Source organism: Prunus dulcis, chromosome 2, assembly GCF_902201215.1.
Source record: "Prunus dulcis chromosome 2, ALMONDv2, whole genome shotgun sequence".
Classification (NCBI taxonomy): domain Eukaryota; kingdom Viridiplantae; phylum Streptophyta; class Magnoliopsida; order Rosales; family Rosaceae; genus Prunus; species Prunus dulcis.
Genome location: NC_047651.1, coordinates 23,093,958 through 23,160,750, shown reverse-complemented (window position 1 = coordinate 23,160,750; position 66,793 = coordinate 23,093,958). Strand labels below are relative to the sequence as shown.

The 66,793-nt window shown below is 36.3% G+C and overlaps 10 protein-coding genes and 4 pseudogenes across 18 annotated transcripts in view; 12 read left to right on the top strand and 2 right to left on the bottom strand.

Moving 5' to 3' along the window:
- The first annotated feature begins 7,961 nt into the window (after positions 1-7,961).
- LOC117620110 (uncharacterized protein At1g28695-like) lies at positions 7,962-9,425 on the top strand. The gene is made up of 3 exons (XM_034350221.1): positions 7,962-8,096; positions 8,200-8,577; positions 8,901-9,425. Exons 1-3 carry the CDS (start codon positions 7,962-7,964, stop codon positions 9,423-9,425), a joined length of 1,038 nt encoding a protein of 345 aa, XP_034206112.1.
- Positions 9,426-9,786: 361 nt separating this feature from the next.
- LOC117618410 (uncharacterized protein At1g28695-like) lies at positions 9,787-11,386 on the top strand. The gene is made up of 3 exons (XM_034347982.1): positions 9,787-9,888; positions 9,969-10,352; positions 10,871-11,386. The coding sequence occupies exons 1-3, from the start codon at positions 9,787-9,789 to the stop codon at positions 11,384-11,386; spliced, it is 1,002 nt and encodes a 333-aa protein (XP_034203873.1).
- A 605-nt stretch (positions 11,387-11,991) lies between these two features.
- On the top strand, positions 11,992-23,985 carry LOC117619484 (putative pectinesterase 63). Of its 2 annotated transcripts, XM_034349454.1 has the most exons (5): positions 12,002-12,568; positions 12,693-12,899; positions 13,102-13,343; positions 13,456-13,621; positions 23,903-23,985. In XM_034349454.1, exons 1-4 carry the CDS (start codon positions 12,089-12,091, stop codon positions 13,619-13,621), a joined length of 1,095 nt encoding a protein of 364 aa, XP_034205345.1. In that variant the 5' UTR covers positions 12,002-12,088; the 3' UTR covers positions 23,903-23,985. The 2 variants fall into 2 exon arrangements, with proteins under 2 accessions (XP_034205346.1, XP_034205345.1); XM_034349455.1 differs by lacking the exon at positions 23,903-23,985 and having other exon boundaries at positions 11,992-12,568; positions 13,456-13,839.
- Positions 14,568-21,764, top strand: LOC117618409 (annotated as a pseudogene).
- On the top strand, positions 22,354-23,902 carry LOC117619483 (annotated as a pseudogene).
- Positions 23,986-24,599: 614 nt separating the features above from the next.
- On the top strand, positions 24,600-25,989 carry LOC117618408 (annotated as a pseudogene).
- A 1,628-nt stretch (positions 25,990-27,617) lies between these two features.
- LOC117619661 lies at positions 27,618-29,186 on the top strand (annotated as a pseudogene).
- Positions 29,187-30,234: 1,048 nt separating this feature from the next.
- On the top strand, positions 30,235-32,229 carry LOC117619541 (putative pectinesterase 63). Its single transcript, XM_034349521.1, has 4 exons — positions 30,235-30,971; positions 31,100-31,311; positions 31,491-31,735; positions 31,839-32,229. Exons 1-4 carry the CDS (start codon positions 30,482-30,484, stop codon positions 32,020-32,022), a joined length of 1,131 nt encoding a protein of 376 aa, XP_034205412.1. The 5' UTR covers positions 30,235-30,481; the 3' UTR covers positions 32,023-32,229.
- A 5,980-nt stretch (positions 32,230-38,209) lies between these two features.
- Positions 38,210-39,484, top strand: LOC117618555 (probable pterin-4-alpha-carbinolamine dehydratase, chloroplastic). Its single transcript, XM_034348182.1, has 3 exons — positions 38,210-38,639; positions 38,919-39,111; positions 39,219-39,484. The coding sequence occupies exons 1-3, from the start codon at positions 38,301-38,303 to the stop codon at positions 39,308-39,310; spliced, it is 624 nt and encodes a 207-aa protein (XP_034204073.1). The 5' UTR covers positions 38,210-38,300; the 3' UTR covers positions 39,311-39,484.
- Positions 39,485-39,569: 85 nt separating this feature from the next.
- Positions 39,570-45,754, top strand: LOC117618554 (SET and MYND domain-containing protein 4). Of its 6 annotated transcripts, none has more exons than XM_034348178.1 (16): positions 39,570-39,664; positions 39,898-40,102; positions 40,207-40,341; positions 40,443-40,526; positions 40,638-40,709; positions 40,844-41,045; positions 41,603-41,721; positions 42,318-42,710; positions 42,831-42,965; positions 43,526-43,660; positions 43,918-44,073; positions 44,173-44,412; positions 44,498-44,664; positions 44,767-44,881; positions 45,069-45,149; positions 45,344-45,754. In XM_034348178.1, the coding sequence occupies exons 2-16, from the start codon at positions 39,974-39,976 to the stop codon at positions 45,572-45,574; spliced, it is 2,394 nt and encodes a 797-aa protein (XP_034204069.1). In that variant the 5' UTR covers positions 39,570-39,664; positions 39,898-39,973; the 3' UTR covers positions 45,575-45,754. The 6 variants fall into 6 exon arrangements, 5 of the variants coding, with proteins under 5 accessions (XP_034204069.1, XP_034204072.1, XP_034204070.1 ...); XM_034348179.1 differs by lacking the exon at positions 39,570-39,664 and having other exon boundaries at positions 39,835-40,102; positions 44,173-44,256; positions 44,329-44,412; XR_004584473.1 differs by lacking the exon at positions 39,570-39,664 and having other exon boundaries at positions 39,833-40,102; positions 44,767-44,944; positions 45,344-45,378.
- Positions 45,755-48,258: 2,504 nt separating this feature from the next.
- Positions 48,259-54,005, bottom strand: LOC117618842 (COP1-interacting protein 7-like). Its single transcript, XM_034348587.1, has 9 exons — positions 53,784-54,005; positions 52,938-53,040; positions 52,495-52,680; positions 52,219-52,330; positions 52,086-52,120; positions 51,856-52,008; positions 49,248-51,688; positions 48,890-48,970; positions 48,259-48,734 (listed from the first exon to the last, which is right to left on the bottom strand). Exons 2-9 carry the CDS (start codon positions 53,006-53,008, stop codon positions 48,667-48,669), a joined length of 3,147 nt encoding a protein of 1,048 aa, XP_034204478.1. The 5' UTR covers positions 53,009-53,040; positions 53,784-54,005; the 3' UTR covers positions 48,259-48,666.
- A 1,353-nt stretch (positions 54,006-55,358) lies between these two features.
- Positions 55,359-59,240, bottom strand: LOC117619203. Of its 2 annotated transcripts, none has more exons than XM_034349095.1 (8): positions 58,534-59,240; positions 57,515-57,662; positions 57,254-57,404; positions 56,942-57,067; positions 56,769-56,849; positions 56,428-56,620; positions 56,077-56,347; positions 55,359-55,937 (listed from the first exon to the last, which is right to left on the bottom strand). In XM_034349095.1, the coding sequence occupies exons 1-8, from the start codon at positions 58,735-58,737 to the stop codon at positions 55,696-55,698; spliced, it is 1,416 nt and encodes a 471-aa protein (XP_034204986.1). In that variant the 5' UTR covers positions 58,738-59,240; the 3' UTR covers positions 55,359-55,695. The 2 variants fall into 2 exon arrangements, with proteins under 2 accessions (XP_034204986.1, XP_034204987.1); XM_034349096.1 differs by having other exon boundaries at positions 55,366-55,934; positions 58,534-59,129.
- A 3,195-nt stretch (positions 59,241-62,435) lies between these two features.
- Positions 62,436-65,644, top strand: LOC117620200 (cytochrome P450 714A1-like). The gene is made up of 5 exons (XM_034350340.1): positions 62,436-62,803; positions 63,838-64,064; positions 64,152-64,396; positions 64,478-64,838; positions 65,067-65,644. The coding sequence occupies exons 1-5, from the start codon at positions 62,515-62,517 to the stop codon at positions 65,502-65,504; spliced, it is 1,560 nt and encodes a 519-aa protein (XP_034206231.1). The 5' UTR covers positions 62,436-62,514; the 3' UTR covers positions 65,505-65,644.
- Positions 65,645-65,779: 135 nt separating this feature from the next.
- The window catches only part of LOC117617425 (bromodomain-containing protein 3-like), a 7,895-nt gene continuing 6,881 nt past the window's right edge, over positions 65,780-66,793 (top strand). The window contains exons 1-2 of one of the 2 annotated variants that reach the window (XM_034346788.1): positions 65,780-66,194; positions 66,303-66,422. The gene's annotated coding sequence lies outside the window, so the exon portion shown is untranslated. Of the gene's footprint in view, positions 66,423-66,793 lie in introns of both variants that reach the window. The other variant, XM_034346787.1, reaches the window with a different exon arrangement.

Here is a 66,793-nt window from a genome sequence, read left to right as displayed (position 1 = left end):
TATTGTACATGTTTGTACGTATTTGGAATGCTTTTTAAAAAATAAAAAAATTTAATTTAATCCTTTTTAATAAACATATAATTACTTTCTTTGCTTTTATTTTTTGGCCCACTTCTTTAATTCAATACATGTAAATTGAGTTACATCTTAGCCTTTTTGAATTACTTTAATTAGTATCAAAAAAATTATAGAAAAAGTCCACAAAATAATTAAATTCTATTTACATAGTATAGCCGTGCGGCTGTACTATTTTTCTTTTTGAAAAATAGTCTAGCCAGCCGGCTATACCTTTTGGAATTTTGAAAAATAGTACAGCCGCACGGCTATACTGTTGTGGGACACGTGGCGCCTTGTCACTGGAGGCTCTTTTTTTAAAAACAAAAAAAAGTATAGCCGCACGGCTATACTCTGTGTTTTTTTAAAAGAATGTGGACACGTGGCCGCTAATCGTTGGGGGTCCTCCTTTTTATATTAAAAATAGTATAGCCGCACGGCTATACCCAGTTTTTAATTTTTTTATTACAAAAGTAGACACGTGGCGCCTAAAAGTTGGGGGTCCTCCTTTTTATATTAAAAATAGTATAGCCGCACGGCTATACTCAGTTTTTAATTTTTTTTTTTAATTTTTTTAATTTTTTTTTTAATTTTAATTTTTTTGAAAAGTTTGGCTACACCCTTTAAGTAGCATAGTATGTATTTCACTTTTTCAATTACTTTGATTAGCAATTAACTTAGTGAATATTAAAGGAGAAAAAGAAAAAGAGAAATTGAATTACTATTCATTAAGTAATAAAATTCATGAAGTTAATTAAATATTTAATCATAATCAGTCATTAAATAAATAAGAAATAAAATATAATTGCTAATTCAATTAATTAAATCTCCAAATATAATACGTAGTTAAAAAAAATAAATTTTAAAAAATTAATTAACCTAAACATCCTAAGTTTATATTTATTTTTTAAAAATAAGACCTCTCCCGACGAAATTTCGTCGGCAAAGATATTTTCGTCGGGGAAAACCTTATCCGGCAAATTTTGTTGGCATAGATCTTTGCCGATGAAATTTCGTCGGGAGAAGTGTTCATTTTTTTTTTTAAAAGTATAAAATTTTAAAATATAAAATTAGTTTCTTTACTTTTTCTTTTGGCCACCTTCCTTCATTTAATATATATAATTAAGTAATATATTATTATTTTTTAATTACTTTAATTAGTCGTAATATATATATATATATATGTATATGTATATGTATATGTGTGTGTGTGTACGTACGTAGTTTCCAATAATACATTCGTGTTCTATATGCATCTCCTTTTTTTAAAAAGCAAACGTACAATAGTCGTATTGTACATGTTTGTACGTATTTGTAATGCTTTTTAAAAAATAAAAAAATTAAATTTAATCCTTTTTAATAAACATATAATTACTTTCTTTGCTTTTGTTTTTTGGCCCACTTCTTTAATTCAATACATGTAATTGAGTAACATCTTAGCCTTTTTGAATTACTTTAATTAGTAATTATTAATTAGTATTAAAAAAATTATAGAAAAAGTCCACAAAATAATTAAATTCTATTTACATAATATAGCCGTGCGGCTGTACTATTTTTCTTTTTGAAAAACAGTCCAGCCGACCGGCTATACCTTTCGGGATTTTGAAAAATAGTACAGCCGCACGGCTTTACCTTTTTGGGACACGTGGCGCCTAGTCGATGGAGGCTCTTTTTTTTTTAAACAAAAACAGTACAGCCGCACGGCTATACTCTGTGTTTTTAAAAAAAAAATGTGGACACGTGGCGCCTAAACGTTGGGGTCCTCCTTTTTATATTAAAAATAGTATAGCCGCACGGCTATACCCAATAAAAAGTAGACACGTGGCGCCTACACGTTGGGGGTCCTCTTTTTTATATTAAAAATAGTATCGCCGCACGGCTATACTCAGTTTTTTTATTTTTTTTATTTTTTTTTAGAATTTAAATTTTTATGAAAAGTTTGGCTACACCCTTTAAGTAGCATAGTATGTATTTCACTTTTTTAATTACTTTGATTAGTAATTAACTTAGTGAATATTAAAGGAGAAAAAGAAAAAGAGAAATTGAATTACTATTCATTAAGTAATATAATTCATGAAGTTAATTAAATATTTAATCATAATCAGTCATTAAATAAATAATTAAAATATATTTGCTAATTCAACTAACTAAATCTCCAAATATATTATGTAGTTAATAAAAATAAAAGTTTAAAAAATTAATTAACCTAAACATCCTAAGTTTATATTTATTTTTTAAAAATAAGACCTCTCCCGACGAAATTTCGTCGGCAAAGATATTTTCGTCGGGGGAAACCTAATCCGGCAAATTTTGTCGGCATAGATCTTTGCCGAAGAAATTTCGTCGGGAGAAGTGTTCATGTTTATTTTTTTTTTTTGAAAAGTATAAAATTTTAAAATATAAAATTAGTTTCTTTACTTTTTCTTTTGGCCAACTTCCTTCATTTAATATATGTAATTAAATAATATCTTATACTTTTTTAATTACTTTAATTAGTCGTAATATATATATATATATGTATGTATACATATACGTATATGTGTGTGTGTGTACGTACGTAGTTTCCAATAATACATTCGTGTTCTATATGCATCTCCTTTTTTTAAAAAGCAAGCGTACAATAGTCGTATTGTACATGTTTGTACGTATTTGTAATACTTTTTAAAAAATAAAAAAATAAATTTAATCCTTTTTAATAAACATATAATTACTTTCTTTGCTTTTGTTTTTTGGCCCACTTCTTTAATTCAATACATGTAATCGAGTAACATCTTAGCCTTTTTGAATTACTTTAATTAGTAATTATTGATTAGTATTAAAAAAATTATAGAAAAAGTCCACAAAATAATTAAATTCTATTTACATAATATAGCCGTGCGGCTGTACTATTTTTCTTTTTGAAAAATAGTCTAGCCAGCCGGCTTTACCGTTTGGGATTTTGAAAAATAGTACAGCCGCACGGCTGTACTTTTTTGTGACACGTGGCGCCTAGTCACTGGAGGCTCTTTTTTTTAAAAACAAAAAACAGTACAGCCGCACGGCTATACTCTGTGTTAATTTTAAAAAATTGTGGACACGTGGCGCCTAAACGTTGGGGGTCCTCCTTTTTATATTAAAAATAGTATTGCCGCACGGCTATACCCAGTTTATTATTTTTTTATTTAAAAAGTAGACACGTGGCGCCTAAAAGTTGGGGGTCCTCCTTTTTATTTTAAAAAGAGTATAGCCGCACGACTGTACTCAGTTTTTAAATTTTTAAAATTTTTTTTTTTAGAATTTAAATTTTTATGAAAAGTTTGGCTACACCCTTTAAGTAGCATAGTATGTATTTCACTTTTTCAATTACTTTGATTAGTAATTAACTTTGTGAATATTAAAGGAGAAAAAGAAAAAGAGAAATTGAATTACTATTCATTAAGTAATATAATTCATGAAGTTAATTAAATATTTAATCATAATCAGTCATTAAATAAATAATAATTAAAATATAATTGCTAATTCAATTAATTAAATCTCCAAATATATTGTGTAGTTAATAAAAATAAAAGTTTAAAAAATTAATTAACCTAAACATCCTAAGTTTATATTTATTTTTTAAAAATAAGAGCTCTCCCGACAAAGTTTCGTCGGCAAACATATTTTCGTCGGGGGAAACCTAATCTGGCAAATTTTGTCGGCATAGATCTTTGCCGACGAAATTTCGTCGGGAGAAGTGTTCATGTTTTTTTTTTTTTTGAAAATTATAAAATTATAAAATATAAAATTAGTTTTTTTACTTTTTCTTTTGGCCAACTTCCTTCATTTAATATATGTAATTAAGTAATATCTTATTCTTTTTTGATTACTTTAATTAGTTCGTAATATATATATATATATATAAGTATATGTATATGTGTGTGTGTACGTACGTAGTTTCCAATAATACATTCGTGTTCTATATGCATCTCCTTTTTTTAAAAAGCAAACATACAATAGTCGTATTGTACATGTTTGTACGTATTCGTAATGCTTTTTAAAAAATAAAAAATTTAATTTAATCCTTTTTAATAAACATATAATTACTTTCTTTGCTTTTGTTTTTTGGCCCACTTCTTTAATTCAATACATGTAATTGAGTAACATATTAGCATTTTTGAATTACTTTAATTAGTAATTATTAATTAGCATTAAAAAAATTATAGAAAAAGTCCACAAAATAAATAAATTCTATTTACATAGTATAGCCGTGCGGCTGTACTATTTTTCTTTTTGAAAAACAGTCGAGCCGGTCGGCTATACCTTTTGGGATTTTTAAAAATAGTACAGCCGCACGGCTGCACTTTTTTGGGACACTTGGCGCCTACGCTGAAGGCTCTTTTTTTAAAACCCAAAAAAAGTACAGCCGCACGGCTATACTCTGTGTTTTTTTTAAAAAATATGGACACGTGGCGCCTAATCGTTGGGGTCCTCCTTTTTATATTAAAAATAGTATAGCCGCACGGCTATACTCATTTTTTTATTTTTTTAATTAAAAAAGCAGACACGTGGCGCCTAAACGTTGGGGTCCTCCTTTTTATATTAAAAATAGTATAGCCGCACGGCTATACTCTGTGTTTTTTTTATTAAAAAATAGACACGTGGCGCCTAAACGTTGTGGTCCTTCTTTTTATATTAAAAATAGTATAGCCGCTCGGCTATACTCAGTTTTTATTTTTAATTAAAAAGTAGACACGTGGCGCCTAAACGTTGGGGTCCTCCTTTTTATATTAAAAATAGTATAGCCGCACGGCTATACTCAGTTTTTTTAATTTTTTTTTTTTTTAGGATTTAAATTTTTATTCAAAAGTTTGGCTACACCCTTTAAGTAGCATAGTATGTATTTCACTTTTTTTATTACTTTGATTAGTAATTACCTTAGTGAATATTAAAGGAGAAAAAGGAAAAGAGAAATTGAATTACTATTCATTAAGTAATATAATTCATGAAGTTAATTAAAATATTTAATCATAATCAGTCATTAAGTAAATAATAATTAAAATATAATTGCTAATTCAACTAATTAAATCTCCAAATATATTATGTTGTTAATAAAAATAAAATTTTAAAAAATTAATTAACCTAAACATCCTAAGTTTATATTTATTTTTTAAAAATAAGACCTCTCCCGACAAAATTTCGTCGGCAAAGATATTTTCGTCGGGGGAAACCTAATCTGGCAAATTTTGTCGGCATAGATCTTTGCCCACGAAATTTGGTCGGGAGAAGTGTTCTTTTTTGTTTGTTTTTGAAAAGTATAAGTTTTTAAAATATAAATTAGTTTCTTTACTTTTTCTTTTGGCCAACTTCCTTTATTTAATATATGTAATTAAGTAATATCTTATTCTTTTTTAATTACTTTAATTAGTCATAATATATATATATATATATATATAAATATGTGTGTGTGTGTGTATGTACGTAGTTTCCAATGTAGGTGCATAGAATAGTGATAGTTTGTATGTCTCACCGTTTTCTTTTTGCCTTTATGTCATTTTCTTTGTACCACTGGGAAAGTAGGATTGCAAATCCAAATAACTAAAATTTATTCAAATAGGATTGTGACTTCTTAACACGCATTCACCACACTAGTTTATTGTTTTATTTTGTCCCAGCAAGGAAAGTTCAGACATACCGTCTTTTGATCATTGATGAATCATAAGCAGTTAGGATTTTGGCCTCAAAATGATTTAGTTGTCTTTATCTGTTGCACTTTCCTTTATAACTTGTGATTCTTATTTCTTCAAAATTATGATTATTATCTGCACCATGCAGGTTCTTATGAAGGCTTGAGTATTTAACTGGCTAGGGGAAGAAAAAATTCATACGCAAGTTCAAGTAGCATTTAGTGCATATCTCACCACTCCCTTCGATGTGATCAAAACAAGATGTCAAGTTCCCTGATCAGCCTTGAGGTATCAGTTATGTTTTGTGGTTAATATAATTATAGTTAGTTTCAAGTAACTTTCAGTTGTGAGTGTGGAACACAAGCTTTTGCAAGCATCACATGCTGTATTTTGTGTTGTTAGTGTACTTATTGTTACCTGAATAAGGCTCGACGAGTCAGCTGTTGTGTATGAACACTGATCACATAGGTGCACAGGCACAAACACCATTTATCTTTTGTATCATGGAGGGGTTTTTACAATCCTATTGCTGTTTCATCTATGCACCCTTGACTACCATTTTGTTTAAATGTTGTCACATAACAGAGTAATTTTGTCTTGTGGACAAAATTGAGGGGCTATTATCAGAAAATATACGTTGATTGTTATTTTGAACTGACCTTTCAAACGTCTTTGCCAATTTCAATTTGTTATATTTGATATGGGCATCACATTCATGTGTTGCATATGGTTGTATTACTCAGTGGCCGACAGTTGGATGTGATATAGCAAAAGAATTTTCTGATTTCAATCTATAATGTTTGTTGTGAACTTTAGGTCAATGAATGCTTGGATGCAATTCGTAGCCTGTGGATGGATGAAGATGCCCAGGGGATGTTCAAAGAGAGCAGTCTTTTGGATTACACAGTTTACGCTCTTACTTTTGCAGCATTTGTGAAAGACCATTCCAAAGGACTGAGAAGAAACAGGAAGTTACTAGCATGTTAGTAAGGATCGCCTTCAGATGGGCATGATAAACTTGCACTGATCTATTTTTCCTATCTCTAGTTTGTTTAACTGATTAGGGCATTTCCATGTGTCATAGTAATCATTTGGACGAGAATTTGTGATATGTTTTCATGTAATATGTGTATATATATATAAAGATGTTGAAAAGGAAGTTTTTATGATGTCTTTTTCTATTTTTTTCCCTCGCAATATACGGGAGAGAGAAGATTAATATTTTCTTCCGATATTCAGCGACGGTTTTCATGTACGATGCTAATAGTAGTTTTAGCAGCAGTTAGCGACGGTTTTTTTCGTGGGTAAAGACACTTTCCCGTATTGGGACATTAAAATAGTCACTAAAGGTACAAAAACCGTAGCAAAAGATGAAAAATCGTCGTAACAAATCAGTAGTGTCACATATTCGCTGATTGAGCTAGCTGTGGTGAAAAATATGCATGTTCCCGATGAAAAGATGGTAGCGTTGATCAAGTTTTTTAGAGAGATTTCCCTTAAATCTTCTACAGCTTGACCATGAATTTTTATTTAATTAGTTATGCAAATTATATATAAGTGAGAGGAAAACCACTTTGATTGGCTTTATCATACATCTTTTCATCTCATATGTAGCTTCACTCACTACGATCATCTAAGGAAGCACAGGATTTACCACCCTTCATTTAAAAATAAATCATGTGTCAGTGTACACATGTCCCACATACGGATTTAAGTTCTTGATGTGTACGCTAATTGGATTAGCCAAAAAAATTAACGTAAACGAAATTCATAGAGATGACTATTGATATCGTTTAGAAATAAAACTAAAACTCATCAGCACATTATACAAGAAAATAAAGCTGCGGATAGGCATGTCAGGGGAATTGTTGTAAAGTCCTTACGATATCTGAAAATTCAGTGTTAATTGACAATTAAGATAAGATTAACTAAACGTAATTTCAAAGACTCTTTGCATTTAAAACTCAATCCTAAGCATAGTCTGATTAGGATTCTCTTTGATGTTTTTTGGGTTGATTTTTTTGGTATTTATTTATTTTATGTTATTAACAACAGGTAGCGTTTTGCATTTAGAATTTAATAACAATCCTTAATACGCACCAACACCACTCCTAATTACTACAGAATACAAATTGCATGACTTGGTAGTTTCTTGAGTTCTTGAGTTTTTACGGATATGGGGAGAGAGAGGCAGCCCTCATGAAAATAACACAACATATTTCTTCTTCACAAGAAAACCGAATTAGCTAAGGCTTCAAAGATCACATGGACAATCGAAATATTACATTATTTTGCCTTCTGTTTGCTGGTTTAGTTTTATTTTTAATGTTCAACCAGACCACGGATGGATCCAAACCACTCTTCGTCTTCCAAACTCACCAATGCCAATCCTCTACCAAGGTAATAAATAATAATCTTTTAGTTTTTGTTCTTGTTGGGTTTTTTCTGTTTTTGTTTAATATGTAATTGTTGTGATTTGCTCAAATTAATTTGTTTGAGACAGAGGAACACAATTGGCCCTGGAGATGGGCTTGAATCAGCTTTATCTGAGGCTTCCATGGCAAACAAGACTGTGATAATTGCTATTGTAAATAAGGCCTATGTGGAAGGAGACAAGCCAATGCTTGATATGTTTTTAGATGGTTTCTGGCTCGGAGAAGACACGAGGGGCTTGATTTCTCACCTGCTTCTTGTTGCCGTCGATCAAACTTCCTTCGAACGTTGCAAGTTTCTTCACCTTCACTGCTACAAGCTCAAAGCAGATGGGGCCGATTTTGAGACGGAGGAACTCTACATGTCGCAAGATTTTCTCAAGATGATGTGGAGGAGAACCCTGTTTCTCAAGGAGGTGCTAAGGAGAGGCTATAGTTTTGTATTCACAGTAAGTTTTCTCAACATCATTTCAGCTTCATTACTCGATAAATAATCCGACAACATAGCATGTCATACTCTCGTAAAAAGGTCCAGTTGATAAACTAAAATGTGAAATATATAATGCCATACTCTGTTATGTTTGATTCGTAGTAATGTTTTTTGGCTGATAAATTAACAAGTAAAAATCACAAGTGGGAGTAAATTAAAAAACAAAATGTGAGTGGATTATATGTTTGATTCAAAATATTTCTATTTTAGTAAGGTGGATCCTAAAAGTAATGATATTCGACATATAATTAGCTTACATATATCCAAAATTTCCATTTACAGGACATAGATGTGTTGTGGCTAAGGAACCCATTCCCAAGGCTAACAAGCTTCAATGAAAACATAGATCTTCAAATCAGCGTTGATAAATTCAATGGGGATGAATGGTCTCAAGCCAACCCCATCAACACAGGCTTCTACATGGTCAGGTCCAACAACAGAACAATCTCGCTATTCGAGGAGTGGTACGCTAGAAGAAACAACTCCACAGGATTGAAAGAGCAGGATGTTTTGAACAACATGATGCAGGAAGGTTTTTTCAGAGAGTTAGGCCTCAGTGTGAGGTTTTTGGACACCCTTTATTTCAGTGGCTTCTGTGAAGTTAGCAAAGACTTCAACGTTGTCAGGACGGTTCATGCCAACTGCTGCCGGACTATAAGTGCTAAGGTGGCTGATCTGACCGCTGCGATTCACGATTGGAAGAGGTTCAAGAGCTTATCCGATTCCAATCAACCGTCGACTTTGACATGGACTAGCCATGTAAATTGTGAGGGCTCCTGGAAGAATTTCAACGTGACCCTTGGCTAGATTTCCTAGTCCTAGACATAGTTTTCTTTTTTCGCTTTTTAAAAGTCAGTCAATCCTAACATAGTTTAATTAGGATTGTATGTTATATGACAATATAGAATTCTGTGTTTGATCTTTTTAGGTGATGTCTCATGAGTTTGTACTTATGTTCACAACAATATCGTTTTTGTTTTTTTTAAAAAGATTAATAGCAGTTAATATAATCCCAATGTCACGCCTAATTAGCTATTGATCACAAAAATTGCATGACATGGTCAGTCGTCAGTTTCTTCAACTCTCCAGTTTTTATGGATAGAGAGCTCTCTTTAAGATTGTTATATACGATCAAATTAACGCTTATAATAGTGTATTAGCCAAGACCATGGAAAATTTTCAAATTGCCATATTATGCCTTCTATTTTCTAGTTTAGTAGTTTTGTGTATATTCAACCAGACCACAGACCAATGCCAACCCTTTACCAAGGTAATTAAGTTTTAATTTGTTTAATCTATTATTAAATTGTTTTAATTTGTTCTAATTAATTTTTTTGAAATAATTAATAGATCAACACAAACAGCAAAGAAGATGAGCTTGAATCAGCTTTATATAAGGCTTCCATGGGAACTTACAAGACTGTGATAGTTGCGATTGTAAATAAAGCGTACGTAGAAGGAGATAATCCAATGCTTGATTTATTTTTAGATGGGTTCTGGCATGGAGAAGACACACGAGGCTTGATTTCTCAACTTCTTCTCGTGGCGGTCGATCAAACATCTTTAGAACGTTGTAAGTTTCTCCACCTTCACTGCCACAAGCTTGAAGCAGATGATCCTGCCGATTTTGAGGCTGAGAAACTGTACATGTCTCAAGATTTTATCAACATGATGTGGAGGAGAACTCTCTTTCTCAAAGAAATGCTTAAGCGAGGCTACAGTTTCATATTCACAGTAAGTTTTCTAGCTTATAGATATACAATGTGATTCAACGTATTACATATTGCAGGGGTAATTTCAAAGGTAAGAAGTTTAGGAAATAAAAAGTTAGAATCTAAAAGGCTTCACATCTCCAAAAATATGTTATTTATTTAGTCCATTTTCCCCTTCACATTTAGAGTGTATAAGCACAAAGCTAAATCCACCAATACATATATATGAGGTCGTCAGTCACGATTACTTGACCAATTGCTAACAACATAATATGTGTCATAATACTCTTGTAAAACGAATTAACCAAGCAAAATGTGATATAATATATTCCATAATAAACATGATACATTTTCTCGTATTCTGATTTTGTTAAATCATGTAGTCACATTACTCGGTAAAAGAAGTGAACATTACCGATTTTGTTAAATCGTATTCCGATTTATATATTTGTATAAATGCGGTACATTTTTGTGTGTTTAGATTTATATGAACTCATTTCATACTTTTATATATTTATTTATTTAACCTTTCATTCCCAGGACATAGATGTGATGTGGCTAAGGAACCCCTTTCCAAGGCTAATTAGCTTCAACGAAAGCATAGATCTTCAAATCAGCACCGATAGCTTCAATGGTGATCAATTGTCTGAAGCAAACCCCATCAACACAGGTTTCTACATGGTGAGATCTAACAACAGAACAATCTCCTTATTCGAGAAGTGGTATGCCCAGAAAAACTACTCAACCAAATTGAAAGAGCAGGATGTTTTAAATGGCATGATGAAGGAAGGTGTTTTCAGAGAGTTAGGCCTCAGCGTGAGGTTTTTGGACACCCGTTACTTCAGTGGCTTCTGTGAAGTTAGCAGGGACTTCAAAGCTGTCACAACCGTTCATGCCAATTGCTGCCGGACTATAGGTGCTAAGGTGGTTGATCTGACGGCTGTGGTTCACGATTGGAAGAGGTTCAAGAGCTTATCTAATTCCAATTCGACATTGACTTTGAAATGGACTAACCATGTAGCCTGTAATCGGTCCTGGAAGCGCAAAGTGAACTAGGGCTAGGTTTTTAATTGCTTCACTTCTAAATGATCATGAAAATAATTAAAGACAGATTTTTGTTTTTTGTTTTTTTTAAATGTATTGTCACCCTATCAAGACGATTAATTGTCTCATTGACAAGTGCAACTCTTTCTATAAAAAAATTTCGTAAAAAGAGTTATTGAGTTTGAGTGGACTACATTTTTTTTTAAATGAGGCGAATTTCACTAAATAAATTGGACTTCCTAAAATTAACACTAAATTCTTTTTTCTAGATAATTGTACTGGAGTGGAGCCCATCCTAGTCTAACTATGGCTCCACCCTCGCTAATTTGTGACTATATGGTGCTATATCCTTAATTTTCAAGGGTATAATTAAGATTTTACATGAGATGGTTAAGCAAAACTCTCTTAATTATGTCCTCTTCCTTCCGAAATTAAGCTGCTTGTGGGTTTCTGTTATTCAGCTAATGTAAAGTGTGGATATGAAATCCCAACGAATATTAGCCCCTAATTGGAAACCAAAATGTGCGAGAAGCTCTCCACGTCTCACAAATTTTTAATGAATCCCTCTAAATATGTGCCTTAAGCAGCTCTTGCATAGCGGACTATAAAATCAAATCCTTTTACCATTCTAAATCAATAGCACCCAAAAACATACAAAACTTCGAAACCAAAAACCCGAAAAGAAAAAAAAAAAAGAAAAAGGAAAACACAGGCATGGGCGTCAATGCAGCTTTAACCATGACATTAATTCTCTTCACTGCCACCATAGCCATGGCGGATGATCATACCCCAGTACCAGCCGACCAATCCCAAGTCAACACATGGTTCAATTACAACGTGAAGCCGTACACAGCACGGCGGGGCACACTTGACCCTGCCCTTGCAAAGGCTGAGGCTAGTCAAAAGGTCATCAAGGTCATGAAAGACGGAAGTGGACAATTCAAGACCATCACTGACGCTGTTAATAGCATTCCTGCCGGCAACACCAAACGTGTCATTGTGTACATTGGAGGGGGAGAGTACAATGAGAAAATCACCATTCCGCGGAATAAACCATTTGTTACATTTTATGGCTCTCCAACAAATATACCAACTTTGACCTTTGCTGGCACATCCCAAAAATATGGAACAGTGAACAGTGCCACAGTGATTGCTGAATCTGACTACTTTGTGGCAGCTAATGTTATTATTAAGGTATGTAAATTTATCACATCAGCATGTCACATGATATTATCATCACACACAATAAATTTTTATCAACATTCTTTTATTATTTTTGTGTGGGGATTAAAATTTACGTTGATTTGTGGTTGTGAAGAACTCTTCGCCAAGGCCAGATGGGAAAAGAGTGGGAGCGCAAGCAGTGGCATTGAGGGTGTCGGGGAACAAGTCAGCCTTATACAATTGCAAGCTTATTGGTTTCCAGGACACCCTTTGTGATGATAGGGGCAATCATTTGTTCAAGGACTGCTTCATTGAAGGCACTGTGGATTTCATATGGGGAAGTGGAAAGTCTCTCTATTTGGTAATGCCACCCAAACTCTCCCTATAATTCCTCAATGAAAGGACAATCTATTGAGGAACTCTATATGCGAGTTTGGTCATATAATAATGAACTTCACATACATGTTGTTAGAGAAATGTTATATGTATCATCGGTATAATTGAGCTTGTTGATGGTCTATATTATGTCATGATTTTGATGGTTAATGAATTAATGGGTGCAGAACACTGAGTTACATGTGTTGGGGGATAATGGATTAACAGTGATAACAGCACAAGCAAGAGACTCAGCTTCAGAGGATACTGGATACTCATTTGTCCACTGCAAGATAACTGGGACAGGAAGTGGAACATATTTGGGCAGGGCTTGGAGGACCAATCCCATGGTGGTCTATGCCTACACCAGCATGACCAAGGTCATCAACCCTGCGGGATGGAGCGACAATAACCACCCCGAACGTGACAGGTAAGAAAATTAACAAAACATTAATTAAGCATTTTCATATAATTGATTGTTTTTTAGACTTAATAAATATTGATCAATAAATTTTTTATGTGTGTATGTGGCAATATTGTAGCACTGTGTTCTATGGAGAGTACAAGTGTTCGGGTCCAGGTTCAAGTGCTGCTGGGAGAGTAAAATACACCAAACATTTAACGGACGAACAAATCAAACCTTTCCTAAGTCTTGGCTATATTCAGGGTTCCAAATGGCTGCTTCCTCCTCCAAATCCCAAAGTGTAGATATTGGATATAGTTGTCTTAACTGTACAGGTGCGATTGAGAAAGCCGACCGCACGCCTCAGGCAAAATGTACATGAGCTAGCTATAGCAATGTATAAAATCAATATTATGATTTAATTTGTGAAGATCTTCCTCTATACAATTTGAGCATAGTTTGTCGATTTGATTGGTACAAGAGACACATTAACATTTATTAATGCTTATGCTCCACTTTTCAAGGTTCTAAGAATTATAATGTAGCACAAAAATTAAAAAAAGGACCCCCTTTTAATTTTCACATAGGAAATAAGTCGTGCATGCGCAAAGAGTTATTTTAAGCCTTGACTAGATTCCAACTGAACTTGCTTGATGATGATGAGTCAGATTTTGTGCTTTTCTCTTTCTAAAACATCCGGATCATGTGGACAATAAAAATCAAGTATAATCTAATTTAATGGGTTCCACAATTTAGTAATTAAAGTTCAATTCTGAAACAATTTTTTGGTGCTAACAGAATAAATTGTAATTTATCGATTTGTTATGGATCAAATATACATGTCTGAGATTTTGGGGCTGAGAAACTGTACATGTCTCAAGATTTTATCAACATCATGCGGAGGAGAACTCTCATATTCAACATATTATATATGAGGTCGTCGGTCTCCATCAATTGATCAATTGTCTAACAACATAACATATCAAACTATTGTAAAACGAATTTAACTTCAACCCAAGCAAAATGTGATAAATAATATATTACATATAACCATATCTACATTTCTCATAAAAGATGCCATTAATCAAGTAAAATTTTCTATTGCCAGACTGTGAGTTCGTATAACGATTTTGTTGAATCTGTCCGCACGATACTCAATATGGAAACTAAACATTACTCTTATATATTTGTATAAACACAGTATAATTATATGTAGAGAAAATTAAGAAAGCAATACATTTTTCAGCTTCAATGGCGACAAATGGTACTGAAGAAAACCCCATCAGCACAAGCTTCTACATGTTGAGATCCAACAGCAGAACAGTCTCCTTATTCGACAAATGGTACGCCTGGAAAACTACTCCACCAGATTGAAAGAGGATAAAGATGTTGGACACCCTTTACTTCAGTGGCTTCTATGAAGTTAGCAGGGTCTGTCACAGCCATCCATGCCAATTGATGCCGGACTATAGGTGCTAAGGTGGCTGATCTGACGGCTGTAGTTCACGATTGGAAGAGGTTCAAGAGTTTATCTAATTCCAAGACAATCACTGATGCTGTTAATAGGATTCTTGCCGGCAACACCAAAAGTGTCATTGTGTACATTGGAGGGGGAGAGTACAATGAGAAAATCACAATTCTGCAGAATAAACCATTTGTTGTATTTTATGGGTCTCCAACAAATATGCCAACTTTGACCTTTGCTTTCACAGCCCAAAAGTATGGAACTGTGAACAGTGTCACAGTGATTGTTGAATCCGACTACTTCGTAGCAACTAACCTTATTATTAAGGTGCGTAAATGTATCATGTCAACAAGAAATATTTCATGTTACGTGATATTATCATCATGCACAATAATCTTTCCCTCTCCCCAAATCCGACCCTTTCACTCACACCCACTCCTCGCATTTAATCTTTCATCTCTCTCTTCACTATCTCACACTCTCACTCACTCTCTCATCTCTCTCTCTCTCTCTCTCTCTCTCTCTCTCTCTCTCTCTCTCTCTCTCTCTCTCTCTCACTTCTCCTTTTCATTCTCATTCACTCTCAATCTTGCCAAAAGGTATATTTGTAACACCCCGACTCTAAACTAAATTCCTAAATTAAATTTCTCAAGTTAATTTTCGAATTTACGGATTTACCCTTGGGGTAGGGGTATTTTGGTCATTTTATTACACGGACAGAGTTTGGGGCAGTGGCTGATATTTTTGGGTAGATCGTAGTGAGTGGAGTCCGTAGACACGTAGTGGGCTCGATTCGGAGTTGTAACGAAGAAGTTACGATCAAAACATCGACAATGGCAAAACCGTAAATATTTCGAAGTTGGTTTTTTTAAAACCAGATCTCTCTCTCTCTCTCTCTCTCTCTCTCTCTCTCTCTCCTGCAAACCAGAAACCCCCCCTCCCTTTTTATATATATTTTTGGCTTGCGACGGCAGCAACTTCCCACCGTCGCCACCGCCACCACACGCCGCCACTTGGGGCGGCACCGGTTCCGTTGGAACCACCACACTTCCTTCTTTCCGTTCCAACCCACCACCACCTCGATCCGCCGTCATGGTCGCTGGAAACAGCCATGAAACGAAGCTGTTTGGACAGATTTTCATCCAACTTTCGGCCTCTCGTTCTCTCTCATTTCTCCACCAAATTTGATGAGTAAGGTACTCCGACCACGCATACGCAACAGGCGGGACCCTCTCAAGGTCAGGCAGTGTGGGACTACTTGTGAGTGGACTTTGTTTTCAACTTATAAGCATGATTTTATAATGAGAATTTTATGCATATGATTTAAATAGTCATTGAAATGCATGTTATATTTAATAGTTAAATTCTTTATTTTCATAAAGTATTGGTAATATATTTGGGTTTTGACATATTTGAGTATCTTGAGTATGTATATATGGATTTTGAGAATTTATATATATGTTTGGCTATGTGTGGGGTACTTGGATTGTTGAGATGAGATTTTGGAAAGTGATGAGTATAGAATGTCAGTTTGGAGTGCTATAAGCACTACCTTATGTACCTCCCCAGATTTGGAACTTGGATACGGACACTTGAGATACTTGGAAATGTCGGAACCCGGGACATCCTTGACGGGATGTTGCTATAGACCCTTGATTGGGTATTCTGCGCGCGTAGGACTGGTCACAGACATACGAGTTTTGAGGGTATCGACTGTACGTGCTGGTTGAGAGTTAGTCCCCCGGTTGGACGGCTCGTTCCCTAGTTACATGGTGAATTGAGGACTCTTCATGGAGACTCTGCCATGGTGACTAGTCAAACAATCCCCCGGTTGGATTGTTTCCCTGGTACAACTAGGTGTTGGTCATATTTATATTATTGTTAGATATGTATATATATCTCTTATATTATATATATATATATTTACATATGTATATAACTATTCTTTCATTCTTGTTTTTCAGTGAGGATACTTCCTTGCCGGTCGTGCCAATGGGTACGCTTTCGAGAGTTTGGTTTGAGACTTATAATATTTAATTGGTGGGTTTGTTTAGTGTTCTGTTTGGATTTCGGACTTGGCATCAGGCTTTGGTTTGGTTTTGACATATATAAATATTTATTTGATTTTGATGATTTGGGATGCATTCGGATTTCTTGCTTGGTTTATTAAACAGTGGGGTTATATTATGTTGGTTTACACTGAACTGAACTTTATTTTTGTCCACTCACATTTTTCTGTTTTGCACCCCCAGCCAGTAGTCGACTGAGCTCCGCAGCTGAGCCGGATCGTGTGCTCACGAGCCTTGAGCCTTCGTAGGATTCCTTCATTCTGTTTCCCTTGAACTTTGTTTTTGTTGTATTTAAATTCCTTAGATATGCTCTGTTATCGCCCTTGCTAGGGTTGATCTTTGAGGCCGGAGGCCTTTGTTGTAAACTGTTTATTTGCTTTAAAGCATGCTGTTGGTTGGGTACCTTAATCTGTGAATTTTGAGCAGGTTGAATTTTTGGGGAAATGTTCAATTTACAGGGGAGACTCTGCCAAAATTTTTGGTAGAAAGTCTCGATTCTTAGTAAGTGGGCCCGGCATCGGCGAGATGTCGGTCACGAGACGGGATTCACTCCGGTTTTTTTAGAATTACGGGGCGGGTCCTGTCAATATTATCTCCAAATTTAAAATTTTTTTTTCATTAATATGTGCTTTTGGAGTTAGTTTTGAGTTTGTGCGGGGTTTGGGGTTGAGTATAAGGTGAGGATTGAAGTTTGGGTTGGATTTGGGGTATAACAATTTTAGGGGAGATTATGCCAATTTTTTGTTATTATTTTATGTTTTTTTTTGTTTGTTTTGTTATTTGACCATATTTATTTTTTTGTAGGGAATTGTCGAGACTTTGACAGCTAAAGTTGAGGATTAGGACGCTATTGAAACATATCCTCCTCCACTACCACCACAATAGGCTTGTATTAGGATTTTATTATTGTATTATATTAATTTATGTGTATATTTTGAATATTATATATATATATATATATTGGATAACTTGATCACTATTTTTCAAATGTAATTTTATTTTGAATATGTCAATTTAAATTAAAGTAATTAAAAAAATAAAATCATACAATTAAATTTAAAAAGTAAAAATTTGAAAAAATTAATATATTTAAATTAATATAAGAGAAATAATAAAACAAAAAGTCAAAAACCTTGCGCGACAAAATATTTTGTCGAGCAAACTATTAAATTAGTTGATTTTAATTAAAAAATTTTAAAACACAAGAATTAAAATATTTGAAATATTTCGTCACTCAAATATTTGCGCGACGTTAAGGTTCGTTGCTCAAAGAAGCTTTGCGCAACGAAGATTATTTTTCATCACGCAAAGACCCTATCTTCACGAGCTTTGCTCAACCAAAATTTCTTCATGTAGGTTTTGTGCAACCAAAATTTCGTCACGCAGGTTTTGAGCGACGAAATTGTACTTTGCGTAACAAACTTATTTCGTCGCGCAAAGTATTTTTTGTAGTAGTGTACACAGAGAGCTTCCATTAACGGATCCTCAAATACTTATTTGAGGGACACCCCCTTGTAGGGCCCACTCCAGATTGTATTTTACTAATCCAAACCATCTATTTTGCAGATACACATTCAAAGATCATCTCTACAAAAAATCACTTGAATCCGATATCATTTGACCACTCGATTGAGTTATTAAAATTTTAATACTTTCTTGAAGCACCACCGTGTTCATTGATTTTGTAGGACACAATTGGATGTCGAAACAGTTTGCAATGTTTCTAATTTGTTGTGAGGATGATCTATGAATGAAGACCTAAAAAATAGATGGTATGGATCATTGGAAAAAAAAAATTGTAGGATACCCTAAATGGCATCCCTCAAATAAAATTATTTGAGGAATCCTTCAATAAAAGGAAACTATATATATATAACAAATCAAAACGCTATATGCGAATCTCGTCATATAATAGTGAATTTCACATACATGTATGAGAAACGTTATGTACGACTAACTCATCACTTTAATTGAGCTTGTTGGTTGTCTATATATACTATGTCGTGGCTTTGATGGTTAGTTAATTAATGGGTGCAGAACACTGAGTTAAATGTATTGGATAATGGAATAACAGTTATAACAGCATAAGAAAGGGACTCAGCTTCAGAGAATACTGGGTATTCATTTGTCCACTGCAAAATAACTAGGATTGGAAATAACACATATTTGGGCAGGGCTTGGAGGACCAATCCCATGGTGGTCTATGCCTACACCAGCATGTCTGAGGTCATGAACCTCGCCGGCTAGAGCGACAATAATCACCCCAAACGCGTCAGGTAAGCAAATTAATATACACTAATTAAACAGTTTCAAAAAATTGATTGGTTTTGAAAATTAATTAATACTCATCATTAATTTCTTTTTCTTTTTTTTGTGTATGCCGTAATAATATTGCAGCATTGTGTTCTACGGAGGGTACATGTGTTCAGGTCCAGGTTCAAGTATGGCTAGGAGAGCAAAATACACCGCACAGCTGAATGAGGAACAAATCAAGCCTTTCCTCAGCCTTGGCTATATTCAAGGTTCAAAATGGTTGCTTCCTCCTCCAAATCCAAAAGTGTAGATTTTCTTAAGACTAGGAAATAGTTTTCTTAACTTTGTATATATGTTTATATATGGGTGCTATTGAGAAAGCCTCACGCACGCCTCATGCAAAATGCACAATGTATAAAATCAGTATTATGCTTTAATTTCTAAAGATCTTCCGCTATACAATTTGAGCACCGTTTGTCGATTTAATTGGGACAAAAGACACATATGCCCAAAAGACCCACTAGTGTATTGGTTTGGAGTATTTACTCCCTCATACAAGGTGTTGGGTTCGAGTCTTATCTGTGTAATGTGTGTGAGTTTAGTATTATCGCCCATTTCAATTGGAAAGGACCTTAAAAAGAGAAGATGTATATGCGACAATGTGCAAAAATAAAAAATGGACCCCTTTTCAGTTTTCACATAAGAAATAAGTCATGTATTTCAAAGTATCGATCCCTTAAATAACTTCACCTTTTTCAAATTTACTAAAGAAAAAACATATAAAAAATCAAAGTGACCTAGATCCTAGAACTAGACTTTTAATTGCTTAACTTCTAAATGATCAGGAAACTAAATACAGAAAATTTTAACTTCTTTTAACTTTATTATTATTTTTAATATTACTTTTAAAGAATTTGTTTTTGGTCATGTATTAATTTTTAAAGATAAGAATTAAGTAACAAGTCCAGTTGTAATAAGTGATTAATTTCATCCTCTTTTGAGTGGGAGTATTGTTTCTCTCTCATTATAATATCATCACAACCAAAAAAAAAAAAAAAAACTATGGTTCTACTACTACCCATAGACATGCGTTAATTCTTGAGAATGATGGTGAAACTACATATTAGGTTAAAAGTGGTGAACAAAAATGCTCTTAGATAATATAATATTGTCAACTTATCAACAAGATTAATTGTCAACTCTTTTTCCCGCTAAAGGAGCTATATTAGGTTTGAGATGACTAATTTTTTCTAGAATGAGGTGAGCTTTCACTAAATGGGGTGAACTTCTTAAAATTAGCGCTAAATCCCTACTTTTCTAGATATTTGTACACGGGTGGAGCCCAACCTAGTCTAAGGGTGGTTTCGCCGTTGCGAATGTGTGAATATCCTCAATAATCAAGGGTATAACTGGGATTTTATATTTGATGGCAAAGTGAACTCTCTTAATAAAACCACAATTATGTCCTCTTATGCCTTCCTAAATTAAGCTGTAGAGCTAGCTACAGCTAGTGCTTTTCTGTTATTCAACTAATACAAAATGCGTAACTGAAATCTCAATGAACATAAGCCCCTAATTAGAAACCAAAATGTGCAAGAAGCTCTCCAAAACCCACACATTTAGGATTAATCCCTCTCAACATGCAATGTGCCTTAACCAGCTCTTGCATAGTGGACTATAAAATCAAAGTCTATATTCACCATTCTAATCACCAAAGAAAAAAAAAGGCCGGAAAAAACACATGCATGTGCGTCCATGCATCTCTAATAATGACATTAATTCTCCTCACCGCCACCATAGCCGCGATAGATTATAATACACAGGTACTAGCCGACCATTCCTAAGTCAACACTTGGTTCTCTACACAACACGGCATGGCACACTTGACCCTGCCCTTGCAACGGCTGAGGCTGGTCAAAAGGTCATCAAGGTCAAGGAAGACGGAAGTGGACAATTCAAGACAATTACTGACGTCGTTATAGCAATCCAGCCGGCAACACCGAACGTGTTATTGTGTACATTGGAGGAGGAGTGTACAATGAGAAAATCACAATTTCACAGAATAAACTATTTGTTACATTTTATGGCTCTCCAATAAATATGCCAACTTTGACCTTTGCTGGCACAACCCAAAAGTATGGAACTGTGGACAATGCCACAGTGATTGTTGAATTTGACTACTTCGTGGCAACTAACCTTATTATTAAGGTACGTAAATGTCTCACGTTTGCGAATTTCATGCCACGTGATATTATGATTACACACAATAATTTTTTTATCATCTTTCTTTTAATATTTTTGTTTTCTTATAATTTACGTTGATTTGTGGTTGTGTGAAGAACTCTTCGCAAAGGCCAGATGGGAAAAGAGCGAGAGAACATGCATTGGCATTGAGGGTGTCAGGGAACAAGTCAGCCTTGTTCAATTGCAGGCTTATTGGTTTCCAGGACACACTTTGTGATGACAGGGACAATTATTTTTTCAAGGACTGCTTTATTGAAGGCACTATGGATTTCACCTTCGGAAGTGGAAAGTCTCTCTATTTGGTAATGACACCCAAACTCTCCCTACAATTAAATGGACTAACTAATTCCAATTCGACATCAACTTTGAAATGGACTAACCATGTAGCCTGTAATCGGTCCTGGAAGTGCAAAGTGACCTGGGGCTAGGTTTTTAATTGCTTCACTTCTAAATGATCATGAAAATAATTAAAGACATATTTTTTTTTAAATAAATGTATTGTCACCCTATCAAGAGGATTAATTGTCTTAGTGACAATTGCACTCTTTCTAATTTGAGTGAACTACATTTTTTACTGAATGAGACAAATTCCATTAAATAAGGTGAAACTTCCTAAAACTAACACTAAATTCCGTTTTTCTAGATAGTTGTACTGGGGTGGAGCCCACCCTAGTCTAACTATGGCTCCACCCTTGCTAATTTGTGACTATATGATGCTATATCCTTAATTATCTAGGCTATAATTGAGTTTTTACATGAGATGATTAAGTAAAACTCTCTTAATTATGTCCTCTGCCTTCCCAAATTAGCTAATTCAAAGTGTGGATCTGAAATCCCAATGAACATTAGCCACTAATTGGAAACCAAAATGTGCGAGAAGCTCTCCAAGTTTCACCAATTTTGGATGAATTCTTCGAAATATGTGCCTCAACAGCTCTTGCATAGTGGTCTATAAAATCAAATCCTTCAAAACTAAAAATCCAAAATAAAATAAAATGGCTGGAAAAACAACATGCATGGGCGTCGATGCAGCTCTAACCATGACATTAATTCTCCTCACTGCCACCATAGCCATGGCGGATGATGACACACCGGTACTAGCCGTCCAATCCCAAGTCAACACGTGGTTCAATAACAATGTGAAGCTGTACACAGAACGGCAGGGCACGCTTGACCCTGCCCTTGCAACGGCTGAGGCTGGTCAAACCGTCATCAAGGTCATGAAAGATGGAAGTGGACAATTCAAGACTATTACTGAGGCCATTAATAGCATTCCGGCCGACAACACCAAACGTGTCATTGTGTACATTGGAGAGGGAGAGTACGAAGAGAAAATCACAATTCCACGGAATAAACCATTTGTTACATTTTATGGCTCTCCAACCAATATGCCAACTTTGACCTTTGCTGGCATAGCCCAAAAGTATGGAACTGTGAACAGTGCCACAGTGATTGCTGAATCTGACTACTTCATGGCAGCTAATGTTATTATTAAGGTATTTAAATTTATCAAATCAACATGTCACATGATATTATCATCACATAATAAATATTTGTCGACATTCTTCTATTATTTTTGTGTGGGGATTAAAATTTGCGTTGATTTGTGGTTGTGAAGAACTCTTCACCAAGGCCAGATGGGAAAGCAGGGGAGCGCAGGCAGTGGCATTGAGGGTGTCGGGGAACAAGTCAGCCTTGTACAATTGCAAGCTTATTGGTTTCCAGGACACCCTTTGTGATGACAAGGGCAATCATTTTTTCAAGGACTGCTTTATTGAAGGCACTGTGGATTTCATCTGGGGAAGTGGAAAGTCTCTCTATTTGGTAATGCCACCCAAACTCTCCTTATAATTCCTCAATGAAAGGAAAATCTGTTGAGGAACTCTATATGCGAGTCTCGTCATATAATAGTGAATTTTACGTACATGTTGTAAGAGAAACGTTATATGTACGATTAACTCATCTGTATAATTGAGGTTGTTGATGGTCTATATTATGTCATGGTTTTGATGGTTAATTAATTAATGGGTGCAGAACAATGAGTTACATGTGGTGGGGGATAATGGATTAACAGTGATAACAGCACAAGCAAGGGACTCAGCTTCAGATGATACTGAATACTCATTTGTCCACTGCAAGATAACTGGGACTGGAAATGGCACATATTTGGGCAGGGCTTGGAGGATTAGTCCCATGGTGGTCTTTGCCTACACCAGCATGTCTGAGGTCATCAACCCCGCCGGCTGGAGCAATGATAACCGCCCCGAACGTGACAAGTAAGCAAATTTATATACACTAATTAAATAGTTTCATATAATTGATTGGTTTGTAGAGTTAATTAACACTTATCAATAATTTCTTTTTTTGTGTGTATGTGGCAATATTGTAGCACTGTGTTCTATGGAGAATACAAGTCTTCGGGTCCAGGTTCAAGTGTGGCTGGGAGAGTTAAATACACCAAACATATGACGGACGAACAAATCAAACCTTTCCTAAAACTTGGCTATATTCAGGGTTCCAAATGGTTGCTTCCTCCTCCAAATCCCAAATTGTAGATATTGGATATAATTTTCTTAATGGGTTCCACAATTTAGTAATTAAAGTTCAATTTTGAAAATTTTGGGATGGAGAAGCTTGTTTGTTGCCAATGTTTTGGTGCTAACAGAATAAATTGTAATTTATCGATTTGTTATGGATCAAATATACATGTCTGAGATTTTGGGGCTGAGAAACTGTATGTCTTAGGATTTTATCAACATCATGCGGAGGAGAACTCCCATATTCAATATATTATATATGAGGTCGTCTGTCTCCATCAATTGATCAATTGTCCAACAACATAACATATCAAACTATTGCAAAACGAATTTAACTTCAACCCAAGCAAAATGTGATAAATAATATATTACATAACCATATCTACATTTCTCATAAAAGATGCCATTAATCAAGTAAAATTTTCTATTGCCAGACTGTGAGTTCGTAAAATGATTTTGTTGAAACTGTATGCACGATACTCAGTATGGAAACTAAACGTTACTCTTATATATTTGTATAATAAACACAGTATAATTACATGTAGAGAAAATTAAGAAAGCAATACATTTTTCAGCTTCAATGGCGACAAATGGTACTGAAGAAAACCCCATCAGCACAAGCTTCTACATGTTGAGATCCAACAGCAGAACAGTCTCCTTATTCGACAAATGGTACGCCTGGAAAACTACTCCACCAGATTGAAAGAGGATGAAGATGTTGGACACCCTTTACTTCAGTGGCTTCTGTGAACTGTGGTTCACGATTGGAAGAGGTTCAAGAGTTTATCTAATTCCAAGACCATCACTGACCAAAAGTGTCATTGTGTACATTGGAGGGGGAGAGTACAATGAGAAAATCACAATTCTGCAGAATAAACTATCTGTTATATTTTATGGTTCTCTAATAAATATGCCAACTTTGACCTTTGTTGGCACAGCCTAAAAGTATGGAACTGTGAAGAGTGCTACAGTGATTGTTGAATCCGACTACTTCGTAGCAGCTAACCTTATTATTAAGGTACGTAAATGTCTCATGTTTGTGAGAAATATTTCATGTCACGTGATATTATCATCACATACAATAAATTTTTTTTATTAAATTTCTTTTAATATTTTTGTTTTCTTATAATTTACGTTGATTTGTGGTTGTGTGAAGAACTCTTCGTGAAAGCCAGATGGGAAAAGAGTGGGAGAACAGACATTGGCATTGAGGGTGTCGGGGAACAAGTTAGCCTTGTTCAATTGCAGACTGATTGGTTTTCAGGACAAACTTTGTGATGACAGGGGCAATCATTTTTTCAAGGACTTCTTTATTGAAGGCACTGTGGATTTCATCTTCGGAAGTGGAAAGTCTCTCTATTTGGTAATGCCACCCAACCTATAATTCCTAAATAAAAGGAAAACTTATAAAGGAACTTTTGTTAACTCTCCCTACATGTTTTACAAGTCAAATCGCTAAATGCAAGTCTCTTCTTATAATAGTGAATTTCACGTACATGTTGTGTGAGAAACGTTATATATACGACTAACTCTTTACTATAACTCAACTGTTTGTTGTCTATGTATTATGTCATCGTTTTGATGGGTAGTTAATTGATGGGTGCAGAACACTGAGTTACATATGCTGGGGAACAATGAAATGACAGTGATAACAGCACAAGCAAGGGACTCAGCTTCAGAGGATACTGGATACTCTTTTGTCCACTGCAACATAACTGGGACTGGAAATGGCACATATTTGGGCAGGGCTTGGAGGACCAGTCCCAGGGTGGTCTTTGCCTACACCAGCATGTCTGAGGTCATCACCCTAGCCTGCTGGAACAATAAGAACCGCCCCAAACGTGACAGGTGAGCAAATTAAAACACACTAATTAATTAAGCATTTTCATATAATTGAATGGTTTTGAGAGTTAATTTATAGTTTCAATATTTTTTTGTATTTGTTTTATATTCAGCACCGTGTTCCATGGAGAATACAAGTGTTCAGGTCCAGATTCAAGTATGGTTGAGAGAGTAAAATACACCAAACAACTGAATGAGGAACAAGTCAAACCTTTCCTCAGCCTTGGCTATATTTAAGACTAGGAAATAGTTTTCTTAACTTTGTATACATGTTTATATATGGGTGCTATCGAGAAAGCCGCACGCACACCTCATGCAAAATGCACAATGTATTATGCTTTAATTTCTAAAGATCTTCTTCTATACAATTTGAGCACAGTTTGTCAATTTGATTGGGACTAAAGACACATATGCGCAAAGGACCCACTAGTGCAGTGGCTTGGAGTATTTACTCCCTCATGCAAGGTTCTGGGTTCGAGTCCTAGCATTCGTGTATTGTGGGTGAGTTTAGTGCTATCGCCCCTCTCAATAGGAAAGACCTCAAAAAAAAAAAAGAAAAAAAAAAAGAAGATGCATATGCGACAATGTGAAAAAAAATAAAAATGGACCCCCTTCCGATTTTCATAAGAAATATCAAGTCATGCATTTTCAAAGTATCGATCCCTTAAATAACTTCACCTTTTTCAAATTTGCTAAAGAAAAAACATATCAAAAATCAGTCCCAGTTTTGGACAAATCCCACACCGTTCATATTTAATAAATAAACAAAAACATAACCAAAATTTAAGATCTAGTCAAGCAATTAAATTTCACCTTAATCCACCCTGTACAGTAAAATATGAATCACATGAGCAACGATTTAGGTAAAGACTGGATGGACTCCAGCTAAACTTACTTCATAACTCTACCAAACTATATAGGTGCTATAAGGTGGCTGATTTGACAGTTATGGTTCACGATTGGAAGAGGTTCAAGAGCTTATCTAACCCGTGTAGCCTTCCTTGTAGCGCAAAGTGACCTAGATCCTAGAACTAGACTTTTAGTTGCTTAACTTATAAATGATCATATATTAATTTTTATAGATAAAAATTAAGTAACAAGTCCAGTTGTAATAAAGTAATTAATTTCATCCACCTTTGAGCGGGAGTATTGTTTCTCTCTCCTTATAATATCATCACACACACACACCCCAAAAAAAAAAAAAAAAAAAACTATGGTTCTACTACCTATAAACATGCGTCAAGTCTTGAGAATTGTGATAAAAATACACACTAAGTTAAAAGTGGTGATAAAAAATGCACTTATAATATAATTTTGTTAACCTATTAACAAGATTAATTGTCAACTCTTTTATTCTCATTTTTCTCCCCTCTAAAGGAGCTATATTAGGTTTGAGAGGAATGTTTTCTAGAATATGAGGTGATAGCTTTCACTAAATGGGGTGAACTTCCTAAAATTTGGGATAAATCCCTATTTTCTAGATATTTCTACACGGGTAGAGCCCAACCTAGTCTAAGGGTGGTTTCGCCGTTGCGAATGTGTGACTATCCTTAATAATCAAGGGTATAACTGGGATTTTATATGTGATGGCAAAGTGAACTCTCTTAATGATACCACAATTATGTCCTCTTATGCCTTTCCGAATTAAGCTGTAGAGCTAGCTACAGCTAGTGCTTTTTTGTTATTCAACTAAGACAAAATGCGTAACTGAAATCTCAATGAACATAAGCCCTTAATCAGAAACCAAAATGTGCTAGAAGCTCTCCAAAACCCACAAATTTAGGATTAATCCCTCTCAATTTGCACTGTGCCTTAACCAGCTTTTGCATAGTGGACTATAAAATTAAAGCCTTATATTCACCATTCTAATCACCAAAGAATAAAAAATAAAATGGCCAGAAAAAACACATGCATGTGCTTCCATGCAGCTCTAATCACGACATTATTAATTCTTCTCACCGCCACCATAGCCATGGCAAATTATAATACACAGCTACCAGCCGACCACTCCCAAGTCAACACATGGTTCAATAACAACGTGAAGCCGTACACAGCAAGGCATGGCACACTTTTGTCTACCCTTGCAACGGCTGAGGCTAGTCAAAAGGTTATCAAGGTCAATAAGGACGGAAGTGGACAATTCAAGACCAGCACTAGCATTCCAGTCGGCAACACCAAACGTGTTATTGTGTATATTGGAGGAGTGTACAACGAGAAAATTACAATTCCACAAAATAAACCATTTGTTACATTTTATGGCTCTCCAACAACTATGCCAATTTTGACCTTTGCTGTCACAGCCCAAAAGTATGGAACTGTGGATAGTGCCACATTGATTGCCGAATCTGACTACTTCGTGGCGGCTATAACCTTATTATTAAGGTATGTAAATGTCTCACGTTTGCGAGAAACCCAATAACTTGTTTTATCAACTTTCTTTTAATATTTTTGTTTCCTTATAATTTATGTTGATTTGTGGTTGTGATAAGAACTCTTCGCCAAAGCCAGATGGGAAAAGAGTGGGAGAACAGGCGTTGGCATTGAGGGTGTCGGGTAACAAGTCAGCCTTGTTCAATTGCAGGTTGATTGGTTTCCAAGACACACTTTGTGATGACAGGGGCAATCATTTTTTCAAGGACTGCTTTATTGAAGGCACTGTGGATTTCATCTGCTGAAGTGGAAAGTCTCTCTATTTGGTAATGCCACCCAAACTCTCCATGTAATTCCTAAATAAAAGGAAGACTTGTAAAGGAACTTTTGTTAACTATGCCTACATGTTTACAAATCAAATCGCTATATGTGAGTCTCTTCTTATAATAATGAATTTCACATACATGTTGTGTGAGAAACTTTATGTATACGATTAACTCTTCACTACAACTCAGCTATTTTTTGTCTATGTATTATGTCATGGTTTTGATGGGTAGTTAATTAATGGGTGCAGAACATTGAGTTACATGTGCTGGGGAATAATGAAATGACAGTGATAACAGCACAAGCAAGGGACTCAGCTTCAGAGGATACTGGATATTCATTTGTCCACTGCAACATAACTGAGACTGGAAATGGCACATATTTGGGCAGGGTTTGGAGGACCAGTCCCAGAGTGGTCTTTGCCTACACCAGCATGTCCGAGGTCATAACCCCAGTCGGCTGGAACAACAAGAACCGCCTCGAACATGACAGGTAAGCAAATTAAAACACACTATTTATTTATTTATTTTCATATAATTGAATGGTTTTGAGTGTTAATTAATAGTTTCAATATTTTTATGTATTTTTTGTTATATTCAGCACCGTGTTCTATGGAGAATACAAGTGTTCGAGTCCAGGTTCAAATATGGTTGGGAGAGTAAAATACACCAAACAACTGACTGGGGAACAAATCAAACCTTTCCTCAGCCTTGGCTATATTCAAGGTTCCAAATGGCTGCTTCCTCCTCCAAATCCAAAACTGTAGATATATGTATATGTTTATAGATTGAGCACGCACACCTAATGCAAAATGTACATGAGCTAGCTATATAGCAATGTATAAAAATCAATATTATGCTTTAATTTCTAAAGATCTTTCTATACAATATAAAAAATGGACAACATTTTAATTTTCACAGAAGAAATAAGTCATGCATTTTTTGAAATGTGTATCTATCTCTCTTAAAACTTCAGAGTTATCTACACTAACACTCCCTGAGATTTTCAGTGCTTTCACAAAACCCTTTAAGGTTTCAAAAATTACACGAACACCCTCTTAGGTCTTAAATTGTTTTCACAAAATCCATTTATGTTGATTTTTTGTCCAAAAATTGATGATTTTATATACAAAATTTCTTCAAATGACAAAGTTAGCCTTTAAGATTAGATTGCACATACATTCATTGAGGTTAATTTTATTATTTGCAAAAGTTTTTATGTATGAAATCATCAAATTTTTGGATGTAAGGGGTTTTGTGAAAACAAATTGAAACTTCAGGAGGTGTTCGTGTAATTTTTAAAACCTCATGAAAACACCGAAAACCTCAAAGGGTGTTGGTGTAAATAACTCAAAAACTTCACCTCTTTCAAATTTTTGCATTAAAAAAAAAATATCAAATATCGGTTCCGGTTTTAGACAAATCCACCCCTATTTGGTATAAAACTACGTTATGAATCAAATATAAAACTACGTGACTCGCATTTTTTAAAATGGTCTGCATGAAAAGGACCCAGGGTATGTGTCTGTAGTCTTTGAATTGTAAGGGTGGACTTAAACAGACAAAGGGTGGACTTGAATTGTATAAGAGGACCCTACAAATTTAGGGTGAATTTGAAATTACAAGGAACAGCAACCTCATTTTAATGAGAAGTAGAAATCAAAATGTGCGAGAGAAGCTCTCATTTATCTCACATTTTTTGGAGTTAATCCCTATAATCATGCATTGTGGTTTATTCACTCATACATCATGGACTATATAACCAAACCCTCTCGCTCATAAGTACCCAAACCCTCTCGCTCATAAGTACCCAAACAAACACATTCCAAAACAAAACAGGATAGTTTTTAGGAAACTTTAAGTGTTTGGTAATTTTGTGCTTTAGTTGCTTTCCCATTTGGATTTGCGCTTTGTTTTTCCTTTGTTAACTAGATTTTCCTTATGCTTCCTGGTTGAATCAGGATTTCCGATTCATAGTAGTACCTATATATATTACGCCTAGCTTAATTAGATTTGTGTGTGATTCCATTGAAACTTTGAGGCACAGCCTTCGCGATAACAGATGGCTGGAAAAATGATGCATGCAGCTGGGTTTATAATTATAACAATTCTCCTCGCTGGTAGTACCCCCGCCGTTGCCAACGATTCGACACCAATACCTGCCGATGGTTCCCAAGTCGGCAGCTGGTTCGATAACAACGTGAAGCCGTTAACAGAACGCAAGGGCACGCCTGATGCCGCCATTGTGACGGCTGAGGAGGGGCCAAAACTCATCAAGGTCATGAAAGATGGAAGTGGAAACTTCAAAACCCTCACGGAGGCCATTAACAGCATCCCTGAGAGGAACACCAAGCGTGTGGTTGTGTACATTGGAGGTGGAGTGTACAACGAGAAAATCAAAATTCCACAAAATAAACCATTTGTAACGTTGTATGGATCGCCAAACAATATGCCAAACTTGACGTTTGATGGCACGGCTCAGAAGTATGGTACTGTCTATAGTGGCACATTGATTGTGGAATCTGATTATTTTAGGGCTGCTAACATTATCGTCACGGTAGGTAATTATGAATTAATTAATTTGTTAGTTAGACTTAGAGCATTATTATATTCTAATGATGATGATTAATTATACAGTAATGTATGTATCATGGTCTCATGGATTGGTTTCGATTAATTTTGAAAAATTCGGCGCCGGAGCCAGATGGGATAAGGCCAGATGCGCAGGCAGTTGCATTGCATATCTCCGGGGACAAGGCATCCTTCTACAATTGCAAATTTTTTGGATTTCAGGACACTCTTTATGATTACAAGGGCTTGCATTTCTTCAAGGACTGCTACCTTCAAGGCACCGTAGATTTCATCTTTGGAAAAGGAAAATCTCTCTACTTGGTATGTATAATCATGCCTCCCAATATCATACAATAATTTCTCCGAGTTTAGATCATTTGTTTGCTTATGTTAACTTTATGTGTTGTAGTGTTTATTTTCAAAAAATATGTCCTTGTAATTAAATTTTCATTTATTAACTTAAGTTGTGACACCAAATGATATGATATATTTTGGTGTAGAACACTGAGATACGTGTCCCAGAACGGAATATGACCGTAATAACGGCACAACAAAGAGAGAGTGCTTCGGAGGATAATGAATTTTCATTTGTGCACTGCAAAATAACTGGCACTACATGTGTGGGGGGTACATACTTGGGCAGGGCTTGGGGGAGCAGCCCCACCATGGTGTTTGCCTACACCGACATGGCCAACGTTGTCCATCCGGAACGATGGAGCAACTTTGGCCACCCTGAACGTTCCAAGTAAGTAAGCAATTTCATTATAAGTTTTTTTTTCTTCTAAAATGTTCTATTATTTTTGGATCCATGTGTTTTTATTTACATATATATGTGGTATTTTTTGCAGCAATATGTTCTATGGAGAGTTTCAGAATTCAGGCCCAGGGTCAAATATAAGCAGGAAAGTATGCTACACCAAAAAGCTAAGCGATGCAAAAGCCAAATCTTTCATCAACCTTGGCTATATTCAGGGTTCCAAATGGTTTCTTCCTCATTCAAATATAGGATCCAAACTATATAGTATTGTTTAAGAATATAGGAAATATATATAGAGAGTTTCCCTTTTTCTTTTCCTTTTTTGGTCAAATAGTTTCCTTATTTATTAGGTGAGATTGAGCAAGCCTCATACACATATGCATGGTTCATGCAAAGACCGCTGCCAATCCTATACATACAATACATGTACATCTTATTCTTATACACGAATTTTCATACGGAATAGAAAAAAAAAAACTCATGTAGATAAGTAATTAGCTGTGAAACTTTCCATTTATGGTTTGAATTTATAGCTATGGAAATTTTATATATAAGATGAACATGTTCACATTATTTTACAAGTTGTGACGTTAACTAGAATGTGCACAGAAATCTCTTCCTCAAGAGAATATAACTTGTTGACCATTGACCGGTGCCCTTCAATGCTGAAAGCTTCTAGTACCTAACACCTAGTCCAAGGGGAATCTATAAAACGGGGTAGTTTTGCCACACAAAAAGCCACATAGAAAAGAAAAGAAAAAAAAAGAAAAAAGAAAAAAAGAACAAATCATGAAGGTTGTAGGCTCATTGGGTGTGGCTCTATGCTTGTTCTTGGTCGTAGGTGTTTTGGATGAGGTGGTTCCAATGGCAGAAGGGAACACGACGCCGAGCCAATGCAAGCAGGAGACGGACCTTCTTGTGAGTGCATGCAAGAGCGCAGGGATAATAGGTCTCAAACCCTCTGAAACTGCTGCCAACGTGTCAGGGTGACACATGTCGAGTGTGCGTGCCCTTATGTCACCCCAAAAGGTGGCCAATCTGATCCCTCTCGGCCGTACGATTAAGCAGATTGAAGGCTGTGGAAGAAGCGTCCCTCGCAACTTCAAGTGCGGCAGTGAGTAGTTCATCTCCTCCCTCTTCTATCATCTCTTTCTCTATGAGATAATGACCTAATTAATCTTTAACATGAATTGATTAATGTCGACAAAACAAGATCATCAGCACTAATTATATATATAGTAAGTGCTTTATTTGTGTGTAGCTGATCTGATTACTTTTGGTTAATCTTATTTTTTGCAGGTATCACCACTCCACCATGAGAAGAAGGACGAATATTCTTTCTAGCTACAAGAATACATTATTATATGCTTGATTATCAAATAAAGAGTCATCTTAATTAGCTTTCTTTCAAGCTAAGAGTTACGTACATTAATTTGAAGTGCACAATTCATGTGCATTTATGTAATACATGTATGACTTTCCTCAAATAAAAATGAATTATAAGATGTCTCCTATATATTCCAATATTGACACGATTGTTCAATCTCAACCGTCTATCCATTCAAGGAAATTTATGTTTTGTTAAGCATTAGTTATCAAGCTCTAATATCAGCCATCCATTAGGTATGTTAGTAGCTAAATAAATTTTTAATATATACCATACATGCAATCCAATGGCTGAAATTAGAAGTCCTTCACCAATCATTAATGATGCCAAACCTATGATTGCACGTAGAGAATTGAAAATTTTATTTTTATTTTGGTGTTATTCATATATATCGAATTGGTCAAGGAATTGAACCTACAGTCCAAGTCCTCTCAAGTCAAGGTTGAACCAGTCCCAGTAGTAGCAAATACGTACATGAAGGGCATATATGGGATAACGGAAAATATCAAAGTTGGTAAACCATATCTTCTCAATCTATAAAAAGGGTGGTGTGAACAAATAGTCTCTTGTCCCTTGTTAGACTGCTCTGGCTCGGTACTGTGTTGATTGGGTCTGAGGGTTGTTCCATCCACTTGGTCTTCTTTGTACCAAAATAAAAATATGAGAGCAGGTGGTTGCGATATGGTTATTGTGGTGGTGCTTGGTGGTGGTGGCGGCGGAGGCTTTGATGGTGAAGGGGGACACGTGCCATGGCCAGTGCAAGGAGGAGAACAACCTTCTTCTTAATGAGTGAAAGCAAGTTTTTATGGGACATAAAGCCTGCCTACATGCATTTTGAGTGTGTTTGCCCCCACATCACTCCCAAGCTTACTAATTTGATCAACGTTACGTCCCGCATACCATTAACCAAATTCAAGCTTGTGGAAAACCAGTCCCTCACAATTTCAAGTGTGGCAGGCAGGACCAGTTCTGAGATTTTATGCCCTTGCTTGTCATACTGAAAGAAGCTTGAAGCTCAAGTGATGAAAAGTAATTACTTCGTTCAATTTTTAATGTTCGAATTTTCCTCTCTCGATATCACCTGTATTATCCAAAAAAAAAAAAAAAACAAATAACCATTTTTTTGTTTTACTAAATAAAAATTGACATATCTCAATTTGCTAGCTTTTTATATTCAGTCCATTTGTGTTGATGGATAATACGATAAAATACTCTTATGGATAAACGTTGGGAAAAAAAATTTAAAAGAAAAAAAAGGATCCCAATATATATATAAAGAGTATAGCCACTGCCATACTATTTTTTAAACAAAATTAGAAAGAAAGAAAAAAATAGCCGCGCGGCTATACTGCTTAAATGAGCTACCAGCTGATAAAGTCCCATGTACCTCGTGTTCAATAGCATTGTATTGCTCCAAGAAATGCCGTATACGAGCAGGAGGAAAAATGTCCTGGGATTACCCAAACAATCAAAGGATCCATGAAACTTTATCAGCTGATCTTGAAAAGTAGATTGCAGAGACCACTTTAAATGTTGATTCTGAAACAGATACTGAGCACATTCCTGAACATAAACATGAATGTAAAGGTGTACACTGCACTGGCCAGCAGTATTGCCTTCTGAAATAGTTTTGGGTGGTCGTGTGGTAGTAAAGTCTATAATCAAAAGAAGAGGTTCCACGGATATTTTTAATCTCAGAGAAATTTTGGTACATATAGTGACTATATTTTCTACTTCACTAATTTTCATTTCAGTTGACTGTCTCACTTTTTCATAAATAGATGTCTTGTAACTAATGACCTATATATTTTTGTTGTTTTTCTTGTAGGATCTTTCTCACCATTACTCAAAAACGCCTCCGGAAAGAAAGGACCCTTGTGGCCTGCATATCCTGAAACCACTACTCATTCTCTCAATTTTGGCTGCGTTGTCCTCATGACTTGCTGTGGCTGCTGCATTATTGTTGTCTCCTCCTTCAAGCTTATCTTCTTCTTCTTCTTGCTTCCCACCCTTTGATTTTGTCTCTGCGCACGCTTTGATCAGTGTCTGATGGCGGTGGTGCTTGCTTCTAGTGCTTCTGAGATACTGGTTCTTCCCGGCTTGATTTCAGAATCCCAATTTGTTCATGCATTAATATTTAAACCTCCATATCCATCAAACATGCTCCACGCTAGCTAATGTCATCATCATTTGATTAACACCGTATGTTATCATATTGATTGTCCCAAAATATGATTTACAGACTCCGTAAGGAATGGTATTGTCCATGTACTAGCTACAGCATATGTTTAAAAAATTGATTATGCATACATACAGCAGGTGGGACAATAAATGCTAAATTAACAAGAAATAAAGAGACTAATTTTATTGTGTAAATGAATAATTGTACATGAAATATGAAAGTGATCATTATACTGGAAGGCAGTAAGAAGTGATTAATTATATATTCATATCACATTTAATGAAAACGAGAAATTTCACAACAAATCAATATGAGGGTTCAATTTTTACTTTTTTTTTTTTTTTTGGGTATGGAAATTTTACAGTAAATCAATAGACTCGGATAATGGCTTAATAGTAATGGATAATGCCCTTGTTGAGACCCAAAAAAGTCATAGAAGCCCAAAGACATTCAAAGCCCAATATAACATATAATATTGGTCATGTGTTAATTCAAACTGTATTTTGGGAATTAATTTATTAAATAAATATATAAATAGTGTACATGTCATGCCAAATCAATAATACATTTTTCCTATGTCAATCACCTACCAAACTCACATGAACCCAAGTCATGTGGTTTACGGGCTTGCACAAGGGATTGTGGTGTGGAAGGTCACGGAGGTCCACAAGGCCCACGGAAACTCTTGGATAATGGAGACTTTGAGCTAGTTACTTGGGAGCACCAAAGTCCAAGCCCATTACTTGGAGTTCTCCAATGTGGGTGAGCAAATGAGATATTTTTCAAGCACTTCTTTTTACCCATAGAAAATAGTCATTTTCCATACCTAACTTTACCTGCTGGAAATAAGAATGTCTCAATGCTTCTTTTTACCCACTGGAAACAAGCCACTTCCAACACTTCCTTTTACCATAGAAAATAGTCATTTTCCAATGCCTAGCTTTACCTGCTGGAAATAAGAATGTCCAAATGCTCCATTTTATCTATTGGAAATAGACTAGCTCCAACACTTCTTTTTACCTATTGGAAACCAAAGAGAGCCTTTACCTTCTATCATTTGGGAGGCATTACTCAGCCAAAACCAACCCCTCTTGGTTGTTGCAAGCTTCTCAACAACCATGAGAACTCACCTTTCTTCAGCTGTTGTAAGCATTCTGGCATCCACTAATTTTTCTTCAGCCATCAAGCCCCTCCTCATTCGGCTGCTGCAAGCAACACAGCAGTCATCGACCAATTTTTATTCAGCCAACACTCCCTCACTTGGCTGCTGCAAGCATCTCAGCAGCCACCAACCTCCATAAAGCATCACCTAACTCCAAGTTTTTCCTTCCTTCCAAGCTTTAAACATCATAGCCTTCAAACCTCAAGTTTTTCCTTCCATCCTCCTTCTCTTGAAACTCTTAAATCCATAAAGCATCACCTAGAGCCAAGCTTTTCCTTTCTTCCAAGCTTTAAACACCATAGCTATCAAACCTCAAGCTTTTCCTTCCATCCTCCTTCTCTTGAAACTCTTAAATCCATAAAGCATCACCTAGCTCCAAGCTTTTTCTTCCTTCCAAGCTTTAAACACCATAGCTTTCAAACCTTAAGCTTTTCCTTTCATCCTCCTTCTCTTGAAACTCTTAAATCCATAATGCATCACCTAGCTCCAAGCTTTTCCTTCCTTCCAAGCTTTAAACACCATAGCCCTCAAACATCAAATTTTTCCTTCCATCCTCCTTATCTTGAAACTCTTAAATCACCATAGCCATAGCCACACAAAACAAATTATCAACATCAAACTCAAACATATCCAACACCAAGCCAAGCACATGCATTCTCATTTGCAAAACTTGTGGGTCTCTAGCTCTCACACTCCAAGCTTTCATGCCAAGCTCATATGATCTCATATCAACATCAGCAAGTCATCTTCAACTCTTTGTCGAGCTGTCGGAAACATCAACACAAAACACACAGCCTCTGGAAGAAAACAAAGTACTCTCCCGGGACTTGCTTCTCCCTCGGGATACTTTGGGCCTAGTTCTCGCTAACTCAAACAAAGTGGCAACGAAGTCTTCAATCATCATTCTATGGCAATCCAAGAATCAACAAATCCCGAATGAGCCTTCGAACGAAAAAGACCCCAACAGCCCTAAACTACTCTTACCTATAAATAAAAATCCGGGAAAAAATTTAAGAGAAAAAAAGGAGCCCTTGTGTCAAAATAAGTACAACCGCGCGGCTATACGATTTTAAAAAAAAAAATTTAATCGATTACAACCGTGCGGCTATACTATTTATAAAAAATAAAAAAAGACTGAAGCAAATAGGCGGTCACAGTATCACCGCACGGCTATACTATAAATAAAAATAAAAAAAGAGTGCCGCCGCCCGGCTATACTATTTTTTATAATAAATAAATAAAAACCAAGTATAGCCTACCGGCTACACTATTTTTGAAAAAATTTAAAAAAGGGAGTACAACCGACCGGCTATACGATTTATAAAAATTAAAAAAAGACCCCTAGCTGATAGGCGGCCACGTGTCAAAATCCATATAGCTGCACGGCTATACTATTTAAAAAATAAAAAAAAGAGTACAGCCGACCGGCCATACTATTTTTAAAGCAAATTCTAGTATAGCGGCTATACTCGCCGGCCACGTGTCACCATCAGTATAGCCGCACGGCTATACTTTTTTTTTTTTTTTTTTACTGATCATGTCATACATAATAATATGTACTCACTTAAATTTTCAAGTGTAATAATATGTACTCACTTAAATTTTCAAGTGTAATAATATGAATTACATTTTTAAAGTAATTAACTATGAAAAATCATTACCAACCAAAACACCTTACTCCTGGACAATAAAATAATAATTGTTTGTTTTTAAAAAAGAAAAAGAAAATTGAGGAACTAATAGCTGAGTGGCCACTGATAGCCAAACCCGCTCTTTCCTGCAATCCGAAGAAGAAAGCCCATCCATCGTCCTCCTCCTCTCCATGGCCACCGCAAACCTTTCCATACCCCTTCTCTCTCTTCCACGTCACCACCACCTCAACCTTCACCCCAACCTCATCACCGTTCCAACTCGGCTTCGACTCGGCCTGCGAACTCAGGCTCTGGGCCATGACATGCTGGGCGATTTTGGCGCCAGAGACCCCTTCCCAGCTGAGATAGCAAGTGGGTTTGGTGAGAAGGTGTTGGGCAACGGCAACACAGAGCACAAGATTCTCATCCCCAATCTCTCTTCTCTCTCTCTGTCCCAGCTAGACTGCAGCGCTGTCTCTCCTCTCCAGCCTCCTATGCCTGAAGACGATGCCCAGAAGCTCCTCAGAAAGGTCAATTCTTCCTTGATATCTTCGATATGTATGATGCTTCTATGGTGTTTGATGAAATTACTGTGTAAAGTCTCAGTCTTTGCTTAGCTTAGCTTTGCCCAATTTTCATATCCTGAAGAAGATTACCCTTTTGGGTTCTGTTTGTAAAGTTAAGGACTTTTGTGGGTTGTGTGTTCTAGAATTGAGATCTGAAGCTGTGATTTTGTTTTGTTTCCAAAAATTGGATGGTTTTGATTTTATGCAAGCAAATTGGAACTCATTTATGCCTTGCTTCTGTAGGTTGTTGGGTGGAGATTGATAGTTGGAGAAGGTGAGCTCAAATTACAGTGTCTTTGGAAATTGAGAGATTATAAATGTGGGGTTGAGCTCATCAACAGGATTTATAAGGTTGCAGAAGCTGCAGGGCATTTCCCAAATCTTCACTTGGAGCAACCCAATCAAGTTAGAGCAGAGCTATGGACATCTTCCATGGGTAAACTTCTTGCAAACTTGTAGAAACTTCTTGAAAACTTGTAGAAACTTTTCATTGGGCTACTTGCCATACCATTTGCACATTGCTAACTTGAAACTTCATTGCAGGAGGATTGAGCATGAATGATTTCATTGTAGCTGCCAAAATAGATGACATAAAAACATCAGATCTTGTGCCCAGAAAAAGAGTTTGGGCTTAGATGAAGCATTGTGTTTGTTTGTTGCCTTCATCAATAAGAATCCCAAAAAGGAGCATTCTGTAGTATGGATTTTGTCAGCATCTAATTACCAGAGAGGCTCAAGTTTTTGTAAAAATGTTAGAAGGAACATTATTCTTTTCCTGATGGATGGATAATCTGCTTATTTTATCAGAAGTACAATCACACGTCGACCCAAAAAAAGAAACGAATACCATTCTTATGATGGGCATTTGAAGTGATTCGTATAACATCATCCCACAGAAGTTCCAAAAAGCAAACATCTTTCCAACATTTTCACACAAGAAGAAATAGCTTGTCAAAAACGCATTGGTGGGAAATGAATTTTGAACATGGGTAAATTCTATTGAATTCTATTGAACCTTGGACAAGTTTTATAAATCAATGTTGCCCTTGATACATATATTTTTAATAATTTTGGTATAGAAAATTCTTTAAAAAGATAAAACATTTGGGATAGAATTTAAATATATATATATATATTGTTTTTATTTTAACACTCACAGCCTTCCTTACCCAAAAAAGAAAAAGGAAAAAGAAACGAACTCTCACCGCCGCGCATAAAACAGAGTGGCAGAGCGGGTAGCAATGCACATAGCCGTTGTACGAAGTTCCAAGCACAAGGCGTAGCTCAAAAGCGGGCTCATGGAGAAGCTGAAATCTCTGGTTCCAGAAACCCTAAAGCGAATGATCGGAGAGAGCTCTGCTGACGATCTTCCTCGCACATGTTCTTCTCTCGTCGATTTTCTTCTTCATTTCGAGCCCTTTCACCAAGTATGTCATTATTTTTGTACATTCTAATTTATGAGCTTCGAGAAACAAACAATAACAGAAGAAATGAAATGAATGAATGATTAAAATTTGTCGTATTTGATTAGATGGTGAGGGACTTGGCGGACCCTGAAGTGGCTCTGTGTGGCAAGAACAAAGAAGCTGCTTTGGAGTCGAAGCAAAAGGGGAATAAGTGCTTCTTGAGCGGTGATTATGCTAATGCTTTGGATTTATATACTCAGGTACCTCCATCTTTGAAATTACTTCTCTATTTTGAAGCCATTGCTAGAGCTAACCCTTACTTGTTTACTTGTTTGTTTATTTTCACTGGCACGAGGCACAGGCATTGATAGTTGCTCCTATGGATGCACATGAAGACAGAAACTTGGTTGCTACTTTGTATGTGAATCGGGCTTCTGTATTGCATGTAAGTCCCATTCTTGATTTATGTGGTTATGTACCAAACATAACAAGTTCAATTCTTTATCAACAGATTTCATTGCTCACTGTTAGTGTATCTGTTATGTGTAATCCTTAGAAAATGGGTCTTCTAAGGGAGTGTTTACGTGACTGCAATCGGGCACTTCAGATTTCTTCAAACTATGCAAAGGTGAGATGCTTTTATTGCCTAGCGTTAAGGTGTATTTTAATGAGTTAGAGATGCCTTTTTTTACTGGAGGATAAAGGAGACTAAGAGAGTTACAGTTTTCTTCAAATTTACTTTTCTTCCTTTTTCCAATGTAGGCATGGTACAGAAGAGGTAAGGCAAATGCTTCTATGGGAAATTATAAGGATACTATCCGTGATTTGGATGTTGCTAAGATTCTGGAGTTGACAATGGGTGGAAAGAGACAGATAGAAAGTGAGATGAAGATAATTTTGGATCAACAGAATAGTACATCAAATCCATCAATACAACAGTATGAGAATACCTCAGATATTTTGGGTAAGATATTACCATTTAGTATCACATTGTGCAACTATAATCAAATATTCTGATCTCAGGAATGAAAATCTGTGCTCACTCTGGATGAGTAATCACCTTATGGTTTCTTAAGATATTGTAGACATTGGGCCCCCTAAGTTTTTATAACCTGTGATTAAAACTACAGATGAAAAAAATAGCAATTTGGACACATGCAAAAGCAACAAAAATGGCTCCATGTCGGCACGTAACAGTTTGAAATGGTATTCTCACTTAGAATTCTGTTGGTTTCATCATATTTATGTTTTTTTTAACGTTATATTGAGTTAAGCTGATGGATTGATGTTCAAACTTTCCTTAGGATGTAGCAGTGACAGGGTCTCATTTTAAGCGTATTTATGTTGTTGAGCCTTTTAATGCAATCTTTACATTTTTTTTAATTATGCTAAGATATTCGTGACTTTACAGCTTGTTTTGCTGGTTAAACTTCCTGCCTCTATTTTCTTCCTAAATAAAGCTAGTCATGTTTGGGAAGTTAAGTATTAGCAACCTAATTAAAGTACCTTGTAATCCATCAGATGAACCGCACCCAACGGGATTACGATGTGTCGCCACACCAGAGAAAGGAAGGGGTATGGCTTCAACAGGTGACCTTCCTCAAGCGTCCTTGGTACATACTGAAGACCCTTTTTCGATGGTATGAACAGAGACTTCTTTTATATATGCTATCGTGTACTTCTTTTCAGTTTTGTTAGTCGCCATTACTTTGCTACTGAATTGGATAGAGAGATGTTCCCCTTCTATGCAGGCATTCCTGATCCTCTATAGTCGTGGTTTGGGAAACTAAATTGATGTGTGATCCACTGCCTTGTCTCCTTTTTTCCTTTCAATTAGCATATCTGTGCAATACAGATGGTTGAGATCTTTTGAAGGGATGTTCTTTTTACAGTCCAATCAGAACATGTACCCCTGGAAAATTTATTGTGAAGCTAAAAGTAGATATGTATCCTACAGTTTAATTTCCTTTATTACATTCTCGTCATCAAGAGGCATAAGAAAAAATCGAAGCAGAATGGTGTACCATCTTCATTTTGTCTTTCAGTGAGTGTTGATTAATACTTCACAAGTTGCTGAAGAGGAATTATTTATTTAAACTTATTATCTTCGAAGCTCAAGTTGTGTTCAAGTATCATTTGTGCATCTTTTTTACCAACAGAGTAGGCTCCTATTGCCATTGGAAATATATGCAGTTCTTCTGAGTATTCTAAAATAAATTGCCCCTGTGCTTTGCAGATAATATTAAAGCCTTGTCGGGAAACTCATTGCCACTACTGCTTAAATGAGCTACCAGCGGATAAAGTCCCATGTACATCATGTTCAATAACATTGTATTGCTCCAAGAAATGCCAAATACGAGCAGGAGGAAAAATGTCCTGGGATTACCCAAACAATCAAAGGATTCATGAAAATTTATCAGCTGATCTTGAAAAGTACATTGCAGAGACCACTTTGAATGTTGATTCTGAAACAGATACTGAGCACATTCCTGAACATAAACATGAATGTAAAGGTGTACACTGGCCAGCAGTATTGCCTTCTGAGATAGTTTTGGCTGGTCGTGTGCTAGTAAAGTCTATAATCAAAAGAAGAGGTTCCACGGATATTTTTAATCTCAGAGAAATTTTGGTACATATAGTGACTATATTTTCTACTTTACTAATTTTCATTTCAGTTGACTGTCTCACTATTTCATAAATAGATGTCTTGTAGCTAATGACCTGTATACTTTTCTTGTTTTTCTTGTAGGATCTTTCTCACCACTACTCAAAAACGCCTCCGGAAAGAAAATTGGAATTACATATATATTCGGCTGTATTATCATATTGTCTTCAATATTCCAATGATTTTGAATTACCAATAAATGGGTTCTCTATTTCACAGGTTGACTCTCTCTCTCTCTCTCTCTCTCTCTCTCTCTCTCTCCTGCATGCACACACACTGAGTCAGGGTTACACCTTTGGTGAATTGTGTATCTAAGAAACAAGAGGGTTAAGCAATGATGAAACGACTTCCTGGATCTGCCCTTGCAGGGTGGTTACTACCACGCCCATATGTGCAAATCCATAGATTATCATTTTTGTAGGACAATGCTATATATTGACATATAAAAATCATGTTTTTCGACTAAGTGGTCATTCTCTCATCTACTTGCATACGAAGTTTCATGTGTGTCCTATTTTGTTAGAGGGTCAGTGTGATACTTCGTTACAATTTTCTCATAATAGAGTCACTTTGAAAGTCAACTTGTGTAGCAAGGATGAAAATCTTAAAAATGTTCATCTTTATAATAAAATTATGTTAACAGGTGAGAGATTGCAATGGATGTTAACCTATTTTCTGATATCTGTATATACTTGGACGATCTATATCCCAATAGCAATTTAGATTTCATGCCTTGATTGTCACCTATTATATAAGGTTCCATTCTCCCGTTTTTGCAGATTGTCATACTTATATCCCAAATTAGGGTGAACTCTATGACTGTTGTTTGTATGAAATCCATTGATCAGCATGGGTTAGAAGATATTGGAAAGTTTTCATCATTGGGTGGAGGTCTAACCAGTAATGTGGAACAGGTTTGCATTTATGGTATGCTTTATTTATTTTGCTCCTTTTTGTTTCTTGTCTTATCTGACCACTCTTGTTCCAGTCAGTTATACTGCTTTTTTCCATAATAGTATTGAACTCTGTTTATTAACTTGGAATTTTCATGTGTGACACTGCAAAATGTGATAATTTATGTAAAACTTCTTGTATTGATATACGTTTCACTTCAGTTCATAAAAATTATGCCCTTTGACCCTCTGTATCATCATTTTTGTTACTTTGATAGGTTAGAGTAGGTCAAGCTATCTATACATCTGGAAGTCTATTCAATCATTCTTGTCAGCCAAACATCCATGCATATTTCCTTTCACGTACTCTCTTTATAAGAACGACAGAATTTGTCGCAGCAGGGGTACCCCTGGAGCTTTCCTATGGTCCACAGGTATGCCCACTTACTGTTGTATCTCATTCGGTTTGGTGGTGTGGAATAACATTATGATGTTCATGCAGGGACTGTAAAAACTAAGTTTTGTTTCTACAGGTTGGGCAGTGGGACTGTAAGGACCGAGTCAAGTTTCTGGAAGATGAATACTCATTTCGTTGTCAGTGCAGTGGGTGTTTAAAAGTAAACTTCTCTGACCTGGTCCTAAATGCTTTTCACTGTGTCGAACTGAATTGTTCTGGCATAGTCTTGCAGAGCTCTGTTGTTGACTGTGAAAAAGAGAAACTTAAACGCTTACCCAACATCATCACCACTGGCAACATGGAGCATCATCTTCAGGTATTGAATGTTTCCTAGAAAGTACAAATTCTCCCGACTCACTTTGATTTATATTCATGTAATCATTCACTTGATGTTCACACAGGCTGAAGAGTTCATCAATATTGATGACATCGATAGAGTGGCTCATCATCATATGCAAATCAATAGCCTTTTTCATATAAATCCAGGCCTCTGTTTAAAATGTTGTTCTTATCGTGATCTGGAATCTTCCTCTGCAGCTGCAAATAAAGCATGGATTATTATCAGAAGGTATAACAGTCTGAAAACTGGTTATGATCTTTTCAAATTTGATGGCCACCTTTTTCCTATGTTCAATTTGCACGCTGAAGTATTGTGTTCAATACTTGACAGATTACAGGATGCAATAGTCTCAAAAGATGTATCTAGCACCATACTGGTGGATGCATTAAGTTCTCTTGGTGTGCTGAGATCAACTTTCCATGCATATAATAGGAGGATTGCAGAAGTGAGTTTGTGACCACCCTTCAGTTTTGTACAATAGAATTTATATCATTTGAATGTGCAATTTGTAAGTACTAGACGCCAATATCTAAGTTGCTGTTATTGAACAACGTAGAAAGTGTTCAATGATTTTGGCACATATGACACTGAATTAGATCACACTTGACTTAAAATGATTTTGATCTTTGCAGGCGGAAGACAATCTTGCACAGGCGTTTTGTTTCGTTGGAGAGTTGCAACATGCAATGGAACACTGTAAAGCCTCAATCAAGGTAAAACTCTTGTTGTGCACAAGTCACTTCATCCTGAACTTTTTACATTTGTGTTGATTAGATCTGATTCTGTGAGGATAAATTCATAGATCAGACATGGATACCTCACTAGTCGCTGGGTGTACTTATTGTTATTTAGTACATAAATAACTCCAAATGATGTTTTAATGTTGTTTCACATTGACAATTGGCAGATCCTGGAGAAGCTCTATAATCCTAATCACATTGTCATTGGATATGAACTTGTGAAGCTCTCGTCTATTCAGTTATCCTTGGGTGACTGTGCTGCCGTGGACAGCATAAACCGACTTTGTGATATATTTTCGTGTTATTACGGATCTCATGCATACAAGATTTTCCCATACTTTCAATTCCTTAAGAGGAGAGAGAAGCAGACCTCTTCTTTGAAGGACCAACAAAAATGATTCAGTCTGGCAAGTTTTTGAACTTCTTGCCTACCCAAATTCTGTTGAGAATGTAAAATGTACATGTAACCTGATCAGTTTGCGGAGCATAATTACAATTTGAGTCTCCACATCTTTGAACATTGATGCATGAATTAGCATTTTTGGGTTGGAATAAAGCGTGGGACATTGCTTGCAAAATCTTATCGTTCATAATACACGCAGTAATTGCTGAAGGGTGGTAGTCTTCTCCCACGCCATTTGCAAGTGCGATTCTAAAGACTATTTTTCGACATGATGGAATATTTATTTTATTGTCATATATTACAAATTTACATCAAGATTGGCCTGCTAAGTTTTTGGAAATTTCTATCAATTCGTGCACCAGTTCAAACATAAACATAAAGATTGGCCTGCTAAGTAGTTGCGGTCCAACATCGAAAAAGAAACGTACACTTCCTCTTTTTTTCTTTTATAAATAGTTCACCCAAATATCTTATTTTTCAGTTAAGGTCTTTAAAATCCATATGTTTTGGATTCTCCGTCTGGTGCTGGATCTTCTCTCTGCTCATGCCTATAATCAGTTCCTCCATGGCCTAGAGAAAGAAGAACTCAGTCACCACAAATACAATTAAAATTTAAATAAGAAAAAAAAGAACCAAGTAATTGTAATCCACCACTCCGATTCCGATTTTCAAAATAATAATAATACTCCTTGAACTTTCTTTTCCAGCTACACTAATTTTTAATATAAAAAAAGACCTCCAGCCATTATGCCCCATGTGTCAAAACACGTTTTTTTTTTAAAAAAAAAAATCAAAACTGAGTATAGCCGTGCGGCTATACTATTTTTAAATATAAAAAAGACTCCAGCCATTAGGCGCCACGTGTCAACACATATCTTTAAAAAAAATATATTTCAACACTGAGTATAGCCGTGCGGCTATACTATTTTTAAAGAAAAAATCGAGTATGGCCTCTCGGCTATACTATTTATAAAAACGAAAAAATACCCGTCTAGTGATGAGAAAATAGGTCTAGCCGTCCGGGTATACGATTTTTTTTAAATGAGAGGAAAACTGAGTACAGTCGAGCAGCTATACTATTTATAAATAAATAAAAAGGGGACCCAGCGATTAGGTGCCCACGTGTCAAAATAAGTATATCCGATCGGCTATACTATTTTTTTTTAAAAAAATCAAAAGATAGCCGGGCGGCGATACTCTTTAAATACATTATATTTAAAAGGTATTGCCGTGCGGCTATACTATTTTAATTTAAAAAAAATTAAATACCTATGCGAGGATAAAATTCATACTTCACTAGTCTGATAAAATTCATGTCTGATGTATGAAATTATTTGATTTCTGCGAGGATAAAATTCATAGATGAGACATCATGTTTTTATGGCTACATGGTTAATTGGCTATAGGTTATAGGTTTTTTTTTTTTTTTATATGCAAAGAAAGTGAGTGGTAGTAACTATTTTTCAATTAATAATTTTAATTTTTTATGGGAGTACACATAGACATAGGGAGTGCAATCCTATAGATCTACAATTGCAAAATCACAAGCTACAAGCATTCAACAAAACCAAGAGACAACTAGACTATATAAAAGCACAGATCAAGTACTGAATAGATTAAATCAGAAAAATGACAAGTCACCAATAATATCCTAGCAAATTGCATAAGAAAAAATCCCCACAATTTAACACCTAAACTCTAAATCATAAAAAACTAACAATAACAATTCAAATTGGAAATTAAACAAAAAGTAAGAGAGAAACTTACTAATATTAAAACCCATTGGACATAGGTTGATACAATTTTAAAGAGGAGGAGACCTACTACTTCCAAGCTCTCAAGTTCAAATACAAAGTTATAGCTTACATGGATGGGTAATAGAAAAACATGATGTTTGATGTGTGTGAATGCCTCTAGAGATGAAATCTTACGGTTGTGATAGGCGGTGGACTATTTTTAATTAACTTGGGTTTGACTTATAAAATTAACATTAAGTTTTTTTATCTCCAAATTTAGTACTGGGCTAGAGCCCACTCCAACCCATGCCTAGATCCGTCCTTGGAGACATGGATACCTCACTAGTCACTTGTGTACTTGTTTAGTACATTAATAACTCCAAATGATGTTTTATTGTTGTTTCACATTGACAATTGGCAGATCCTGCAGAAGCTCTATAATCCTAATCAAATTGTCATTGGATATGAACTTGTGCAGCTCTCGTCTATTCAGTTATCCTTGGGTGACTGTGCTGCCGTGGACAAAATGATACTGAATGCTTGTTTTCTTTCAGTTTTCATACAATAGATTTAGAGCCTCTTTTTTAGTAGGATTGAGGACTCTACGCCTTAATTTTCATTTTGTTATGAGAAGATATAATGGAAGATGAAAAATTGAGTTTCGTTATGAGGAATCTTTGATGAAAAACTGAGTTTTGTATTGAGTGGCCACGAAAGTCGCTGTTAGAAAGGTAACATTCTCTACTCTTTTATTTTAATTTTTTTTATGGACAATGAAGACGACGTGTCATTTAGGAAAGATGGAAAGAGACAAATAATACAAAGCATACAAGTCAAACAAACATAATTAAAATGAAGAAAAAAATGACACACTCAATGACTAAAAAAGTAGGTGGAAAGCATAGTCAAGGTTTTTACCATTAAGCTACAATTACAATTCCTCTTTAATGCTGAAAAGACAGGTATCCACTCTGTCACAAAGCATTCATATTGATGCAAAATATACGCAAAGTTTACAGATTTAAAATTGGATATAATATATGAAGCAACTTTGTTCCTAGAATAAATGAAATTGACTACACATATACCAACCTGAAATTGCCTCACATCCTAAGCATAGTGGTTAACAAACTTCACAAGGGTATGCTTAAATCTCTGAGCAGAACAGGGCATATTGAATGTACAAAAGAAAAGACCCATCAACAAAATATTACAATGAAGAAAGAAACAATAAATGCCAGAAGAATTGGGATGACCCCTCGTCTCTGCATGTGGAAGAATGAATACATGCTACAACCACAGTGACGGAGGAGTAGAAAATTTTGCCATATCTGGCTCCAGCTCTCTAGCATTAGCGAAACTTCATCTCATTCGGTTTGCTGCCTCTAAACGCTGAAAGAGAGAAGAATGACCTTGTTGCTGAAACACACAAATAGTACAGAGTATTGGAATCTTATATAAGAGAATTAGAATCGGTGCATCAAAATTCTAGTATACAGGTGCAGAAAAGAATTTACAGTAAGAAACAATAGAAACACGATCATGCATGTATATATTCTAGTCACGTGTGAAACCTTTAGTCGCAGGTGCGTCGCGGCTCTCTTGCAACTTGTGTGAACAACTCTGGCCATCGAATTTGCTAATATTTGATTGAGCTGTATGCACAAACCCACAATGGTTAGAGCATGAGATTCCGCTAGGAATATGAAAGAATATAACTATAGCGTCAACCCCCATTTAAGTGCATGAGTTATTCAGGGGAGGCAAACAATGGACATCCAAACAACTATTCTACTTTTCTCTAAGTACCATCTGCATTTTTCTACTATCTACTTCAAAAACAAATTAAAGCAAAGGTTGGCTAGGAAAATATAAAAGGGGAAAAAGAAACAAAAGGAGGATGAAATTAAGCAATGAAAAGAGGAAACTCACCAGAGTATAGTTCACGGGCATCATAACCTTCGCCTAAGGAAGTCTTCTGCTGCCCATAGTTCCTGGCATTAAGCGAAGCTTTTCTGAGTATACTGTCAGCATCATCTTCTCCTTCAGAGAAAACTGATGGGCTAGACCAACCAGCGGTATTTCCATCTCCTTTGCTCTTCCGAGCAAACTTTAAGAGCCTCTTCAGTCCTTTTGGTGCATCCTTCTGGAACACAATGGACGGAGGATTTTCAGCATTTCCCCACTCAATAGTATCTGGTTCATTACTTTCTTCTTGCAGCATCTGGGACAAAGAATGACGGACACGAGGACTTGACAATCCAGCTGGTGCAACATTAGTTGAAGTGGTAAGTTGAGATGAGCTGTCGTTACATGGGGAAATGGGCTGATGCTCCTCTATTTCTACCCACGCACTTGGGGAGATAGTTGATTCTTCTTCAGCTTGAATTTGCAATGAGGATTCTGCAACATATTTTAAGTCATCATTACCATCAGCAGAAACTGGGTCAATATGCTGTGTCTCACTGCACGTCAGGTTATCATTTATCAGAGCTTCTGATTCTACAGCATCATTTGAAAAATTGACTGGCATAATATCTGGCTCTTCAGGCTGACTAGCAGTCACAGGGCCAGAAGCACTACCAATTACCTCAACTTCTTGAGTTTCAATCAGATTTCTGCTGTTTCTCAAAGATTCCTCTGATTGAGAAGAACTTTTCGTCTTGTTAACAACAGGACCGACACCAGGGCTAGTTCTAGAACCTTTGCGAAGAAATGGTTTCGATTCCACCGGCACTACACTGCTTTTCTTGGTGGCCTTGTTGTGTTTTGCTGGAATTATATCAGAAAAATCACCAGAGGTTGTCACCACTTTAGGTTTTGTTGTTTTAGCATTCTTTTTCACTGCTTGCTGCTGCTTCTCATTCACTCCCTTCAAGCTCCTGTCGTGAGTAATCAAGGAATCCTTCACATTCCTCTGTCGCGGCTGCGATCTTTCCACTTTTGAGGTGGGCGGTGTTGGCTTGGGTTTTTGGCGAGTTGGGGTAGTGCTGGCAGAAGAAACCCCAACAGGAGTTTTAGCTGGTGATGCCCCTGTGGCTCTTGGTGTTGGTGTCGATGGCCACGACTTGCGTGTAGCAGGCAAGGGTGATGTTCTAGGCGAAGCCTTCTTTGTAACAGAAGGTTTTGAAGTTTCCTTTTTGAGGTTTGCAGGTTGAGATAATTTTCCAAGTGGTTTTTGGGGCTTCTGCGTAGCACGTTTCTTATCAGTATCATTCGCCTTTTTAGACGACATTTCAGCTTTCCTTTCATCAAGAATTCGCTGCATGGCTTTGATTTGTGCTTCTTTCTCTGCTCGCTTTCTAGAATTCTCTCCTCGTAGTTTCTCATCTCTCTTCTCCTTGTAGTGGTCATAAAAGCCACCTCTCTGCTCAGAAGGAACACTTTGATTTCTGCTAGCTTGAGGCTTTGTAGACTTAGAAGGCTTACGTTCCATCATTTTCATCAGCATCTGGTTCAACTCTGCTTCTCTTTCTCGGCTCCATTCAATTGATGCTGTTGATTTTTGAATACTTTTCTCTCCCTGAGTTACGTTACTGTCTTGAGCATCAATTGGACTAGAAGAATTTTTCTCAAACCTTTCTTTGTTACCATCAAGTTTAGGAGTTTGAATAGTACTTTCACCCGTGGGTAAAAGATCAGACTCTGATTTCACTTCTTCTGAACATGTTGGAGTCTCCCCATTTGCTACATTGCTGTGAGTCACTGGAGCGCAGTCTTCAGAGACAATTTCTGATTGGCATTGAGAGGAAGCCTCCCCCAAACCAGAACTCCATCTTCTCAATACGGATTTATTTGTACTCAAAGAGATATTTGTTAACGAGCTCCTTTTTTGAGCATCTGCAGATTGATCCCTTTGTTTGCTTTCGAAAAGACTTATTGCATCTTGAACACTCATCCTTCGTGCATTATACTCAGTTTTCTTATTTGAGTGTTCAGATTCACCCTCTTCATTAGAAAAAGGTTTTTCCCGAGAAGGATAATAATTGAGGCTCTTAATGGTCAATGCAGCAGCCCTGCGAGATCCAGTTCTCCCTATTTGAATCCTCCTCATTGGAGATGCTGACCTTCTTGGTGTTGCACTTCTCATAAGACTCCGACTTCTTTCTGCAGATGTTTGGTCATCATCACTTGATTCAGAAGACTCCCCGCTTTCTGTTGAACTCTGTCGCTCAACCTGGGCAGCTTTTGCAGGTGAAACACTATATTTTACTGGTGTAGCGGAATGTATTGGTTTTGATATCTGAGCACGCCCATCCGTACCATCAACATCGCCGTTTCTAAAATGGCATGTAGAGGACAACTTGTCATCATTTGGAGGATCACAACTCTTGCTTTCTTGAAACTGTTCTAAAAACTTGCACAGAGAATTCCTGCATTTTACAGTGATATTCCTTTTGTATGAACATTTAGCAAACAAACCTTCACTAAAACTATGGAAGAAAAGGAACATTACATACGTGTACAAAAAGACTGTTTCAAAGCAACTAGGAAGCTAAAATACCAGTGCACCTTACATCTATCTAGGTTAGCATCTTACCTGAAATCTCTTGTTCCAAAATGTTGAGAAAAGTCTGCTAAATTTGTGATCTCTTTAGAGGAGCAGGAAGCATGAGAAGCCTTGATAATGGCTCCAGTTAATTCCTTTTTCAATGCTGTGAGCCTCAAGTCCAAAGCCCGCAAAAGTTCGTTCCTGACAGCACAAATTCCTATAGTTTCATGCTGACGCAACTCAAATGAAATCTCAAATGAACAATAAAAAGGACATACTTTGAAGCATCTGGTGATGCAATCTCAACTTCAGACTGTTGACAAGAAATCATACACATTAGTTGCCAGATAACAGAATAGTTATTAAACCATACAAATTTAAACATCAATTTTGAAAGAAGGGGAAAGGGACCTGGCCATATAAAGAAACATGAAACTTTTTGGCTTCTTCCAGTTGAGATATTTCATTTTCAATAGCAGTAATGGTATGCATTACGTCTGGTGAACCAGCAATTTGCAGGAATCTGAGAAGAATTAAAACAATTTATGTATCAGGAAATAGAAAATTAAAATGAATAAACAAAGAGATGATTTCACAACTGAACAATTATAGGAATTGTTGTAGTGGGAAATATAATAAACTGAAGACAAAGGGACAAAAAAAATGAAACACTAGAATGTTTAAAACCTGGTTAAAGTTGATTTCGTGAACCAGGCTGCACCATGAAGGCTTTCCGGAACTTGAAGTTTGAGGTTAGCATTTGACCCCTTACAGTACAATTCATTTAGTTCTGGTAAATGAGGCAACAGTGGTTCTAGTGGCCCGCCTGCTAACTTTTCTACTTCTCCATCACTGGAAACAAGCGCCTCATACCTAGAGCATCCGCCAGCATTTTAGTGAAGCAAATCAGAAATAAAAGGAAACACCAAATAAAACATATCTATTTATTGGTTTCAGGGATATGTTGACTGAACCTTATCTCAAAATGACCCTTGTTTAGTTATGAAGTTGTTTAATTTGAATTTCAGCATTAACCCCATTCTAATTAAAATCAACATTAAACGTTTCTTAATGTTCAAAATATACAGAAAGAATAAGATGCCAATAAGTCAATACAACCGAAGAATAACCTGTTCTGGGATGGAAAAATCTGAAATTCAGCGTAGTCTAAAGGTGTATCGGCATCTATTTCAGCCTCCATTTTCAAAGCGCTAACAACAGAAGCAAAGCAACCTGAATGGGAAAAAAAGGGGAAAAATAATTTAGGGAGAAAACGAAAAACAAAAAAGATAGTAACAATCAGTGACCTTTGACTAAGTACAGAGAAAGAGAGTGTGCCCAGGCTTCTATAAAGTAAAGGAGTTATACTATTCTCATAGGCGCACCGACAGCTGAATTTAAAAAAATTTAACCAAAAAAAGAACAGAAAAACAAAAAGACCATGAGAGCATCGTTCCCTCTTTCTCACAAATGCAAGCACAGTTGCTTGCTACATTGCTTATTCATATCAACTCTACAAAAATATAAGATCGTTGCTCAAGAAAAGATACAGAAAAATTAGTCATTGAAAATTCAGATTCAGCTAAAAGATCTTCTTGGTCGAAATTCAGCTGAAACATAAAAATGAATGCAGATCTAGAAAATGAAAGCCCTGTCTCAGCATCGAAATAGAAAATTGAGAACCGAATCAGCCAATGACATGCTCAACGCGCAGCAAAGTAGCAAACAAATCATCCAACTTTCAATGGTCCACCACAAAAACAAATCTCAAAATAAAACAAATTTTAAAAAGAAGCTAATAGATAATAATAATAATTTCACAAAGATTGAATAAAATTGCTAGATGATTTGAAAACCAAAAACAACAAGTTTAGAATTAGAATAGTAAGTTCGTAACCAGAAAATAAATAAAAACGCAAAATCGAGCAAGTGAGTGAGCGAGTAGATGCTGCAAACTCAAAAGAGGCAATGTTTACCTTAGCCTGAGAGATCTGCCAGTGCGAGTGAGTGAGTGAGTGAGAGAGCTCAAATGGCGAAATGTAGGAAGAAGAAGAAGGAGCGTGTGAGAAGAAACAAGCAAAGTCGTCTCAGTATAATATCAGCCACGGCTACTTCTACTCTCTCTAGTCTCCTCTACACTAATTTAAGACTACAGAGAAAGCTAAAAGCCACCGCCTTGATTGCGTTACAGCCACTTTATACACCGCAACCCAATTTTTCGTTTTTTCTTTTTTTATTTATTTTTACAACACTCCCAATCTAGACATGTCATTATCATATTCACAATTGTTTATTTTCTAAATCTAAAGAGTTATTCTGTGTCTTTTTTTATAATTGAAATTTAGTAATTCATATTTATCAAACAAAACAACAATTTTAATAATTATTAATGCTCGGGAGGAATTGTTTTTAATAAAACAACTAGAACATACGTGAATTAGATTAGTTAGACAGAATAGTGTGCTCGTCGCTTTTACTAATATAAATTTATTTAGTTTTATTTAAACTATTATTTATATTAATAAATAAATTATTTTAATTATAACATACGTATGATGAAGATTTCCTTAATCGCACCGGGTTGATTAAAACACATCTATGTGGTTTACCAAACCCAAAAAAAGAAGAGATCTTTGTGGAGAGTATGGATGTCCTCCACTCTACTCCACTCGCGTGATTCAGACGCTCTACTCCAGCTTCTCTTTGTCTGCAAGTTTTTCCTCTTTTTAGTTTTGGGGTTCCAAAAGCAACCGCCACTTGTTTGATTATTCCCATGTCACATGCTCGTGTCGTGTTGTTTAAGAAAAATTGAAGGACCAAAATGACAAGAGGCAAATTTATACATGTTCGTCTAGCTTGTCTTCAACAAGACGAAACGGTTAACAAATCTCATCCATATTGTCATCTCTTGCGTCAAATTATAGCATATCTTGCCATATTACTATAAATTAATTTTGCTAGCAATCAGTGGTCCCCACGCGTGCGTATAATTCTCGTATCAACAGATAGAAATTGTGAAATGCAACAAATGGGTAGGAGTTGTTGAATGCATCAATAGTCAAATTATGTGGACAAATTCTAAGCGTTGATTCATTGTAAGTTCCAATTGCATCAACGAGTCGGAATCATACAATGATCAATGGGAAGGAGAAGCAGAAGAGGACACCTATAATTCGCTATAATTGAATGGTGAGGCAGAAGCAGCACAAGCTGCTGCACAAAGGGATTGGATGTTACCAAATCGTAAGGCTGTCGCCTCCACTCATGCCCGCCTTATATGACATGATGGTTAATAGTAGCAAGATATTGCGAGCCTTACAATCCAGGTAAAGTGTTCACACGAACTCAACTTTATCATCAGAGTCGGAGTGAGGTGGGCAAAAAAGAAGCCGAGCCCCCTAAAAAGGGTATAAAAGGTTGTACATGTGCAAGTGGTCACACCAATTCCACTTCCACCATTTACAGCTCCATCAATAGCAACAATTATTGTTGAAGAAAATAGAATAAGACTAAGGAGTGCAGTTAAGCTGGATGAAAATGGCAAACAACAATTTACCATGCTGCGAATTAGATATATATAATATATATATAAAAAAACAAAGATTCGTACAGAGGCAAACTCAATTCTACATTTATATTACACCACCATGAAAAAGGCACTCTATAAATAAGTTTTCAAGCTCAACACAGACAGACAAAACAAGGAAGGAATTCGGATTTAGGTAAACAGAGGGATTACTGGTACAAGGGCAATTCATGGTACAGTTGTTCTAGGAAGTCGTTGCAGTGGGGGCAGGCAGCACAATCAATTCAACCATCTAGAAGACCAACAAAGAATCTAATTGGGTGGGGGGGCATACATGGTGAACAAACTGACTTATGAAACCATTAGTTAGACCATACATGAACTAGACCAAGCCTATTGCCCGTGTAGATCTCGTTCCGCTCTTCGTCGTAGAAGAGAGCAGTAATATCTTCCAAGGCTTCTGCAACTGTACTTCTAATTCTGGATGAAAGGGCCCGCTTCTTCGAATTGCAGCTGCTGCCACATTCAATTTCCTTGTTGTTGCTTGCTCTTATTTTAGCAAGGCATTTCCCAGTTAAAATATTGCTGATATTGATGGAACCTGCTGCAATAGAGATGCAAACAGTGTCAGAAAATCAACGCCTTCTCACAGAAAGGATTCTCCAACTTATAATATTGTAAGAGAAAAACATTCAAAAAAGCAAGTATATTCCATCATATATATATAAGGAAACAATATTTACCATTTCCTTCAGATAATGGATCATCAGAATCAGCCTTGCAGTAAGAAATAATAAGATCCTGGTCACTAGTAATGTATATGTTATTGGTATTGCAGTCGGGATGCCATAAAAGATGATCCTCAAAAGAAGTTACAAGTTCTCCTCGAAAATTCCAAACAGCCACAGTTCGATTTCGAAACGTCAGGAATAGCTGATTCTCATACAGAAATATAAAGGCTGATGGTGTCATGAACTCAGTTCTGCTAACTTCTGTCAGCTCAAAATTACGAACCTACAGATGTAGCAGTCAGACATACAAATCCAAATGATTTAATAATAATACATCAGCAAGATATACAGAAAGATCCTCACATCAAGAATTTGGAGGTTCTCATTTTCTTGCTTTACAAGAAGCTTTTCATTGAACTGTTCGATGAAATCCACCTTCTTATTCCGATGAAGGAGATGGTTGAAGGATTTGAGAACAGTACCATCCTCTATGGACAGGATCTTAAGAGGAACGTGGCTACTAGCTTTAGTAAAAATTAACAGCATGATTCCAGGACTGCAAAAGAAAGTTGGAAAACAGAAGCAAAATAAATGTCCACTAAACAATAGCAAAAGAAAATACCAAATGTAAATGCCAACACCAGAGTGTGTGTGTGTCTGCGGATGCACTATTTAAGAAAAGGAGGCATGTGAAGAAAGCTCACCTAATCTTAATCTCTTGGACATGCTTATCTGATATGGAGTACAACATTGTGTAGTTTTTCAGATCAAACACCTTGTATATGCTGATAATAAAATAGAACCAAAAAGAAAGTAAATCAAGATCAAGAAGATAATTGTGTATTTGAGATGAAGACCAGTAGGACAGAATATTTACTTATCCTGTGCAGAATAAGTGAGAACCTTCCCATTTACATCATCGAACTCTACAAAACCAGGCCATTTCAGTGACTCTGATTCAAAAAGAGCAAAGCCAGCATCTGGTTTACCTCTTCGAATGTATCTGGACAACAAAATTTGACAGTTTCAGAAGAAAAAAAATATAAAAAATGGGACAATTACACTGTTGTTTCTTTTGGGCCTTTTTTTGTTTTGGGGTGGGGGGAGGGGGGGTGTGGGGGTTGTGTGTCGCGTGTATATGTGTGTGTATGGGAGGAGAAGAGGAGGGTGGGTGGAGGAATTTACGTACTCAATCCTAGTGCTTCTGCATTTCAAGGAACTGAAATTGTCGGAAGCATAAACTGAAACAGTGATAAGTGAGTCATTGTTTTTGTTATAAAACAAGCTTCTTATCACTTCATCGGGACTGACATTCAGAAAGCATATTCTCTGGTTGGTTTCTGCATCCAACAAAATAAAAACATTACATATTCCGCTCCTTCAACTTTTATAAGTACTAAGACTAGTGCATGCAGGATAAGATTAGAAATAAAAATATCACTGCTACTACCTCGGCTAAATGCTGCACAAACACCAGATTGCGCAAGAGCAAACACAATGTCACGCGCTGCTACAATCTCAATAATTTTTGACCTCTTTCGCAAGAAAGGCAGAACCATGGCACAGTGACCTTTTGGATCATGTGTATCATATTCCTCCTATGCAATTACATATCACCAGAATCAGAAATTAGGTATTGCAGGCGCACTAACATCGTCCGTGAGGAATCTTTTCACTCATATTTCAAAAGCATGTCTAGTGCATAACTCCGTTTTCATCGCAATATTAAATCCATTAAGATTTTCGGTATTGATTGTTAGCATAAACAAATACAGTTTTTACTCAGGAACATGAGACAACATGACTGCACAAATCGAATCTCCAATCTTGAAACTTACAACTTTCTAACAGTATTGTTGCATATGAGCTTTATTACACAACATGCTTTCAAGTGTTTCCATTAGTAATATGAAGTGGGATCCAAATGCATATCATATAAGTAGAGCCTATGACAGGTTCGTAGCACTAAGAATTTGAAAATAGCGGCATCACAAGTATAAAGGCCCCATGTTCAAATTAAACAGGAACAACTGACTGAAGACCGAAGCATATTGTTAACTGAACGACACTGAGTGCTCCTAACACCCACAAATTAACAATAGGAGGGATTTCATCTTACCATAGTTTTTAGAGTAAGAAATATTCTATTTTTTGTCTCTAGGGAGCTTGAATAAGTAATAATCGAGCAATTGAGCTCACATTCCTTAACAGTGAATAGGACTGAACAAAATTAAGGAATGCATGACAATAATTGACAACAGAGTCCCATCTTTTTCAATTTTCTGTGAGAGGATCTATCATCCTAATAATTTAACAACAAAACCCATTATTTATCTTTGGTTTTTGAACTTAATGAAAATCAGCACAAAAGCTAGAGCTAACCACAACCACCTAAGTACGCAACGGAGGTAAACAAGCATCAAAGCCCCAAACTTTCCTTCAATAAAAAATCAAAAGAAAGAGCAGTACCTGGAGGCGAATATTGCGAAACCGCTCTTGGGCATCGCTCATAGTGAAAGCACGGTCACGCTTGGAGCTGATTTCGCGCCTCTGAAGCTTCTTAACGCTGTTGACGAACCCATCCACGCCACCAACACGAGGTCGTTTCTTCGCTACCACCCTCCTACCATTGCAAGGCCGAGGACTTGCCGATATTCTCCTTCCCCCTTCCATCAATTCCTCTCAGAAAAACCCGATACACTCACTTCAGACTTAGAACCAGACTGTAACACATATTTTACTACTCGTCTTCCTTTTCAATTACACAATTTGTGATCTTCTGTAGCATCGCATCGCATAAACCCTAAACTCTGAGAAAGCGAATTGGGGACGAAAAGCCTAAGGCTTTAGCTGCAGAGATACCTACACACCTCCAATTTCAGAGAAAACAAAGCGTCTCTCCCTCTTCCTCTGTATATGGAGCACTCAAACCTCAAGCTTTGTGACGGAGAGGGAGATTTTGTTGTCGGATTGGGATGATGAGTGTCTCTTCTGCCTAGCTCTGATCCATTTTCAAAAATCTCTTGGGAAAATTGACGGCAAGTCTCGACGGTGGTTTATTGGGCTTTCAAATGAAATTAAGCTCAGGAGCTACAGAAATTTTGGGCCTAGTTGGGCTTAAACAATTTTACTTTACAAGGCTAGCAAATAAAGCACTTATACCCCAACTAGAAATTGGTTTTTATTTTGGTAAACAAAAAGTATTATATTCTACAATTTAATAAAGACCGTCCACTGCCTGGCTGAACCGGTGGACCACCATTCTTTTTATTTTTGCTCTTTTCTTTTGTTGGAACCGCCCTCACTTTTCAATATTACTACAGGTGAAATTGGGCAATGTTCCTTTGATGTGCTCCTTGAGCATGAGCAAGATGGTCGATAAAATTTTTAAAATAGGTTAAGACGTGGTATGGTACGAAGCTAAAGTAGGTAACATGATGTGCGGGCATTAAGAAGAAAAATTGCTAAATTCTTCACGAGAAATGTTCCTATAATTTCTTCTTTTTATGTTACATTGGAGGAAAGAAATTTCACTGAAATTTGATTCTGGATGCCATGAGAGAAGGGGAATCCACACTGGTCTACTGTGGTGAGAACCCATTGGCGTCTCTTTAAGACTTTTACCGATGGGACTTTAGCAAAACCTACAAATATACCTTACATTCTCCATATATTTGGTGATATAAGAATTCGTATAATGCATATTTTGGTGTAGTGTAAAAGTTAGAGATTCAAACTCAAAACTAATTAGTAATGAAATGAAATGCGTACAACAGTATCGATGCGACACATTCTTTATCATTCTCGATGTGAAATATAATCTCAGTAAGTACTCCACTTTATCCGGTGGACATAGCCAGATTCCAAATTTCCAATGGCCTTAGCTCGCATAAGTTTAACCTGGCGAACTGACCATTCAGTTCACTGACCTAAGTTCTGTGTGTTTTGGAAGATGGTGGTGGATCCCTCACCATTCTCTCTCTTTGAAGGTTGTATGGCTCACAATTGTTTACAAGAAGTGGAATGAGGCTAGCTAGCTGGAGTCTGGACCTATTGTCTTGAAAGTGGAAGACTACCTAATTCACCAAGAACACCAATCTGTCTGCTGGATAACTATGGGTACCCTTATGGGGCATTTTCAGATTTTTTTCATCCCCACAATCCTATGTTTCAAGGACGGCACGGTCCCTATTCTCACTTTCTACATGCACTCAATAATGCATAAAGATTGAAGCATCCTATAATTGTCCTAGAGCCAATAGTCATTGGCTAACAGTCTCCCGCGCATGGTTGATTTGACTGTTGATGCTTAGTTAACCCCACATGCATCAACGGCCAAAATCACCTCAAGCGCATGCGCGACTGACTTTAGCTAGACAGAGAAGAAGAGTTAGCTAGTGTTTTATTTTGTTTTTTTAAATCTTGGCTTTGATAAAGTCTTGTTTATGCGCACCACATGATTATGCAAAGCCAAGGCAGCAAGTGCAATTGAGGCATAATAAGTATATAAGCCTCGCCATCTTGTGACGTCCTGACAGTTCAATTTCAATGACAAGAAGATAGTTTCAAAGCCTTTCAAACACAGATTAGTTGTAAATAGCAATAAATAATGGAAGTTTAGTCACATCGGTGGTCCAACAGATTATTGAGAGAAACTGAAGTGGTCCTAAGTATGTAAGAAGGAAGATTGAGGATCTTTTTCTTTTTGTGAATTTTGGGACCCCAAAATTCAATTCATCGTCCTCAGAGAGAGAGAGAGAGAGAGAGGGACCGTCTCTCTAACTCTATTAGCTCACTAGATTACTGGCTCATCATCCTGTGCCACTGACAGCATCAAACCCTAGTTTGACCCAGATTGTCGGCATATTGAATTATACCATAAAACGCCACCTTCTCCAATCACCATCTCATCTTTTGCTTTCATATGCCCTGCAATATATATTGAATTATGAGTTTCTGCAGATTAAGACACTCTTATATATTGCTAACCAACATTAAGTTACTGTTGCATTGTACTTTAGATCAGTCGGCCATGATAATGAGTCCGCCCCTTTACACTCAAGTTCGGATCTCCCCCTATTATAGATTAGAGTAGTTTTAAACTATCACTTTGTATTAAAATACAATTTCTTTTACAATGTTACTGTTCATAATTTTGTCCATTTGTATTTCTTAATGTTCCTAGAACCCCCTGCTCATGTTCATGTGCTTGTTCTTTTACCCTCAGCATATTTAGTCCAAATACATAGTTAGAGAGAATTTGCTTTTGATCAATTTGTCACAAAGTCAACATTTCACATTGGCCACCCAATTTGATCCATTAATTCAAGCAAATATATGGTTCATGCACTTCCGATGAACTGAAAGATGTTGTATTATAGAACCCACATGCATGTACGTGCCATATATATATAGTGCTTGTAGATGGGTTAGTTTTTTAGATAAGAACTCTTCATATATAGCAAAGCATAACCTTAAAGCATATATATATATATATATATATATATATATATTTGCTTGCCTTTCTTGGCCGCCTTCTTCTATCTTTCTCTTTTTTAGTACAAAACTTGTGCATATTGCATTATATATGTATAGAAATATAGGGGAAATGATCGTGAACACCCTATTTAAATTGCATACATCACTCTCTTGATACCCGACTCGCCAATTTATATATTCAATTATGATTAATTAATAATGTCGTTATCTTAAATAAATGTATTTCATCCAATTTTACCGTCACATAATATTTAAAAAATGATAATTTTAGTACTTTAAATTACATTAGGAAGAAGTTGGTGAGATGAAAATTTGGCGTGTCAAAATCATCATATTTATATAACAAGTGTTAAACGTGGGGTTGTTGCAGTAATGTTGAACCATTCACACTAATATTATAGAACTTTTAGCCGAAATGGGTCCTCCTCCCTCCTCTCTCTGGACCTCCCCCTAAATATAGTAAATCTTTCAGCCTTTATACACGCAAGCTAGACGCATATATATTTATTTGTGTACAGTATATTTTATCAATAATGCTAGACATATCAATTTGTATACCAAATATGATTCAATTATGTGCTAGTTTAGTATATATGTCAATATCTAATTTCTCAAAAATAAGAACAAGGAAGTTCAGAATGGGTCCATATTTGAATCAACGAAAGAGTGACAATCGTCTAGAGAACAAAATTGGTAAATATAGCATTATATTTACCTACATTTGATTAATTTATTCATAAGTAACTGTGATAATGTTATCATGTTACACAGTCTGGCATGTTATGCTGCGAACCATTGTATTTTGTACAGATTCATGTAAAAGCACGGGTTACTCATTGTAGTCTATATATATCATATGACTAAGGTAGCTACAAGAAAAACCAGTAAGACTAAAAGAGAGAGAGAGAGAGAGAGAGAGAGAGAGAGAGAGAGAGAGAGAGAGAGAGAGAGATGGAGGTCTCTTTTGTGTTGAAACTCCTTTCTTCTCTGGCTGCCGCCGGACTGGTTGGCTTCTTACTTCACCTCTACAACACAGTGTGGCTAAAGTCCGAGAGGCTCAGAAGAAAGCTCCGAGTGCAAGGCATCAAAGGCCCAGCGCCTTCTTTTCTGTATGGGAATCTGCCTGAGATGCAGAAAATCCAACACCAACTCCCCAACACTCCAAACCACTCTGAGTTTGTAGCCCATGACTACACCTCCACACTCTTCCCCTACTTTGAACACTGGAGAAAACAATATGGTATTAAATTTTAATCCTTTTTTTTTCTCCCTCTTTTTTTACTTCTTTTTAACATTTCTCATGGCATGTTATATATTTTTATTCACACACACATGTACATATATTACATATAAACAGTGTGATTCGGAAAGTTGGCAAAAGGTTTTGGCCAGCAAAAATGGATAGAAATCTGAAACAGAAACGAAGGGAAAGAGAGTTGATAGGAATTTGTTTTTTCTTGGCTGTCCTGGGAGAGACCGAGAGAGGGGGGGGGGGGGGTTGGTCAACTTTTTCCAACTCAGTCAATGGATTTGGCAGAATCTTGGCTAATAGAAATGTGTTCAGATGCTTGGATTCTCGAGTTTAACTAGTTAAATATGTACTTAAGGAAAGCCATGTCAAAGTCTCGGGGCAATTTGCAATTGATTACTGTCTAATCATATTATGTTAATATAATTAAGTAGCACAATTTAATATATGTGGGGAGGCAAGACAATGACTACTTTTAATGATATTTCAAACTAACAAAAATAAATAAATATATTTTTATAAGACCATATGATGATTGGAACATGGGAGGGCCGCATATAATATAGAATTGATGATGTGGTTATGATTGATAATCTAACACAACAAATAAATATTATTCTTTTACAAGTGTGAAGATACACAATATTTTAATGAAACACGCATTATTTTTTCAATTTTTGGATGAAGATTAATTAATTATTATAATGGTGACCCATCCCCATGTTTTTTTCGAAAAAATATTTGATTGATAGACTCGAGTTTAAAAAGCTAGCAGTTGCTGGGTTTGGGCAGATTAGACTCAAAAGTCCAAAACTATAGCTGACCCTGTCTGGCCCACCATATAATCAAAACAATTGAATGGGCTTCAGTCCTGTGTGTGTGTGTTTTTTTTTTAAATTTTACCACGGAATCTAGCTTAGAAAAAAAATATCTTGATTTATGGATTAGTGGTCTTATATTCGAATTCATTTCTCTTGTAATTTAGACTATCGCTTATAGTCATAAAATTTATGAATGTGTTGCAGGTCAAATATACACCTACTCAACAGGAATGAGACAACATTTGTATGTGAACCAGCCAGAGCTAGTAAGGGAAATGAACCAGTGCATGAGTTTGGATTTAGGCAAGCCTTCTTATGTAAGCAAGAGGCTTGCACCCATGCTTGGCAATGGCGTTTTGAGGTCCAATGGCATTGTCTGGTCACAACAGAGAAAAATCATTGCTCCTGAGTTCTTCACAGACAAAGTCAAGGTAATTAATTAATTAAAAATTAAAATTGGTCCAAAAATTTGTGAAACAACTTTAATTGAGAGAAATTAATTGATAATTTTGTGGCAGGGCATGGTGTGGCTGATGTTAGAGTCAGGACAGACATTGCTTCAGAAATGGGAGGATTGCATTGAAGCTCAAGGGGGCATGACAGCAGAGATTCAAGTGGATGAGGATTTCAGGGATTTTTCTGCAGATGTTATATCAAGAGCTTGTTTTGGAAGCTCTTATATAAAGGGCAAACAGATTTTCTCAAAGCTTAGAGCCCTTCAAGAAGTCATTTCCCAGCAAAATTTCCTGTTTTCTAATTTGGGGTATGCAAATTTAACACTAGTTAACAATGTACTTTGGCTGTGTTAAATATTTTTTATTATTAATGGCTGATTATAATGCAGTGGCTTGAAGAAGCAAAATGAGATAGGGTGCTTAGAGAGAGAGATAGAGTCATTGATCTGGGAGGCAGTGAGAGAAAGAGAAGGCTCAGAGACATCTTCAGCCGAAAAGGATCTACTGCAGACGATACTAGAGGGAGCCATCAATGACCAAAGCCTAGGCAAAGGTTCATCCAAGCGCTTCATAGTTGACAACTGCAAGAGCATATACTTTGCAGGCCATGAATCCACAGCTGTTGCTGCCTCTTGGTGTATGATGCTGCTTGCTCTACATCCCGAGTGGCAAGCTCGAATTAGGACAGAGTTGGCTCAGGTTTGCCCAGATGGCCTCCCAGATGCAAACTCACTGCCTCAGTTGAAAACGGTACAAGTTCTTGCATCAATCTGTATGTTCATTATAATTTTGTTGGATGTAGGATACTTTTCTGATGCCAAATTGTGTTGTCACTACACATTCGAACAAAACTACTTTATTAAAACCAACGATATCTGAAAACGTAACATGCTAGACTGTCTTGTCTAGCAAGATAAAAAATCCCGTTTGAGTATAAGTCTTCGACATAACCCTGCATACATGCATACACCCTTGCAGATGGCTATGGTAATTCAAGAAGTCCTGCGTTTGTACCCGCCGGCTGCCTTTGTGTCAAGGGAGGCACTTGAAGATACCCAAGTTGGAAAGATCAGTGTTCCTAAAGGGGTATGCTTATGGACTTTGATCCCAACATTGCACAGAGATACAGAAATTTGGGGACCTGATGCAAATGAATTCAAGCCTGAGAGATTCATAGATGGTGTGTCTAAGGCTTGCAAGTCTCCCCAAGCCTACATCCCATTTGGGTTGGGACCTCGATTATGTTTGGGCAAAAACTTAGCCCTGGTTGAATTGAAAGTTGTGCTCTCCCTTGTTATCTCCAAGTTCTCTTTCTCTCTGTCTCCCAAATATAAGCATTCTCCTGCTTATAAAATGATTGTAGGGCCTGGAAATGGTGTACATATCCTTATTCAGAAATCTGTTCTTGACAGATAGAAACAAGTCCAAAATCATTGAAGTAGCTAGCTAGGTGTCTATTATTGTTCGAGTTATATGTATGTCATGTTTGCCAAATTTGGGATATTGGAATGTAAACAAAGCTTTTTTAAAAATTATTTTAAAAATATGTTTTGATATGATTTGATGTTATCTTTGTTATTTGATGCATACATGGAAAATAAATGAATTTTTAAATTCAATAATCATGTTTTAACCAAATAAACAATTCAGAAATTGAAAGATTCATATCAAAATAGGAGAATCTACACCGAAAAAGAAAAAAAGTGTAAATAAAAAAAGGGGAAAACTTGAAGGTACCAAATTTATGAGAAACATCACGTTAGACTGTTGAGAAGAGACCATTTGCAAACCGCGATTCTACATACGCTTCTCTCCATCTTCCTCCTTCAATATGTTTCCTGAAATCTACAGAGATGAAAGGTGTAGCAGCGGTTTAGCACCGTCCTCTTTTACTTCACAGATGAAAATGGCTTCAGAGTCAGACGCAGAAGGAGGAGGTCACAGTGACCCATCAAATTTGTGGACTTTTGGGGCCCTCAAGCCTCCCTCCAAACAAAGAAACACAGTAATTTCCCCAAAAAATCACTACTTGGGAGAAACTGCAAAGACTTTTATCAGTTAGTTATATGGGTCCAAGAATTCCGGGCTCGTCGTCAGTGAATCTTTGTAAGACAACCCCCGAATTCTTTTTTTGGTCCCTCTATCTCTCATGGGTTTATATTCACTTTTACCATAAACAAGTTTCTGCAAGTGCTCGACTTTTTATTGTTGCAGTGAAAGTTGATGATGATGCCAGAAATCTTCTTCAGCAAATGGGTTCCAAGGGTCGAAGGCTGTTGGCATTGTTTCAGAGTAACATAAATATATGTCCAATGGTTGAAGAAGCGGATACTGGTATGTCTGCTTCTGCATTTTATTGTTTTTGGACATAGCTCTGCCTCTGTCACTGCTTTTTCATTAAAAGGGTCATTATTGAAGTGTTGTTCTTTAAAAAAAAAAAAAAAAAAAAAACTGACTTACTTACTTAATCTTGAGCTTCATGAATTGTTTCTTATTGTTTGATTATAGTATATACCAAATGGACAAGCCTTATTAAAAATGAATTGCTAGTTCAAAGAATTGAGGCCAAGACATGACCACAAAAAATAGATATGTCATGAGCTAGGTGGTGGTATACCTGCATATGTGGAGAAAGTGCTGTGGTATAATCAAGAGCTTCTTAAAAACTGATAGTCTATTAGTTCTAAACTCTTGAGATTGAAATA

What these genes read in the sequence shown, in the direction of transcription:
- LOC117620200 (XM_034350340.1), top strand. Translation starts at nt 62,515, where the DNA reads ATGGAGGTCTCTTTTGTGTTGAAACTCCTTTCTTCTCTGGCTGCCGCC. An exon ending in ACACTGGAGAAAACAATATG is followed by an intron (nt 62,804 to 63,837) that starts GTATTAAATTTT and finishes AATGTGTTGCAG; the next exon opens with GTCAAATATACACCTACTCA. An exon ending in TCTTCACAGACAAAGTCAAG is followed by an intron (nt 64,065 to 64,151) that starts GTAATTAATTAA and finishes ATTTTGTGGCAG; the next exon opens with GGCATGGTGTGGCTGATGTT.
- LOC117618554 (XM_034348178.1), top strand. Translation starts at nt 39,974, where the DNA reads ATGGAGAAGCTGAAATCTCTGGTTCCAGAAACCCTAAAGCGAATGATC. An exon ending in TTAATCTCAGAGAAATTTTG is followed by an intron (nt 42,711 to 42,830) that starts GTACATATAGTG and finishes TTTTTCTTGTAG; the next exon opens with GATCTTTCTCACCACTACTC. An exon ending in ATAATAGGAGGATTGCAGAA is followed by an intron (nt 44,882 to 45,068) that starts GTGAGTTTGTGA and finishes TGATCTTTGCAG; the next exon opens with GCGGAAGACAATCTTGCACA.
- LOC117618555 (XM_034348182.1), top strand. Translation starts at nt 38,301, where the DNA reads ATGGCCACCGCAAACCTTTCCATACCCCTTCTCTCTCTTCCACGTCAC. An exon ending in CCCAGAAGCTCCTCAGAAAG is followed by an intron (nt 38,640 to 38,918) that starts GTCAATTCTTCC and finishes TTGCTTCTGTAG; the next exon opens with GTTGTTGGGTGGAGATTGAT. An exon ending in GCTATGGACATCTTCCATGG is followed by an intron (nt 39,112 to 39,218) that starts GTAAACTTCTTG and finishes ACTTCATTGCAG; the next exon opens with GAGGATTGAGCATGAATGAT.
- LOC117620110 (XM_034350221.1), top strand. Translation starts at nt 7,962, where the DNA reads ATGGACAATCGAAATATTACATTATTTTGCCTTCTGTTTGCTGGTTTA. An exon ending in AATGCCAATCCTCTACCAAG is followed by an intron (nt 8,097 to 8,199) that starts GTAATAAATAAT and finishes TGTTTGAGACAG; the next exon opens with AGGAACACAATTGGCCCTGG. An exon ending in GCTATAGTTTTGTATTCACA is followed by an intron (nt 8,578 to 8,900) that starts GTAAGTTTTCTC and finishes TTCCATTTACAG; the next exon opens with GACATAGATGTGTTGTGGCT.
- LOC117618410 (XM_034347982.1), top strand. Translation starts at nt 9,787, where the DNA reads ATGGAAAATTTTCAAATTGCCATATTATGCCTTCTATTTTCTAGTTTA. An exon ending in AATGCCAACCCTTTACCAAG is followed by an intron (nt 9,889 to 9,968) that starts GTAATTAAGTTT and finishes AATAATTAATAG; the next exon opens with ATCAACACAAACAGCAAAGA. An exon ending in GCTACAGTTTCATATTCACA is followed by an intron (nt 10,353 to 10,870) that starts GTAAGTTTTCTA and finishes TTTCATTCCCAG; the next exon opens with GACATAGATGTGATGTGGCT.
- LOC117619203 (XM_034349095.1), bottom strand. Translation starts at nt 58,737, where the DNA reads ATGGAAGGGGGAAGGAGAATATCGGCAAGTCCTCGGCCTTGCAATGGT. An exon ending in TTGTGCAGCATTTAGCCGAG is followed by an intron (nt 57,405 to 57,514) that starts GTAGTAGCAGTG and finishes TGTTGGATGCAG; the next exon opens with AAACCAACCAGAGAATATGC. An exon ending in TGCAGAAGCACTAGGATTGA is followed by an intron (nt 57,068 to 57,253) that starts GTACGTAAATTC and finishes TTTGTTGTCCAG; the next exon opens with ATACATTCGAAGAGGTAAAC.
- LOC117619484 (XM_034349454.1), top strand. Translation starts at nt 12,089, where the DNA reads ATGGGCGTCAATGCAGCTTTAACCATGACATTAATTCTCTTCACTGCC. An exon ending in CAGCTAATGTTATTATTAAG is followed by an intron (nt 12,569 to 12,692) that starts GTATGTAAATTT and finishes GTGGTTGTGAAG; the next exon opens with AACTCTTCGCCAAGGCCAGA. An exon ending in GTGGAAAGTCTCTCTATTTG is followed by an intron (nt 12,900 to 13,101) that starts GTAATGCCACCC and finishes TAATGGGTGCAG; the next exon opens with AACACTGAGTTACATGTGTT.
- LOC117619541 (XM_034349521.1), top strand. Translation starts at nt 30,482, where the DNA reads ATGGCTGGAAAAATGATGCATGCAGCTGGGTTTATAATTATAACAATT. An exon ending in TAGGGCTGCTAACATTATCG is followed by an intron (nt 30,972 to 31,099) that starts TCACGGTAGGTA and finishes TTCGATTAATTT; the next exon opens with TGAAAAATTCGGCGCCGGAG. An exon ending in GGCCACCCTGAACGTTCCAA is followed by an intron (nt 31,736 to 31,838) that starts GTAAGTAAGCAA and finishes TATTTTTTGCAG; the next exon opens with CAATATGTTCTATGGAGAGT.
- LOC117618842 (XM_034348587.1), bottom strand. Translation starts at nt 53,008, where the DNA reads ATGGAGGCTGAAATAGATGCCGATACACCTTTAGACTACGCTGAATTT. An exon ending in ACGAAATCAACTTTAACCAG is followed by an intron (nt 52,331 to 52,494) that starts GTTTTAAACATT and finishes AATTCTTCTCAG; the next exon opens with ATTCCTGCAAATTGCTGGTT. An exon ending in ATGTTTCTTTATATGGCCAG is followed by an intron (nt 52,121 to 52,218) that starts GTCCCTTTCCCC and finishes TCTTGTCAACAG; the next exon opens with TCTGAAGTTGAGATTGCATC.